At 45.6% G+C, this 71,507-nt stretch overlaps 4 protein-coding genes and 1 long non-coding RNA gene across 9 annotated transcripts in view; 4 read left to right on the plus strand and 1 right to left on the minus strand.

Moving 5' to 3' along the window:
• LOC109748740 (fructan 1-exohydrolase) overlaps window positions 1-4,423 on the plus strand; it is a 4,861-nt gene extending 438 nt beyond the window's left edge. Inside the window, exons 1-6 of one of the 5 annotated variants that reach the window (XM_073500931.1) lie at window positions 1-2,031; window positions 2,116-2,978; window positions 3,090-3,248; window positions 3,470-3,711; window positions 3,804-3,897; window positions 3,985-4,423. The exon at window positions 1-2,031 is cut by the window's left edge and continues 438 nt beyond it. In XM_073500931.1, the coding sequence (XP_073357032.1) occupies window positions 1,941-2,031; window positions 2,116-2,978; window positions 3,090-3,248; window positions 3,470-3,711; window positions 3,804-3,897; window positions 3,985-4,191 (1,656 nt within the window). In that variant the 5' untranslated portion in view covers window positions 1-1,940 and the 3' untranslated portion in view covers window positions 4,192-4,423. The remainder of the gene's footprint in view (window positions 2,032-2,115; window positions 2,979-3,089; window positions 3,249-3,469; window positions 3,712-3,803; window positions 3,898-3,984) is intronic. The other 4 variants (XM_073500932.1, XM_073500935.1, XM_073500933.1 and 1 more) reach the window with 4 other exon arrangements.
• A 6,779-nt stretch (window positions 4,424-11,202) lies between these two features.
• Window positions 11,203-13,721, plus strand: LOC109748739 (uncharacterized). Its single transcript, XR_012187089.1, has 2 exons — window positions 11,203-11,960; window positions 12,042-13,721. It is a non-coding gene; the product is annotated as an uncharacterized lncRNA (long non-coding RNA).
• Window positions 13,722-14,381: 660 nt separating this feature from the next.
• Window positions 14,382-28,528, plus strand: LOC109777725 (fructan 1-exohydrolase-like). The gene is made up of 6 exons (XM_040397970.3): window positions 14,382-14,536; window positions 14,710-15,148; window positions 15,259-15,417; window positions 15,634-15,875; window positions 28,135-28,228; window positions 28,320-28,528. The coding sequence occupies exons 2-6, from the start codon at window positions 14,813-14,815 to the stop codon at window positions 28,512-28,514; spliced, it is 1,026 nt and encodes a 341-aa protein (XP_040253904.1). The 5' UTR covers window positions 14,382-14,536; window positions 14,710-14,812; the 3' UTR covers window positions 28,515-28,528.
• Window positions 28,529-52,396: 23,868 nt separating this feature from the next.
• On the plus strand, window positions 52,397-53,448 carry LOC141025515 (uncharacterized). The gene has a single exon (XM_073500936.1). The coding sequence runs from the start codon at window positions 52,471-52,473 to the stop codon at window positions 53,035-53,037; it is 567 nt and encodes a 188-aa protein (XP_073357037.1). The 5' UTR covers window positions 52,397-52,470; the 3' UTR covers window positions 53,038-53,448.
• Window positions 53,449-60,175: 6,727 nt separating this feature from the next.
• LOC141025768 (uncharacterized) lies at window positions 60,176-63,257 on the minus strand. Its single transcript, XM_073501690.1, has 10 exons — window positions 62,778-63,257; window positions 62,528-62,683; window positions 62,228-62,431; window positions 61,920-62,141; window positions 61,678-61,828; window positions 61,251-61,423; window positions 60,935-61,135; window positions 60,533-60,648; window positions 60,379-60,454; window positions 60,176-60,292 (listed from the first exon to the last, which is right to left on the minus strand). Exons 1-10 carry the CDS (start codon window positions 63,255-63,257, stop codon window positions 60,176-60,178), a joined length of 1,896 nt encoding a protein of 631 aa, XP_073357791.1.
• Window positions 63,258-71,507: the final 8,250 nt, after the last annotated feature.

A 71,507-nucleotide genomic window follows, 5' to 3' on the forward strand; every position in this document is an offset into this window, starting at 1 on the left:
GAAATCGATTTAGTATTTTTTGTTTCTATGTAATTTTACAGGAAGGCAAAACGAATAAGAGAAAAAAGACAATGATATTTTGTTTTTGCACGGTTGTTCCTTTATCAATCGTGTTGTAGGTGTGTGTGCATGTGTTTGTATCTGGTTTTCAACCAGCTATCCCTAATTAACCGGGCAATTCTCTCTTTTTTTAATGAAATTCAGGAACCTCTTGCCCCTCTCGAGCTGTTCTTGAAAAATATTTTTTTTTCAAGTTCAAACCGCGGGATCTACGGGAACTGGTCCTTTAACTCAAACAATTGATAACTTTCCTCGTATTATATCTATTGAAGATGTACGGATTTGCATTTCAAATCATTGCAGGCTTACCTTCTTCTACAATTGAAGATGTATTCATGGGAAGCTCAGATCAATAAATCATTTGATTTGGTACCATCTTTTGTACTATTATTTCTGCTATATATCATTTTTGCTATGTTTTACTTTATGAGTTGACCATCATTGAAAAAATACTGCCATTGAATATTGTGTTTGGGATCTGGTTAGTTATGCAACATAGTTTGACTTTTGTATGCCTTAAAGTTGGGGTTTTAGGTGTTTTTTGACCATTAGTTTCTTCCCTGGGGCGTCAGCCAATCGTGGGTCCGTCACTGGCGCTAAGTCCAGCCGACCAGGCGTTGTATGCCCCCGTGCCGCCCACACACACCACAGCCGCCTCGGTGCTCATTCTCTGCCACGACATTTCCTACATCTCCTCTCTAAACCGGCACTGCCTCTTCCAGCATGGCGATGAATACCTTGAGCCCACGCCGGCGCCGCTGCCCTCCTCCTCCTGCAGCCTCTTCCCCTGCAGCAGCAAAGAGGGAGATTCCTCCTCTGTCCAGACTGTCCACACTCTCCGGAGGCCCCCCAGAAAAATCTATCTGAAAGAGACTCTTGAGTGTCACCTAACCAAACAGCTCCATAAACGACGGCGCCTTCACATGTCACAACACACCCCCATAAATCGTTGATCTCTTCTCCCCACTCCTCACTCTCTCATTCCTTCTGTCGCCATGGCGCTACCTTGGGCCTTCGTCCTTCTCCCTGCTCTCTTCTTCCTCTCCTCCTCTGTAACCAACCTCTTCTTCTCCAACAGCAGCAGCAATGGGAGTGGAGGGAGATGCTCCCTCTGTCCACAGTCTCCAGAGGTCTCCTTCTGTCCACTGTCTCCAGAGGTCTCCCCCTGTTCACAGTCTCCAGAGGTCCCCTATATTGTCAGCACGACGTATAGGACTGCCTACCACTTCCAGCCTCCCAGGAACTGGATCAATGGTATGTTCATCTGATCATGTCTCTGGTTTGGTTTCCTTTCTTTTTATTTCCTTTAGGCTTCATCTCTGCTTTCTGGGTCATCTGTTGGTGTATGCCACTCTGCTTTCATGTGTGTTTTCTTGTTCTTGCCTCTTGGTCCATGAAAAATCATGTGATCTGATTGTTTAGTGGCTTGCCCACGTGGAGAAGCCAAGTTGAACACACTACTCAATCTTAATTTTGTGTGCCAGTATTAAATAATATGCTTGTTAAAATGTACATAATATTTTTGGCAGTACTATCATTACAGAACTGTCTTTTTCGTGTAAAAAAATGAATAGAGACGATGGAAAAAGTTTGGTGGCCAGCTCATTGCTTGTTCAAGTCTCTTGCTGAATGCTGTAGTTAGATTTTGAGTAATACTGCCATAAGATGATGATAGCCATAGATGCTTGCGCAAAATAAAATAGAAGTATTCATTGCAGAAATAGTGCTATGTACCTTCTCGCCAAGATTTATGCCATTTCCATATTGTCCATATTTGCTCCACCGTTAGTGTTACTTTTGGCCAGATCAAATTCAGTTAGGCAAAGTATGGCGCTTTTCCCTTCCATAACTGGCCACATGGATCATTCTACATCTGTTGCATGAAACTGACATGCATTCTCTCACTTTTTTCCAAATATCCGATGGATTGGCGATCCTTGGGAATCTATGACGACACAAAAGATCCATGTGGTATGAATATCTCAGCACAAACACCTCTAAATAAAAAGGAGTTGCAGTATTCTACAACTTATACTTCCTTTATAAATATTTCAGGACTAATGTACTACAAAGGCATCTACCATAATTTCTACCAGTATAACCCCCACTGCGCCCTCTGGTGTTGGGGTGACATAGCTTGGGGCCATTCAGTTTCGACAGACCTCGTCAACTGGATCCAGCTTGAACCCGTGATAGAACCGGATAATCCGAGTGACATAGATGGCTGCTGGACCGGTTCAGCCACAATTCTGTCTGGTGGTCAACCGGTCATCCTATACACCGGTGTCAGCAGAGACAACTGTCAGGTCCAAAACCTTTTGTTTCCCAAGAATCCGTCTGACCCGTACCTGCGAGAATGGACGAAAGCAGGCAATAACCCAGTGATCCAACCGGTAGTACCGGGTTTGAACAGAAGCTGCTTCAGGGATCCGACGACCGGTTGGATCGGACCAGATGGACTATGGAGGATAGCAGTTGGTGCTCAGCTGTACAGCTACAACGCTGCACTTTTGTACAAGAGTGAAGACTTTCTGAGTTGGACAAGAGTTGATCACCCACTGTATTCTCATAATTTGTCCAATATGTGGGAGTGCCCGGATTTCTTTGCGGTATTGCCGGGCAATAACAGTGGACTGGACATGTCCGTATCAATCCCAAGAGGCGCCAAGCATGCCCTCAAAATGAGCGTGGGTTACTTTGACAAGTACTTGATTGGGGTTTATGATCTCAAACGTGATGCCTTTGTGCCAGATACTATCGTAGATGACTGTCGGCTGTGGCTGAGGATCGATTATGGCGATTTCTATGCTTCAAAGTCATTCTTTGACTCGAAAAAGGGCAGGAGGATCATATGGGGTTGGTCTCAGGAGGCAGATTGTCGCTCAGATGATGTTGCAAAAGGTTGGGCAGGAATCCATGTAAGAAAATCCGCCCCTAATTGGCCGTGTTTCATATCATATTGGAATAACGATTTAACTGATTTAGCAAATCAATGTAGCATATTTAAGCTCAATTTTTATTATGTTTAGACAATCCCCAGGACGATTTGGTTAGATAGTGATGGCAAGCAGTTGTTGCAATGGCCAGTTGATGAGATTGAGTCCCTTCGAACAAATGAAATCAACCATCAAGGACTAGAGCTCAACAAGGGAGATATGTTTGAGATCAATGGAGTTGATACTTTTCAGGTAGTTTCCTTTTCACAGTCAGGCTTACTTGGTCTTTGGGAGAATTTATGTTATTTCAAAATGTGTCATGCCAGTAAGAACTGTAGGGCCTTCTGATAATTACTAATTATTCATATAGTGCATTTTTCAGCAAAAGGACAAGTATATATTCTGAAGCTTTGGTGTGTCGTGTATTTTTAAGAGCAACTGTAGCTAATCAGGCACAAGTTTTCTTGAAACAGGCTGATGTGGAGATATATTTTGAGCTGACGTCCATCAATGCCGCCGAACCTTTTGATCCTTCCTGGCTTTTGGACCCTGAGAAGCATTGCTGTGAAGCCGGTGCATCGGTTCATGGTGGTATAGGGCCATTTGGACTTGTTATTCTGGCCTCCAACAACATGGATGAGCACACTGTCGTGCACTTCAGAGTCTACAAGTCACAGCAAAAGTACATGATACTCATGTGCTCTGATCTAAGAAGGTCAGTGCTTATATATTTTTTCCTTAATTTTGCTTAGTCTTCTCCATAAAAGTCCGAAAACTAAATTGATTTTTTTTCTTTTCTTTGCACAGGTCTTCCATCAGACCATCACCGTACACACCAGCCTATGGAGGCTTCTTTGAACTTGATCTTGCAAAGGAGAGGAAGATATCTCTCAGAACTCTAGTAAGCTAAGGAGGCTCTGCTATTTCTCCTTTTATTCACTTCCTATATGTCAGAGTTGAAAATGGATGGATGGATGCTGCCTTGCAGATTGATCGGTCGGCGGTGGAGAGCTTCGGTGGTGGTGGTAGGGTTTGCATCACGTCCAGAGTTTATCCAGCGGTGCTCGCCGATGTTGGCAGGGCCCACATGTATGCCTTCAACAATGGAAGTGCCACGGTGAGGGTGCCACAGCTCAGCGCATGGACCATGAGGAACGCACATGTGAATGTGGAGAATGGTAGGAGTGCTATTTAAACAGAGGAGCAATTTGATTTTCTCGATTCTTTTATCATTCATGAGCACTGCCTGGCAGAAATAAGGACAGTTAACAGGAGATAATAGGGACATGGAGTGTGTGAGCTCGAGCTCACGTGCACCCGTTGCTACAGTAAAATCAAAAAAATATGTAAAAATTTCAAAAAATTCTGTTTTTTTTTCAACAAACATTGATGTGTGTTTCACATGCATGCCAATTTTCGCGATGAAATGAGATTTGTGGAGGTCTTGGGAAAAAAAGCAAAATCCATGTGGGCGATTTGAGGGTAACTAGGGTACCTCCTCCCTTCCCCACTTCTTGCCACCGCCGGAGGCAGACACTGGGATAACCTGCGCGGCCGCTGATGATGGTGACGGTGAGGTCTCGACTGCTCCCTTGCTTGGGTGAAGGGACTGTGGGTACCAAGGCAAGAACCACGAGTGGAGAGGCGGCATTGTCTGAGCGGCAAGGGCGTCTATTGATGCGGTCCGGCGAGGCGACGCCGAGTGCGGTGCGTGGTTCGTGGGCTGCAGGGTCGCCTCTGGCATCCGATTCAAAGGTCAGTGCCACATCTTCCCCTCTACTTCCCGGCGGATCTAGCCGTTGGCACTAATGGTCGTTGGTCACCAGTTGAGTTGTATGACAGGCTAGGTGGTATGAGTATCGAGACCAAGAGAGGTCCCTGTTTGGCCTGGCCGATCACTATGGTGGCAACCCTCGCTGGTGTTGTGCTCCTTGTAGGAGGCATCACCGAGGTTTCCTCTCCCCCCTCGATCCAAGGTGAAAACCTACAATCCCATTCGGGTTCAGCGGTGGCGTTGTGACCTCCCTAGGGGCGTCGTCTAGCATGTGTGTGATTGGTGCCAACTTTGTTTGAGAGGTGGCTTTGGTGTTGAGCCGACGAGTTCTGGTCTACTATACTCTGTTTGGTGCTCGCCTGTGGGTGTCGTCCTATTGTGTGGTAGTTCGTCACCCTCGATTCTCTGTGGGATCCCCTCCCCGACATCAGCGTTGCTGCGATTCGTCAAGTCCCTGAGCCTTCCTAGTGCCTGCAACACTTGGTCTGGATGCTTGTCGTCCCCCCTAGCTTTATGTTCCTTTGGTTTCAATATGTTTCCCATGCAACTTATCCTCTTTTGGCTTGGTCATCAGCGGGCAGCAACATTGTGTTGTCGAGGTCTGCCCGCCGCGGCGAGACGGTCACATGCAATTGTTCTGCCTTGGTAACCTAAGACAACACATTTCCTAGGTCTAGGGTGAACGACTACTTCGCCCAACAGGTGCAGCGTCCTTGAATCCCTGAAAAGGGGGTAGGGTACCTCTTCACTGAGGGAGAAAGAGTGTGTGGGATCTCCGTGGTTCTTAACGCATGTGTCGGTCATAGCGTTATTTAGGCAGTCGGCTGCTCCTTTTGTGGTGTATTCGTCTTCTGCTTCAGTGACCAGGTGTCAAGGGCTACCCCTTCTTCAAGGGACGCTTCATTACTTTCGGTTTGAGTGCTTGTTGAGTGGGTTGTGTTGTAAGATGTTCTATTAACATCCTTGTATCATTCGGTTCATGGCTTTTCCTTTTCCTAGCTCTCCGGTTGTCGTTCTTGTTGGTTGCAATCTTGGTCGGTCGATGGCTTTATTAATTTAAAGCCGGGCTCTTAAGTCTTTGTTCTAAAAAAATTATCATGGTGTTTTTTGCAATATGCCGGGTCAACTAGGAATACCTTAGTGTGGCATTCCGTCGAACATTTTAAGTTTTGTCTCCCCACGCGCAGCCGCCACAGCTCTAGACGCACTTGCCGCCGGGAACGCGATGACAGTCATGCTGCTCTGCATTGGCTCCGTTCCGTCAACGCGGTGCGGCGCCGTGTTCAACCACGGTGACTGCGTTAAGCCCAGCCAACCGGGCGCCGTATGCCCCCTTGTCGCCGATGCGTAACATAGCTGCCTCGGTGCTCATTCTCTGCCATGGCATTTCCTCTATCTCCTCTCTAAAGGCACCACCTCTTCCAACACGAACACCTTGAGCCCATGCCGGCGCCGCTGCCCTCCTCCTTCTCCTCCTCCCCCTCCTCCTCCTCCTCCTCCTGCAACCTCTTCCTCTGCAGCAGTAAAGAGGGAGATTCCTCCTTTTTTCAGACTATCCACACTTTTCGGAGGTCCCCCAGAAAAATCTATCTGAAAGAGACTCTTGAGTGTGAGCTAACTAAACAACTCCTTAATTAAATGACAATGCCTTCACATGTCACAACACACCCCCATAAATATTTGATCTCTTCACCTCACTCCCCACTCTCTCATTCCTTCTGTCGTCATGGCGCTACCATGGGCCTTCGTCCTCCTCCCTTCCCTATTCTTCCTCCCCTCATGTGTATCAAACTTCTCCTCCAGCAGCATCAACAATGGGAGTGGAGGGAGATGCTCCCTCTGTCCACAGTCTCCAGAGGTCTCCTTTTGTCCACTGCCTCCAGAGGTCTCCCGCTGTCCACAGTCTCCAGAGTGTTAGGATGATCTCCACCGTGTGGGCCCAACGGCCCTTAGATCCGCGCCCTGATCGGGGGCGCTCAACCCACTATGGTTGACGGGCCCCTGTCACCTGCACTATATATAAAGAGGTGGGGTCGGCGGCTCGCGATACGAGGTTCGTTGCAACGCCGTACACCCCACCTAATCCCCTACCGATCTAGGGTTAGTGCAGTGCTGATGGGAAGCGCCGCCACCACTTCGCCCACTACTCTTTGCCATCACCGGCCACCGTCACCATGGCCGGCACCGGTGGCTCCTCGAGCCACAAGGAGAAGGTAATGCCTACCACCACTGTTGCCGGAATCCTAGCCTACACGATCTAGAGCATCTATCAATGGTATCAGCCAGAGATTGGTTTAGGATTTTCGGTACAGAAAAGAAAAGGAAATCCCCTCCCGAGAGAAACCCTAACCCCAAAACAAAAAGAAAGAGGGGAGAAGGGCAAAGTGCGCTGCCGGAAGGCCGCGCCGTTCCTCTCGATCCGGACGCGCATCGGCAAGCCAAGGCGTCGGACGAAGAACCTACCCCGAAACGGGGCAAAGAGCACCGGACGGCCACGCGGTCACCGGCAAAGGGCGCCACCACTGAGCCGCTTGACGGCGGTGCGCCCACCTACGGGTGCACGCACTCGCCGGCAAGGGGGACAGGGAGGGCGCCGCCGCATCGCCACAACGCCGTCGGGCGCGAGGGGAAGAGAAGGCCGTCGAGCTTCTCTTTTTCTCTCTGCTAGGTGGCGGTGGAAGGTGAAATAGAAAGGGAAAGGATGCGCGGGGCAGCGCGGTGCCTTTCGGCGTCGTCGCCGGCCGCCGGGGCATTGCCGTAGACGTCTACAGAAAGGGAGAACGGCGCGAGGGATGCAGAGGAGGCGCAGCTGCGTCTCCCTCTCTTTCTGCAACAGATGGGGGAAAGGAAAGAGGAGCCCAGCGCAGCGCGGTGGCGCTCAACGGCGTCGCCGGCGGCCGGCGAGGTCAGGACCCGCGGCTACGAACGGAGACGCGGGGGCGAGGAGGGGAAATGGATGAGGCTTAGGGTTTCAGGCTCAGCGGCGCTGGCATTTTTGTTCTCTCGATAGGCGCGGTCGACCGTCCGATCCCGCTGGACGGCCGCGATAAAACCCTAGCCTGTCGGCGCGGGCTTTTGGGCCGGAAAGGGAGCAGGCTCACTCTGGCCTGAGGCCGGTTGAGCTGCTGGGCCGGCAGAGCCGGCGGCCCAGGCCGGCAGCCGTGCGCGAGCCAACTGGACCCTGAGTGGCTGGGCCGTTTTCGGCCAGGGCAGGCGCACACGGCGCGGGAGCAGGCCGTGGGCCAGGAAACGGAAAGCACAGGCCGTGTTTTATTTTTTTGTCCAATTTTTGGATTAATGCATCCAGTTTTCTGTTTTATTTTCTATTCAAATTTAATCCAAAAAAAATTTTTTGTTTATAAAATAGAAAAGTAAAAGTAATGCCTCTGAAAAGAAAAAATTCATGAATTTTTAATTCATGTTTTTCCGCTACAAATAAATAAAAGTGCTCTTTAAAAAAAAGTGAATAGAATTAAAGTAAAAGATTAAAATGTTGCTTCTCGAATGCATTTTTGAACCAACCGGTTAAAATTGCTTAGAGAGTAAAAGAGTACAGAATTGTTTCTGAATAGAATATTGTAAAGTTTTCGCTGAATGGTAAAAGTTTTATCCTCCAATTAAATTGGAACCAATGGGAAAATTTAATTGGAAGAACTGTTTTTAGCATTGTTTTTCCCTTGTGGGTGAAATAAGATGCAGATAGTTTCCGCTATGACAAAAGAAAGATATTTGTTTTAAAGTTAAAATATGGTATTGTTATTTTCTGACTAACGTTGATGATAACAATACTATAATTCTATGAGTCTTATGTTCAAAGCTTAAACTCTGATAAATTTTGTATCAAAGTGATCAATTTTCAGAGAACAGTTAAAGATGAAGAAATGCTCTTGAACTAGAGAAATGCATATTTCTTGTTTCCGCTGCAATGAAGTTGATGATGATGATTATTTCTTAGCAAAGTTGTTTAATAGAAATACTATCATCACATTGTTTATGAGTTATATGCATTATTTCCATTTCCGCCCAACGGTGATATGGAATTAATGTAGAAGAACGAGTTTTATTCTAATTCTACCACAACGGTGATTTAGAGTATAAAAATAAAGTTTTAAAAAGTTTAATGTGCATATTTTTTAACCAGACCAACGTAGGGTTATTTTTTATGCTCATTATTGTTGATTATTGGCTAAGTTTTCTCAGACTAAAAGTTTTCCATGCTTTCATTCGTGAAAGTGAATGGCTGGGTACTTGTTACCCGAAAGATGACCAAGAAAGGTCATAACGTGAGGGAGTATGTTCTCTCTAAAGAATGGCTTCAAAAGAAAAGAATTCTTGGATATTAATCCAAGAAAAGAAAACAAATAGATCATTGAGAGTCTTGGTTGACGAATGTCTTTATGTATTCTATATGAAGAAGATTTTTCAGTCAACACGATTTGAGATGAAACAAGCAACATGCGTGTTTAATTTGACCAACGTCGGATTAAGCATGTGTGTCAAAGAGCGTTCGGATTTATTTCTGGATTTCATGATTGCATATGCAGTCAAAAGAGCCAATTCTGGCATTTATGTTCCTTACAGGGAATTACCCGCATAGCGGGAAAAGAGGATTATGATAAAACCCGCATGGCAGGGAAAGTCTGGGAAAATACCTGCGTAACTGGGTAAAATTGACATAGTATTATGTCAAAAATCCTATACGTCAGGAGAAATTTTGGCTAAGACTTATCCTGTGTGACAGGAGAAAGATATGATGACTCATGTGCGTTTAAGGTGTCCCACTCTGGGAGAAAAGTATGGAGTAGCTATTATGCTTTCCTAGTATCGACCGTACACCTTATGTGCAACGGTCATTAAGCACTCAATAAATCCAAAGAGAATAAAAGTTACAGACGAACCTAAAGATAAGAATGATATGCAAGTGTGACTTGCAAAAGTACTAATGATAAAGAACTATTTTGAGTTTCCGAAATGGAATGAGGAATAAGGAAAAAGTACTCCCATACCGTTAACAGATAACTTCATTACATATGAAGTAATCAGATACATGAAGTAGATACTCAAAGTTTCCTCACTTCACAAGAGTTGTGAATGGTTTTTCGAAATTGTGGCAGAAAAGTTCTTGCCACATTTCGAGGGGGAGAAAGAAATATGAGATATCCATTAATGAAGAATGTGATCATCTGGGGGAGTACGACGATCATAATAATACCCCTAAAGAAAAGAAATAGATGTATTCCTGGATCTTTTACAGTTCCGAAAGCAGACTAAGGAATACTAAGACGGTGCTTAAAGTGCCATAAAGAAGAAAGTTTTAACAGAATAAACCCAAATAATAAAGTTTAAAGATACGCCATTTTTAGTAAGGATGGAGTAATCTGGGGGAGCATGGTATGAAAATACCTAAGACTCGAATAGATTGTATCTGGGGGAGCATGTTGTATGACTTATACAACACCTGTTGTTAGCTCCATAAAGGAGGAATGAGTAAACATGGATCTTGTGATACAGGTCCTGTAATACCTATTGCTTCTTGGAGATGAAAGACTATAGGATCAATTTGCCTGTTAGTGGCACATCATGATCGACATCATGATCTGAGTTACATCAGATGAAAGTAAAGAACACAAGGGATACTTCTTCAAGAAGTCTTTTGTGGACTAGAGCAAGTCTCTAGACAGTAGCATTTAAAGTTAGAAGAATCGGATGTTTTTTGGGTTAAAGAAAATGGGAAGGCAATTGTATTCATGCAAAGTTATAGAACGGGAAATTTATTTCCTAATCCTGTGCATGTGCATGACGTCCTACTTGCTAATGGTGATGTCAATCTACTACAGCAGGAGAAAAGAAGTTCTTGTTCTCAAAGTTCAAAAGAATGTTCTCAGTAGAGTGACTCTCGTTATAATTATTGAGATTCACCAAGAAAAGAAAAAAAGGGGGTATTAGGAGTGTCGCATGAGCATACTTTGAAAAGTCTCTAAAGTATGCATGTGAGAAAACCTACGCCTGTTCTTATAGTAAAGGGTAATGATTTTGAGAACTTTAGTGTTCCAAGAGTCAATGTGAAATAGACCAAATGAATATGGTACCATATGCTTCAGTTGTTGGAAGCTTTATGAATGCAAAAGTGTAACATTACCGTGACATAGTTCACATATCCGGGTTGTTTTGGCAATGTCCAGTACATATTTAAATTGATGGAATGGAGTCAAAGATATCGGCCTCATGCTGAAAGAAACAAGTGCTCTCAAAAGGTTGTGAGTACAAAGATAAAAACTTGTGAAATGTACAGCGAAATCCACAATTGTCGTTGACCTTCACATTAGGAGTTTTTGTGTGGAAGAACTCTATAGCATGAATCATTTATCATCAATGTGATGCAAATATAAAGTATAGCATGATATGAGGCTGAGGGAGGCAAAATCGTTATGGAAACCTGTACCCGGAGTTGATAATGGTTGACAGCAGCGATAACCATTTAAGTAATTCACTCCTATGACAACGAGTCAAGTGTGGTGCCAAACACATTGACACAAAGTTGTAAGTTGTTAAGGAGAAAAGTCCGGAATTATGTTGAAATGCTTGGAGCATAAAAGCAACAAACAAGTTTTTGCAGATCTGCTTATTAAAGGCTTACCGCCCAGTGTGTTTGGAGAACACACAGTCGACATGGGTTTTATGGTATAGTCTAAAATTTCCGGACGATAAAAGGGCCCAAGGTTAAAGAATTTGTTTCAAAACTGAGAGGTACGTTGTGGCTGTCTGATTCTATCGGCAATTGAGCTGTGACGATGAAACATGTTCTATGCACTGATCTGTTATGAAACGAGTAAAGTAAAAGTATAAGGTCAAAAGTAAAAGTTGAGATCAAGGGGGAGAATGTTAGGATGATCTCCACCGTGTGGGCCCAACGGCCCACCAGGCCCTTAGATCCGCGCCCTGATCGGGGGCGCTCAACCAACTATGGTTGACGGGCCCCTGTCACCTGCACTATATATAAAAAGGTGGGGTCGGCGGCTCGCGATACGAGGTTCGTCGCAACGCCGTACACCCCACCTAATCCCCTACCGATCTAGGGTTAGTGCAGTGCTGATGGGAAGCGCCGCCACCACTTCGCCCACTACTCTTTGCCATCACCGGCCACCGTCACCATGGCCGGCACCGGTGGCTCCTCGAGCCACAAGGAGAAGGTAATGCCTACCACCACTGTTGCCGGAATCCTAGCCTACACGATCTAGAGCATCTATCACAGAGGTCCCCTCCATTTTCAGCACGAGGTACAAGACTGCCTACCACTTCCGGCCTCCCAGGAACTGGATCAATGGTATGTTCATGTGATCTTGTCGATGCTTTGGTTTCATCTCTGCTTATTTCCTTTGGGCTTCATCTCTGCTTTTTGGATCATCCGTTGGTCTATGCCACTCTGCTTTCCTGTGCCTTTTCTTGTTCTTGATCCATGAAAAATCATGCGATCTGATCGTTTAGTGGCTTCCCCACGTGGAGAAGCCGAGCTGAATACACTACTCAATGTAATTTTGTGTGCCAATATTAAAAAATATATGCTTGTTAAAATGTACTACAGTACATAATATTTTTGGCAGTAGTATCATTACAGAACTGCCTTTTGTGTCATAGATAATCATCAAAGAGGGAAAAGTTTAGTGGCCAGCTCATTGCTTGTGCAAGTCTCTTGCTGAATGCCGCAATTAGATTTTGAGTAATACTGCCATAAGATGATGATAGCCACAGATTCTTGGGCAAAATAGAAGTATTCATTACAGAAATAGTGCTATGTACCTTCTCGCCAAGATTTATGCCACTTCCACATTGTCCATATTTGCGTGCATGTTACTTTTGGCCAGATCAAATTCTGTTAGGCAAAGTATGACGCTTTTCCTTCCAGAACTAGAACTGGCCACATGGATCATTCTATATCTGTTGCATGAAACTGACATTCTCTCACTTTTTTTCCAAATATCCGATGGATTGGCGATACTTGGAAATCTACGACGACACGAAAGATCCATGTGGTATGAATATCTCAGGCACAAACACCTGTAAACAAAAAAGGAGTTGCAGTATTCTACAACTTATACTTACTTTATAAATATTTCAGGACTAATGTACTACAAAGGCATCTACCATAATTTCTACCAGTATAACTCCCACTGCGCCCTCTGGTGTTGGGGTGACATAACTTGGGGCCATTCGGTTTCGACAGACCTTGTCAACTGGATCCAGCTTGAACCCGTGATAGAACCGGATAACCCTAGTGACATAGACGGCTGCTGGACCGGTTCAGCCACAATTCTATCTGGTGGTCAACCGGTCATCTTATACACCGGTGGTAGCAGAGACAAGTGTCAGGTCCCAAACCTTGTGCTTCCCAAGAACCCGTCTGACCCGTACCTGAGAGAATGGACCAAAACCGGCAATAACCCAGTGATCCAGCCGGTAGTACCGGGTTTGAACAGAAGCCAATTCAGGGATCCGACGACCGGTTGGATCGGACCAGATGGACTGTGGAGAATAGCAGTAGGTGCCTGTTAGAATTAATGGGCTAGGCCCATAGCAATTTCTGAAATCTCAAAGCCCATGTGTAAAATGGCAAGTGGTGATGCTAAGTTTAGTCCCACCTTGGAAGTTGAAAAAGAGTTGAACCTCTTTATATAGTGGGTTCTCTCCACCACTCTAAGTGGTGTGTGAGAAGAGAAAGGGAAAACCACACGCGCGTGTGGTGGAGAGAACCCACTATATAAAGAGGCGAGCGAGCGCGCGCGTGTGGTTTCCCCCGGTTGGTAGGCTTGTTGAAAACAGGTTTGTTCTTCCCTTTGTTCTTGTTTTGTGGGTACCTCTGCACCATGTTAGCAGTAGGCTGAACCTCACCTCCTTTTTCAGTGGTGTCTTTAGCCCGAGCACATCAAGAGATGCAATCAGATTTTCAACTGATATCTCCTGTCTCTTATGCTTCAGAGTTGTGGCGAAATTCCTCCATGAAGGAGGCAACTTTGCAATCATGCACCCAGCCACGAATTTGTCGGGTAGAACACATTTAAGGAGTTCAAGTTCCTTCACAATGCACTGTATCTCATGAGCTTGTTCAACCACAGAACGGTTATTCACCATCTTGTAGTCATGAAAACTCTCCATGATGTACAGTTCACTGCCTGCATCTGTTGCACCGAATTTTGCATTCAGTGCATCCCACAGAATTTTTCCGTCGTTTATGTGCATGTACACATCACACAGACGGTTAGCAAGAACACTCAGAATGCATCCCACAAACATAGTATTGGCTTTCTGGAATTTTCTCCGATCTTCGTCGGTCATTCCCTCTGGAGCACCAACACTAGCGTGGAAAACTTTCAGAGCAGTAAGCCAGAGCGTGGTCGCGACACAATACCACCTCTGGTCCTAATATATATACAGCTACCGGCTGCGGCCAGAGACACACCAAAAAACACCTAGGGTTTTGCCTCATCTCACAACTTGCGCCGCCATCGTAGTCTACTCCATCCCAAACGCCGGCGTGCATCGGCGCGTGGGAGAGCAGGTCTCCGGAACCGTTCGTCTTTGCGATCCTGCACCGGGAGAGGACGAATTAGGTTTTTGGGAAGCGCTGTGCGCGACTGCTCAAATTCGTCATCACCGGTCGTCTTCTGTCCAAGTCGGGCGGTGCTACTCATCGTCGTATTCATCGCCGTCAGCAGCAGATCGTCGCCAACATCGTCATCAACACTGTTGCACCCATAATAGCTAACGATCAGTACGTCCAACATCCTCTGTTCATGTCTGTTTCTACAACTATTGTTACGTGTTTGCTGCTGTTATGCATGTCATGCTGTTCTTCTAGTTTGCTAGATTATTGCATACTAGTATCTCTTCTAGTCATGAATTATTTACTGGAATTAATCATGAACTTGCCTAATATTCCAACAGTGCCGAGGTAAAAAGCTACACTGCTGCACTTTTGTACAAGAGTGAAGACTTTCTGAGTTGGACAAGCGTTGATCACCCACTGTATTCTCATAATTTGTCCAATATGTGGGAGTGCCTGGATTTCTTTGCGGTATTGCCGGGCAATAACAGTGGACTGGACATGTCCGTAGCGATCCCAAGAGGCGCCAAGCATGCCCTCAAAATGAGCATGGGTTACTTTGACAAGTACTTGATTGGGGTGTATGATCTCAAACGTGATGCCTTTGTGGCAGATACTATCGTAGATGACTGTCGGCTGTGGTTGAAGATTGATTACGGCAATTTCTATGCTTCGAAGTCATTCTTCGACTCGAAAAAGGGCAGGAGGATCATATGGGGTTGGTCTAAGGAAGCAGATTGTCGTTCAGATGATGTTGCAACAGGTTGGGCAGGAATCCATGTAAGCAAATCCGCCCCTAATTGGCTGTGCTTCATATCATCTGAAATAAAAATTTAACTTATTTAGCAAATCAGTGTAACATCTTTAAGTTAAATTTTTATTATGTTTAGACAATCCCGAGGACGATTTGGTTAGACAGTGATGGCAAGCAGTTGCTGCAATGGCCAGTTGATGAGATTGAATCCCTTCGAACAAATGAAATCAACCATCAAGGACTAGAGTTCAACAAGGGAGATCTGTTTGAGATCAATGGAGTTGACAATTTTCAGGTAGTTTCCTTTTCACAGACAGGCTTACTTGGTCTTCGAGAGAATTTATTTTATTTAAAAAAGTGTCATGCCATTAAGAACTGTAGGGCCTTCTGATAATTTCTAATTATATAATAATGCATTTTTGCAGCAAAAGGATAGGTATACATTCTGTAGGTGTGTTGTGTATTTTTCAGAGCAACTGCAACTAATCAGACACACGTTTTCTTGAAATAGGCGGATGTGGAGATAGATTTTGAGCTGACGTCCATCGATGACGCCGATCCTTTTGATCCTTCATGGCTTTTGGACGCCGAGAAGCATTGTTGTGAAGCAGGTGCATCGGTTCATGGTGGTATAGGGCCATTTGGACTTGTTATTCTGGCCTCCAACAACATGGAGGAGCACACTACCGTGCACTTCAGAGTCTACAAGTCACTGCAAAAGTACATGATACTCATTCGCTCTGATCTAAGAAGGCCAGTAGTGCTTATGGTTTTTGTCTTTATTTTGGTTAGTATTCACTAGTAGAAAAGAGGGCTTTGGTTCAGGCCGGGTCAGCCCATTAGTCCCGGTTCAGTCCAGAACCGGGACCCATGGGGCACTGGTCCCGGTTCGTGAGGCCAGGGGCCTGCCGGGACTCGTGGGGGCATTGGTCCCGGTTGGTGGGACGAACCGGGACCAATGGGCCTCGCTCCTGGCCCACCATCATTGGTCCCGGTTGGTGGCTTGAACCGGGACCACAGGCTGCCCTTTAGTCCTGGTTCATGCCACGAACTGGGACCAATGAGGTGCCTATATATACCCCTCGCCCGCGAGCAGAGCACTCCAGTGCTCTGTTTTTCTCTAGCCGGCGAGGGGAGGGCTTTGTGGTGCTCTACCTCACCTCCTATGCACATGAGGTGTTCGATGAAATGCCCGAGCCACACTAGTTAAGCTTTCTCGTCTCGAAGCTCGACCTCAAAGCTCCATTTTCCTCGAGATTTGTCTAGGTTTAGCGGCCCGTCACGTCCCATTCCCGTCTTCACCGCCGTCGATCGCCCGCGCCGATCTCGTCGCCGGCACCACCGTGGTGAGCCTCTTGTTCTTATCTTCTTTCTGAAAGAAAAAAAATTCTTACTTTAGATAGATACTTGTCTAATTTTCTTACTATTTTATTGCTTGTTATTATATAGTGCGATGGTTTTGGTATCCGCCCCCGTCGGCCCTCGTCCTGTCTATGATTCGGATGTGGTATATATTATCTTTATAACTATTGGTTCATTTATTGTTTATGAAAATTATGCCGACCAACGTGACATAGATTTTATTTATCTAGGAGGTATGTGAACCGGAAATTCCAACCGGCCCTATTGTTGAGAGGTTAAATTTAGTTGAAGAAGAAAACAATTTCTTGAAGGAAAAAATAAAAAAAATTGAGGAGGAGAAGATGATATTGGAGTTGCATGTTGCGGATGTCGTCGATGATCACAAGATCAAGATGAATGCAATGCGCCTGAAGATTAGAAAGATTAGAAAATATGCCATTCATACCGAGGCTTGGTATCATTATGCCGTTGGATCAATTGTTACCTTGGTTGCGATTATGATCGCATTTGTTTTCGCATTGAAATGTTTTACATAGTTTCAATGTATGGTTTAATTAATTAGATGCTCTAGAGAGGTATATGTTGTTAGATGATAACTATGTATGTACTTTGGTTTTAATGTGATGATGAAGTTCTATTAATTTGGTCACTTAATTATCTATTCATGATGTTCTGTAATGGTTTTTGACACACTTAATTATATATAATGCACGCAGATGAATCGACAATGGATGTACGGTGACAGACACACCTCCGAGTACATTAAGGGCGTGCATGATTTTCTCGAAGTGGCTGAGGCAAACAAGCAGAATGGTTTTATGTGTTGTCCATGCCCTAAATGTGGGAATACGAAGTCTTACTCTGACCGGAAAATCCTTCACACCCACCTGCTTTACAAGGGTTTCATGCCACACTATAATGTTTGGACGAGGCACAGAGAAATAGGGGTTATGATGGAAGACGGCGAAGAAGAAGAGGACGATGACAACTATGTGCCCCCTGAATACGGTGATGCTGCAACGGGGGAAGCTGCTGAAGATCAAGAGGAACCAGACGATGTGCCCAATGATGCTGCAACGGGGGAAGCTGCTGAAGATCAAGAGGAACCAGTGCCCGATGATGATGATCTCCGCCGGGTCATTGTCGATGCAAGGATGCAATGCGAAAGTCAAAAGGAGAAGCTGAAGTTCGATCGCATGTTAGAGGATCACAAAAAAGGGTTGTACCCCAATTGCGAAGATGGCAACACAAAGCTCGGTACTGTACTGGAATTGCTGCAGTGGAAGGCAGAGAATGATGTGCCTGACAAAGGATTTGAGAAGCTATTGAAAATATTGAAGAAGAAGCTTCCAAAGGATAACGAATTGCCCGACAGTACATACGCAGCAAAGAAGGTCATATGCCCTCTAGGATTGGAGGTGCAGAAGATACATGCATGCCCTAATGACTGCATCCTCTACCGCGGTGTGTACAAGGATCTGAACGCATGCCCGGTATGCGGTGCATTGCGGTATAAGATCAAACGAGATGACCCTGGTGATGTTGACGGCGAGCCCCCCAGGAAGAGGGTTCCTGCGAAGGTGATGTGGTATGCTCCTATAATACCACGGTTGAAACGTCTGTTCAGAAACGAAGAGCATGCAAAGTTGATGCGATGGCACAGTGAGGACTGTAAGAAAGACGGAAAGTTGAGAGCACCCGCTGACGGGTCGCAGTGGAGAAAAATCGAGAGAAAGTACTGGGCTGAGTTTGCAGGTGACCCAAGGAACGTATGGTTTGGTTTAAGAGCGGATGACATTAATCCTTTCGGGCAGCAGAGCAGCAATCACAGCACCTGGCCCGTGACTCTATGTATGTATAACCTTCCTCCTTGGATGTGCATGAAGCGGAAGTTCATTATGATGCCAGTTCTCATCCAAGGCCCTAAGCAACCCGGCAACGACGTTGATGTGTACCTAAGGCCATTAGTTGAAGAACTTTTACAGCTGCGGAATGGAAACGGTGTACGTATGTGGGATGAGCACAAACAGGAGGAATTTAACCTGCACGCGTTGCTGTTTGTAACCATCAACGATTGGCCCACTCTTAGTAACCTTTCAGGACAGACAAACAAGGGATACCACGCATGCACGTACTGTTTAGATGACACTGAAAGTATATACCTGGACAAATGCAGGAAGAATGTGTAGCTGGGCCATCGTCGATTTCTTCCGACCAACCATCAATGTCGAAAGAAAGGCAAGCATTTCAAAGGCGAGGCAGATCACCGGAAGAAGTCCGCCATGCGTACCGGTGATCACGTACTTGCTATGGTCAATGATTTACACGTAATCTTTGGAAAGGGTCCCGACGGACTAGCTGTTCCGAATGACGCTGAGGGACACGCACCCATGTGGAAGAAGAAATCTATATTTTGGGACCTACCCTACTGGAAAGACTTAGAGGTCCGCTCTTCAATCGACGTGATGCACGTGACGAAGAACCTTTGCGTGAACCTGCTAGGCTTCTTGGGCGTGTATGGGAAGACAAAAGATACACCTGAGGCACGGGAGGACTTGCAACATTTGCACGAAAAAGACGGCATGCCTCCGAAGCAATATGAAGGTCCTGCCAGCTACGCTCTTACAAAAGAAGAGAAAAAAATCTTCTTTGAATGCCTGCTCAGTATGAAGGTCCCGACTGGCTTCTCGTCGAATATAAAGGGAATAATAAATATGCCAGAGAAAAAGTTTCAGAACCTAAAATCTCATGACTGCCACGTGATTATGACGCAACTGCTTCCGGTTGCATTGAGGGGGCTTCTACCGGAAAACGTCCGATTAGCCATTGTGAAGCTATGTGCATTCCTCAATGCAATCTCTCAGAAGGTGATCGATCCAGAAATCATACCAAGGCTAAGGAGTGATGTGGCGCAATGTCTTGTCAGTTTCGAGCAGGTGTTCCCACCATCCTTCTTCAATATCATGACGCACGTCCTAGTTCATCTAGTTGACGAGATTGTCATTCTGGGGCCCGTATTTCTAACAATATGTTCCCCTTTGAGAGGTTCATGGGAGTCCTAAAGAAATTGTTCGTAACCGCGCTAGGCCAGAAGGAAGCATCTCCATGGGCCATCAAACAGAGGATGTCATTGGGTTTTGTGTTGACTTCATTCCTGGCCTTAAGAAGATAGGTCTCCCTAAATCGCGGTATGAGGGGAGACTGACTGGAAAAGGCACGCTAGGAGCGGACTCAATAATATGCAGGGACGGGCATTCTTGGTCTCAAGCACACTACACAGTTCTACAGAACTCTACCTTGGTGACCCCGTATGTTGATGAACACAAGAACAGTCTACGCTCTAAATACCCGGAGCAGTGCGACGACTGGATTACATGTGAACACATCAGGACTTTCAGCAGTTGGTTGGAAACACGTCTCAGAGGTGACAACACTGTTTGTGATGAGCTGTACTCGTTGTCCAGGGGACCATCTTTGACTGTATTGACTTACAAAGGATACGAGATAAATGGGAATACATTTTACACGATCGCCCAAGATCAAAAGAGCACCAACCAAAACAGCGGTGTCCGCTTTGATGCAGCAACCGAGAGGGGAAAGGACACATATTATGGTTACATAGTGGACATATGGGAACTTGACTACGGACATGATTTTAAGGTCCCTTTGTTTAAGTGCAAATGGGTCAATCTGTCAGGAGGCGGGGTACAGGTAGACCCACAGTATGGAATGACAACAGTGGATCTGAAAAATCTTGGGTACACTGACGAACCGTTCGTCCTAGCCAATGATGTGGCATAGGTTATCTATCTGAAGGACATGTCTACCAAACCGAGAAAAAGAAAAGATAACGATGCGAATACATCATACGATGAGCCAAAACGCCACATAGTTCTTTCAGAAAAAGGGACATCGTGGGAGTGGAGGGCAAGCCAGACATGTCTGAAGATTATGAAAAGTTTCATGAAATTCCTCCCTTCAAAGTCAAGGCTGACCCAAGCATCCTGATAAACGATGAAGATTATCCATGGTTACGGCGCAATAAGCAAATGACGCAAGCGAAGAAAAAGTGAAGACTTTCTCCCGCAACTATTATGATGATACCATGCCAACTTTATAACAGACGAGTATGATACCATTGTCCGTTTTATACACGAAGTGCATCCAGTTTTTGCCGTAACCCTCTCAACTTTCTTGCACATGCTATGTGGATGAAATGATGATACCATGCCAACTTTCAACCTTTTCATAGTTCATTTGAAATGGTTTTCAATTTCAGGGTCTTATAGCTCAAAATAATAAAAAATGCATGAAAAATAACAAATAAAGTCAGAAAGGGTTGAAAATTGATGATGTGGCTTTGAATGGTGCATTTTGAACACACAAAAAGTCAGGAGTTCAAATAAGTTTTAAAAAATGAAATTCCTTTGTAACAGACGAGTTTTCGTATGAAAACATTATAAGCAACCTCTAGTATTATTGAAACTAAAATTATATAAAATTGTTGCAACTAAAATTATCGAAGTATTTTCTGTTCAAAATCATTGAAAGCAAAAAGAATTTTCATAAAGAACTTTTTTGTTAGAAACTTTAATAGCAAAAAGAATTATCATAAAGTAAAATAAATAAGTAATTAGAAACAAAATAAAATAAAATAAATAAGTTTTTTGTTGTAAGTAGAAACAAAACAAAATAAATAAAGCAAAAAGAAAACAAAAACAGGCAAAAAAAATATGCCACCTACTGGGCCACCACGGCCTGAATACGACTAGAAACCCATCGATGGGCCAGGATTCAGGCCCGCAGAAGACCCAGTAGGCCTATCAGGCATAGCAGTGAAAATTCAGCCCGTAAGCCTGCAATGGAGAGGAGCTTGAGAGGGGAGCGGCAGTGGGGCTTATAAACCACTGCGCGCCCCTCTCAACTAGCGAGGTGGGACTAAACTTTCGACGCGCGCAGCAGCACAAGGCCTTTGGTCCCGGTTGGTGGCACCAACCGATACTAAAGGGGTGCATTGGTACTGGTTCGCACGAACCAGTACCAATGCACCCCTTTAGTATCGGTTGGTGCCACCAACCGGGACCAAAGGCCGCCGCTTCCCGCCCTTTGGGCTGCTGAAAAGAGGCCTTTGGTCCCGGTTGGTGACACCAACCGGGACTAAAGGTGGCATTGGTAACGGTTTGTGCCACCAACCGGTACCAATGGGTTTGCTATATAAGCCAGCACTTGTGAAAATTTCGTCAGTTCTTTGATCCCTCCGACGCCGTCGCCAGGCTGCCCGAGCTCGCCCACGCCCTCGCCCTCGCTGCGCCCTCGCCGTCGCCCGCGCCCTCGCCGTCGCCGCGCCCTCGCCCGACGTCGTCGCCGCGCGCCGTCCCTGCCCCGTCACCGTCGCCCGCGCCCGTCGTCGCCGTCGCCCGCGCCCTCGCCGTCGCCGCGCCCTCGCCCGACGTCGTCGCCGTCGCCCTCGCCGTCGCCGCGCCCTTGCCCGACGTCGTCACCGCGCGCCGCTCCTGCCCCGACGCCGTCTCCGCGCCACTCCCCGCGCCCCTGCTTGCCCCGACACCGCCCGCCGCGCGCTCCTCCCTCTGTGAGCACCGCGCCTCTGCCGGCCCCGCCGCCGTGCTATTTTTTTACATGTTTTTAGATTTTCATATATGTATGTATGTATTTTTTTGATATATGTATTTTTTGATGTATGTTCATATATGTATGTATGTATTTTTTACATGTTTTTTGTATGTATGTATGTATGTATTTTTCAATTGTAATGGTGTTTTAAAAATACATATATGAAAAAGTTAGATTTTTAGAAATTTTTTATCTATATATGTTCTCTGATTTAGTACATTTTAGGTTAGTTTCATTTTTAGAAAAGTTTTATATATTTAGGAAGAAGGAATAGAAGGAAGAAGAAGGAAGAAGAAAAAGTTTTATATATGCAAAAGTTACATTTTTAGAAAAGTTTTATATATCTAGCTAGGAAAGGAAGAAGAAGAAAAAGAATGAGAGGAAAAAGGAAAATAAGAAGAAGAAGAAGAAAGGAGAAGAAGAGGAGAGGAAGAAGATGAGAAATAAATAAGAAGAAGAAAAAAGAAGAGGAGAAGAAGAAAACTATTTTCTCTTCTTCTCCTCTATTCCTTTCTTCTCTTCTTCTCCTCTATTCCTTTCTTCTTCTCCTCTTTTTTTTTCTTCTTTTTTTCTTCAATCTTCTCCACTATTAATATCTTCTTCTCCTATTTTTATTTCTTCTTCGTCTTCTTATTTTTTTATCGGATATGTCGTTGTCGATATACCCCGTGTCCCGATAACTTCAACACGAGGGGGGGGGGGGTTCGACCTACCCCCTCCCCGATAACATTATTTTCCCATGTATGTATGTCGTCGTTGTCGATATAACCCCCTCCCGGATAACTTCGACCGTGATAACTTATACCACGGGAGCACCCCCCTGCCCTCTCGCTCGACCAAAACTCTCGAGGACACCCAAACCCTAGAAAAAAACGATGTCGGTCTCCTACCCCCTCCCGCCGCGCGCCTACCCTTGAAGCGTTGCCGAGGCCACCCCAAACCCGGAATAAGCTAGGTCTACGTTTGCACTAATATATCCACCTGCTGTCATGTTTGTGTAATAATTGCCATGTTGTAATATTTGCAGAAACAATGGAGCACGGACGGGACGAGGAAGCAGAAGAGGTGTTGGGGGACATAATCTTAGTCGGAGGTGATGTCTTGTCGTATCTTAACGACAATGACGATCTGGAAGAACAGGGTGAAGAAGCAGGCTACGGTGATCGAAGAGTGGAGGAGGAAAGACATGATTATGATGGCTCCGGTGACCCAATGCTGGTGCAAGAAGGAGCCCGTGGTGACGGCTCCGGTGACAGAGAGTTCGGCCAGGTAAATATATTAGTTAAGCCTGTGCTGACTAGCTAATTGATGCATTCATTGTTTTGGTATGTACACATATTAATTAACTCTTGTCTTTCTTCTTTTTTCTAGCCCTCCGGATCGAGCACAACTTCGGTAAAGAGACGAGGCACGAAGAGAAAGTTGTGCTCGGATGAAAGGTTTGAGATCACAACAATCGCGCGCGACGGCCAACCAATTGAACCCATCCGGACAAAGGAAGCATTTGCTGCTCAGTGCGGGGTTCTTGTTAGGGACAAGATCCTGATCAGCATCCACCAATGGTATAAGCCTAAGAAGGAAGACCCTGAGGTGTCTTATGTCAATGATATGCAGAAAGATGATCTTTGGACTGAGCTGAAGGCAAATATCACCCTACCGCCAGAGGAGGATCTGGAGAAGCCAGTTAAAGAGCAATTAATCAAGTCTCATGCTCTTAAGAAGATGGCAGACCTATTCAGAGGTGGAAGAATGAGATGAAAACGTTTGTCGACAATGACGAGACACCAGAATTCATCGGCAAATATGAGAAGATCAGAGATCACTGGCCCGCATTTGTGGCCCACAAGACATCGGAAAAGAGTAAGAAGTTGTCAGCGACAAAGAAGAAAAATGCTGCGAAGAAGAAGCTTCACCATCACACGGGGTCAGGTGGCTACCTCAAAGCCCGGCCTAAGTGGGCCAAGGCTGAGAATGATCTGCTTGATAAAGGGATCGAACCAGAGACAATGAACTGGTCAGACCGTTGCCGGACTTGGTTCTTCGGGGCTGGCGGAACCTTGGACCCTGTATCAGGGAAGTGCGTTTGGACGGACGAGCAAATGAGAATACCAGTCAAGAGGCTTCAGCACTATATCGATGCAGTGCACCAAGGGACGTTCGTTCCAGACAGAGAGAACGACGAGCTCACAATGGCCCTCGGGAATCCTGAGCACCCTGGACGGACACGAGGCACGCCAGGCTCCGTTCCGTGGAAGGTTGGTTTTCCGGATGCAGGCGGTTACAAATGCCAGGAGAGGAGGACAAAAGTGGAGCAGACCCAAATTCAGAAGCTGCACGAAAGGGTTCAAGCGCTAGAGGAACGAGACGTAGCTCGCAGCAATCGACCTGCCGAAACTACCCCCGAAGCTACCCCGCCATCTCAGCGGAGAAGCAGCGTGGCTTCCACCGAGTTGCTTCAGCCGGAGCATGTCTTGACGGCCCCTGCTAGCTACTCCGTGATGCTATCACGGAGTCTCAACATTGCCACCTTATGACGCAATGGGAGAACTTCAAAGTCAAGGCGGCTGTCGGCTTTGTTTGACCTCCTGAACCCTGTGTAAATTTTCACTGTCGTCCGATTCCAGAAGGATATGCTAGGGTGACGGTGGACGAAATAACGGAGGGATTTGGGGACCTCCAGCTTGACCACCCTACCGGTGAAGGGGAGACTCGGCTGGGTTCTGCTCTGAAGAATCCATGCCTATGGCGGAAGGAGCTCATCAACCTTCCGAACTGGACGCCTCCGGCGAGTAAGGGCACTCCGCCTCCTCCTCCGCCTCCTCCTCCGGCGAGTGATCAGGGCACTCAGCCTCCTTCTCCGGCGCGTGGCGGCACTCCGCCTCCTCCTCCGGCGAGTGATCAGGGCACTCAGCCTCCTTCTCCGGCGCGTGGCGGCACTCCGCCTCCTTCTCCACCTGCGCCGGCGCGCCCGAGCAGCCAGCCTCCTTCTCCGCCTCGTCAGCAAGGGCGGAAGAGACCCGCCGCCGCTCCGGCTGCTCCGGCGCGTCGTAGTCCTTCTCCTCCGCCTCATAAGCAAGGAAAGAAGACAGCCGCAACCGCTCCGTCTGCTCTGCCGGCGTCTAGCAGTACAACCAGAGGCGGGAGGCAATACAGATTCGGTCCTTCTCTGAAGACTCTAGAGAAGTTACCATACGAGAGGACCGAGGAGGAAACCACGGAGATCGTGCGAGCCGAAGTGACGAACTTCTTTGAAGGGGTGAAAGCAAAGAAACATCCACCTCCGGAGAAGAAGGTAGATCCGGTGAAAGCGAAGCGCGCTCTGGCTGCCCTGACAAAACCACCAAAGTCTCCGCCGAAAGGCAACTATGAGCGCATTATTGCAAAGACATTTGTCGAAGCGGAGCGGTCGGGAAGTACTGTCAGTGATCAAAGGTTAAAAGAATGACGAGCTGGGAAAAAAATTGCCCAGCTCGGCGAACAAGCGAACCAATCGTGCCCCCTCGCTCAAGGTGTCTAGCGACATCGTCGCTAATGATCCGAGGATGGTGCCCGGTTATAGCAATCTTGGAGATTAGCTGCCCGACGATGTACATTATGATTTCTTGGAGGTAGACGAACACAAATACCATTACGGGAAGCCTCTCGTCAAAGATGAAAGATCTCTAACAACGATGATGCGAAGATTACATGATTGGTACATGAAAACCTGAAGAGAGTCTGGGGGGAGGGATACTTTGACGCTGAGAGTTAAAGAGGAGCATGACCTCGTTGGAATTGAACTGTTGAATGTTCCATTTGAGGAGTTCTTCCAGTTTTTCAATCAAAGGGCCCTCGATAAATCAACGGTCACTTGCTACTGTCTGTAAGTAGTACTACTTCTGTCATTAAGTCTCTCTATATAGGTCAGCTCTTTCATTGCATGTATTTATAATTATCCTCACTATATTATGCAGATTGAAGATCGCCGAATTGAAGAAAAGACAAATCGGTGATATTGGATTCATTAACACAAATCTCATAGATGCAACTGAGGTTAAATGTCATGCCGAAAATACCGAGGCCAACTTGCTACGATAGTTGGTAATAAATAAAAACAAAGATATAATACTCTTTCCTTACAACTTCAAGTGAGTGTTACTGTCTTGTGCGTATTCGGTTTCCCTTATTAGTCCAGGTTATAGTAATGTAATTGATGACTTATGCATGTGTGCGCAGCTTCCACTATATTCTCCTAGAGATTAAGCTTGAGCAGGGAGTAGTAACCGTCTTAGACTCGAGACGAAAAGATCCCCAGGACTATGCGGACATGACTCAAATGCTCGAGAAGTAAGTTAAATCGATAATTATCCACCATATCAGCAACTTTGTTCATTTCCTGATATCAAGTAATTGTTTTCTTTGTCTGGCAGGGTTTGGAGAAAATTCACCAAAAAAGCTCCGGGACTGACGAAGAAGCTGCAATTTAGACACCCGAAAGTAAGTACTATAGTAGCATGTTCCGCGCATCTCCTAGTGATTCAAGCGCTAGTTTCATCAATACCATTTAGCATGCTTGCTTATCAGTTTAATTGACCTCTATTTCTTGTAAAGTGGTTGTGGCAGGAACAAGGGAATGATTTCTGTGGATACTACGTTTGCTAGTCCATCCGCCACACGACCTGTGAGCGGGGCTACTCTGACGAACAATATGAAGTGCGTAAGCAATAATATTCACAATTTTATTTTATTACCATCATTTGTGTTGAGTTTCATTTATTCATATATATATATATATATATATATATATTGTTACTATTCATCACCCAGGGTGCAGAATAAGTTATTCTTCACCTGAGCTAATCTTACGACCATTTCATAAATAAATTACATTTGAAATACAAATAGTTACATTCATATTGATTTACTGTATAAAATTTGGCATTAACAAAAAAAATATAGGTCAAAAAATGTATTTTATGTACATTTTACACTATGTTTTTACATTTGTAATTTTACGTAACATAATTTTTTTTTACGACGGTTATAGGTTTTCTTACGTTCTCTTTTTATCTCTAAAATAAGACAAAAATTACGAAACGTAAAATTACGGTGCATAGATGTTAAAATAGAGGTGGGTGAAGAATAACTATTCCTCACCTAGGGTGACGAATAGTCTATCCATATATATATATATATATATATATATATATATATATATATATATATATATATATATATATATATGTATGTATTGACCCCCTTCTTCAAATTAGATCTTTCGGATGCGGGATGAACTCCTAGCACCAGATCGTATGCGAGCAATTCAAGAGGAATTGGCGGCATTCTTCCTTGACCACGTGATCGCTGAAAACGGAGAATACTATGTGGACCCTGTGTTCATATATAATTAGGAGATTATATTGTAAGAGATAATTATTGTATATATTTAGCCGGTAGTGTCGGATAGATATACGAGAACTTGTTGTTCGACCAATCTCTCGAAGAAGGAGAGGTGGTTGATATCACTTCTCTCTGTATGCATATGTTCATGACGATCTTCTGTTTCCTTCATTTGCTTACTAGCTAGCGTGTCTAGTCCTCTCTATACGTATATAGTACGTAGCGTCGACCAAGCACGGAGGTAAGAGAGGACACTTCTCTCTATTAATTAGCTAGCTAACACAATATATGAAACACCTAAATTAACCCCCAAAACCCCCACACCCCCCTTTAAAAAAAACAAAAAACCCTAGCCCCTGAAACGCTGACGCGTGGATGCCTATTGGTCCCGGTTAGTGCCACTAACCGGGACCAAAGGCCCTCCTGCCTGGGCTCGCCGCACCGGCCACGTGGAGGCCCATCTGTCCCGGTTCGTGTAAGAACCGGGACTAAATGGCTAGGGCATTAGTAACGATTTTTTAGTCCCGGTTCAAAAACCGGGACAAAAGGCCCTTACCAACCGGGACAGATGACCCTTTTTCTACTAGTGCTTCTCCATAAACGTCTGGAGCAAATTGAAATATTTTCTTTTCTTGCACAGGTCTTCCATGAGACCAGGACTCTGCACACCAGCCTATGGACGCTTCTTTGAATTTGATCTTGAAAAGGAAAGGAAAATATCTTTGAGAACTCTGGTAAGCTGGGAGGCTATGCCATTTCTCATGTTATTCATTTCATGCACTTGATACCAGAATTGAGAATGGATGGCTGGATGTTGCCGTGCAGATTGATCGATCTGCGGTGGAGAGCTTTGGTGGTGGTGGCAGTGTCTGCATCACGGCTAGAGTTTATCCGGTGTCGCTTGTCGATGACGGCGGGGCCCATATGTATGTCTTCAACAATGGAAGTACCATGGCCAGGGTGCCGCAGCTCAGGGCATGGAGCATGAGGAAAGCACAAGTGAATGTGGAGAAGGGTTGAAGTGATTGTTAGCAAATAAGAGCAATTTCATTTTCTTGAATTTTTTTAACCCTGATTCATGAGCACTCCTGGGTAGAAATAAGGAAATTGAACAGGAAAAGGTTGCTGATCACTTCCTTTTGATCTCTATTATTGATTTATCACAGTACTACTCCTTAGTATTGCCTCCGTTTTATAATGTAGTGCATACATATTATTATTTTCAAAAGTCAACCTTTATAAACTTTGATCAAGTTGAGAGTGAAAATATGTCTCACGATGTATCTAATGATATGTATTCGATATTCTAGATGTGAATATTTTATGTATAACTTGGTCCTAGTTTGCAAAGTTTGACTTTAAAATGAAAATCTATATGCACTGCGTTATGCGATGGGGATAGGAGGGTGTTGTTTTCAAGAAACGAGAAGACGACACACAGATACATGGGTGGACATGGTACCATGCGAGGCTGGTATCACACCCTGCATCGTGATGCATGTCGTATTCATATCATTTGTTGGGTATACGCATTTCTCGAGATGAAGTATTCCTATATAAATGATTTATTTCCAACATCAATTAGTGACCATGGCTCGCCAGTCTGACAAAAATCGCCCATTTATTAGTAGGAGGTGGCTAACGGCGAACTGGCTCCTCTACCGTGCCCAGGCACATGTGTCGTGCATCCTTTCGGAGCTAGCGGACGCACGGATATGGGGCCAAAATTTGCCAAAACCCAATCTAGCTGCCCAGCCCAGCCGTCCAATGCATCACACACCTGTGAAACCTGAATACTCCTAGAAAAACCTGAATAGATTAATAAATTAACTATAATTAAAACTACTATGAAACAAAAATGAAATCATTTTAAAAATGTTTTGCTAAATCTCAGTTTAGTTTTACGTGGAGTGGAATTTAACCTTTTCCTATTATTTATTTATTATTTCAACCAGTTTGATTGGTATTTTCTTTTATTTTTGTGTTTTTTATTTTACCACGCACAACTATAGTTTCATACCAACCAATCGTGCGCAACTGTAGTCGCAAGCCCGTGCACCAGCATGCAACTACAATTACACATGTCATTTAACTCAAGTTAAAGATCGTCGCGCTAAATCCATCCGTCCGCCGTCGGCTTTAGGAACACCGTCCCTAAGCACCGTCTGATGCAAATCACTTGAACACGTATCTCCTTCATCTTCTAACAGCAGCCCTCCAAACCTCTATAGTGAGTATTTAACAAAAGATTACCACATTTCGTGGAAACGTGCCAAAAAACTACCACTTTCTAAATTTGTGTCGAAAATTACCATTTTTTTCCTAAACCGTGACAAAAAAACTACCATGTCAGAGAACCGCCCGCTTCGCCCACTCTAAGCACGAATCAGACCGGTTGGGCCAACAAATCAGGTGCCAGCATGGCCAACCGTTCACGTTAACGGCCGTTAACCGCCCGCTCCTTTTATTACATTTTTTAATACATGATTAACACTTTTCTAATATATGGTTTGATGTCTACTTTCTTTCATACACGTCGCACAATTTTTGTATACATATTAACATTTGTTTATAGTTATCTCACATTGCTAACATATTTTTTCAATACATGTTAAACATTTTTTAAATATATGTTAGAACATTTTTTAAATGATTTTTTTGCTAAACTAAGCAAACTTTTTTACATTGTACAAACATCTGCTTGAAAATGTCCCAAACAAAAAAAAAATTGATACTTGTTAACATTTTTTTAACTTAAGAATCAGTTTTTCTGAATTACACGAACATTTTTTTACACTGTATAAACATTTTATGTACACATGATTAACATTTTCTACTTTTTTATCAACATTGTACATTTTGCTTATACATCAAAAACATTTTTCTATCCATGTTTAACGTTTTTCGAATGTAAGATTTACATTTTTCTAACTTTTATGTATTTTTATAATATATATTTAAAATATTTCGAAATGTAAACAAAGTAAAAAAAATAAAGCTGAAAACGAAAACAAAAATGTGAATAAAAGAGGGAAGGAAAAACATAACAAAATGTAACATGATGTTAGCAAACGGACCGTGGCTACCAGCCAGCCCAATACGTGTTCCACTGCAGGCGGAGGCTATTCCCCCGGCGGCGCCGCCCGCTCAGACACATACCGGAATCCTCCGCTTGATCGGCAATCCTTCGTCTCTCCCGCACCCTGACGCTGCCATCGTCTCTTCTGTTGGAAATATGAGCAATTTACCAAATGATTTTATTATCAGAGATACTAGATAAAGCACGACTAGTATAGCAGTGATAAAACAAGTCATGCGATTTGATAAAGAGAAGGTAAATAACATCTTCATATATGAACTGTAACTAAACACATCTAGAACAAATAGTATAGCAAGTTTCATATATGAAACAGAGTCTAACATATCTAGGACAAACACTAGAACAAGGAACTGTAGCAGGGTCTCTAACAGAAAGAGGAAGAACACGTATGGGACGGCAGCAGCAGAAGCACTGGACTTGGGGTCGACATCCTCTCCAGCCATGTCGTTGATGAGGTTGTCGACGTCGGGGAAGTAGTCTTCGGAGTCCGTGATGGAAAAGTCAGTAGTCGCGCGGAGCGCTCCCCAAAAACCTTATCACCCTTCTCCCGTACAGGACTCTAAGTGGTGCGGTTTCGGAGGCCTACTGTCCCGACTCGCGGTGCACGCCGCAAGCCGGGATGAAGTAGACAGCAGCAGCTCAGAGATTGGAACCGGTGGCGAGAGGAAGAAGAAGTTCTGGTGCACCTCTCTGAGAGGAGCGACCTCCCTTTTATAGGCGCAAGAGAAGGAGGCGAGAGGGCAGCGATGGGAGGCGAAACAAAGAGACGGAGATGAAGCGAACAACCAGCAGCCGAAGGGCTGCACCGTTCGCATTCGAACTCCACTTTCGCAAAAAATCTTTTCGGCTTCCGTGTGACCTTTCGTATACCCGTAGTGCGTGGCAAAAATTTAGACATTGGCTCATTCGCGCAATCGGCGGCGCGTCGTGACGAGGCGTGTCGTGGCGAGGCGGGCGGCGGAGGAGGAGCGCGCGTGGATGTCCCTCTTGTTCTCATGCTCATACAAGTGGGGAAAGAACCTTCCTTATAAAGAGGTTCAACTCCCTCTAAACTAGCAATGTGGGACTAAACTTTAGTTCCACCTCTTGCCTTGCACGAATGGGCTGCGTGGGCCTCTAGGATTTATTAGGAATTTCTAAAACTGCTTATTGGGCTAGGCCCAAAATAGATAAAATTCCAGCAATCCCCCATCAGATCCCAGAGGCACACAAAATTTGCCTTTGGTTCCAAAACACTGTTTTATATACCGGTACTGCAGTGGAGACTGTTAAGTTGAACTTCCACCTAGAACTCTATGCTACACTAGTAAGCAACTTGAACAGTGGACTGTGCCTTGAACTGCAAGTTTTCTGCGAATCTAGCTTCACATAAAGCCTTGACCGATACGTGGCTACCGTGGGTCTTCCCCGCGGGTGGAGTTTATGCGTCATACTCCGAGACCTTTCATGAGTTTATTAGAGAGAACCCTACTCTCATAGATTGCGACGTTTAACAATCAGACTCATATAGGTGCGTTCTTCAAAAGATGTTCTGCAGGACGACATCTCTGCTTCAATGAGCTACTTAGAACACATTAAGATATACATCAATCTACCATGCAAATTAGGAGAGTATTGCATCTTCATGGAGTTGTATTGTTAATAGTAAGGATACTCTCCTCTCAGTTGATAAACAGCTTGTCTTCCACATCTAATTCACGGGATCTCCGATCACAAAGAATAGGTTACCAATGTGAACAACTCATATTGTGGGTCTCATACCCATCTCCCTCGATGCATTATCTATCACATTACGTGATAGACCCTTTGTAAAAGGATCTGCCAGATTTTTAGACGTTTGGATATAATCCAATGCAATAACTCCGGAGTTTCTCATTTTTCTGACAGACTTTAACCTTCTCTGAACGTGTCTTGATGACTTCATGTTATCCTTTGAGCTGCTCACTTTCATGATAACAGTTTGATTGTCTGTGACGCCCCCGATTTGATCGTACACTAATCATACACACAAACGTGTACGATCAAGATCAGGGACTCACGGGAAGATATCAAACACAACTCTAAAAATAAAATAAGTCATACAAGCATCATAATACAACCAGGGGCCTCGAGGGCTCGAATACAAGTGCTCGATCATAGACGAGTCAGGGGAAGCAACAATATCTGAGTACAGACATAAGTTAAACAAGTTTGCCTTAAGAAGGCTAGCATAAACTGGGATACAGATCGAAAGAGGCGCAGGCCTCCTGCCTGGGATCCTCCTAAACTACTCCTAGTCGTCGTCGGTGGCCTGCAAGTAGTAGTAGGCACCCGCGGTGTAGTAGGAGTTGTCGTCGATGGTGGCGTCTGCCTCCTGGGCTCCAGCATCTGGTTGCGACAACCAGGTAGAAGGGAAAGGGGGAAAGAGGAAGAAAAGCAACCGTGAGTACTCATCCAAAGTACTCGCAAGCAAGGAGCTACACTACATATGCATGGGTATATGTGTAAAGGGCCATATCGGTGGACTGAACTGCAGAATGCCAGAATAAGAGGGGGATAGCTAATCCTGTCGAAGACTACGCTTCAGGACACCTCCATCTTGCAGCATGTAGAAGAGAGTAGATGGTAAGTTCACCAAGTAGCATGGCATAGCATAATCCTACCCGGTGATCCCCTCCTCGTCGCCCTGTTAGAGAGCGATCACCGGGTTGTATCTGGCACTTGGAAGGGTGTGTTTTATTAAGTATCCGGTTCTAGTTGTCATAAGGTCAAGGTACAACTCCGGGTCGTCCTTTTACCGAGGGACACGGCTATTCGAATAGATAAACTTCCCTGCAGGGGTGCACCACATAACCCAACATGCTCGATCCCATTTGGCCGGACACACTTTCCTGGGTCATGCCCGGCCTCGGAAGATCAACACGTCGCAGCCCCACCTAGGCACAACAGAGAGGTCAGCACGCCGGTCTAAATCCTATGGTGCAGGGGTCTGGGCCCATCGCCCATTGCACACCTGCACGTTGCGAACGCGGCCGGAAGCAGACCTAGCCTAGCAGGCGTTCCAGTCCAATCCGGCGCGCGCCGCTCAGTCGCTGACATCACGAAGGCTTCGGCTGATACCACGACGTCGAGTGCCCATAACTGTTCCCGCGTAGTTGGTTAGTGCGTACAGACCAAATGGCCAGACTCAGATCAAATACCAAGATCTCGTTAAGCGTGTTATTTTTTAAGTATCCGCGGACGCCGACCAGGGCCAGGCCCACCTCTCTCCTAGGTGGTCTCTGTTGGGAATTGTAGCATAATTTTAAAATTTTCCTACGCTCACCAAGATGCATCTATGGAGTATACTAGCAACGAGGGGAAAGGAGTGCATCTACATACCCTTGTAGATCGCGAGCGGAAGCGTTCCAATGAACGTGGATGACGGAGTCGTACTCGCCGTGATCCAAATCACCGATGACCGAGTGCCGAACGGACGACACCTCCGCCTTCAACACACGTACGGTGCAGCGACGTCTCCTCCTTCTTGATCCAGCAAGGGGGAAGGAGAGGTTGATGGAGATCCAGCAGCACGACGGCGTGGTGGTGGATGTAGCGGGATGCCGGCAGGGCTTCGCCGAACTTCTACGAGAGAGAGGTGTAGTAGGGGAGGAGGGAGGCGCCCAAGGCTGTGTGTTTGCTGCCCTCCCTCCCCCCTTTATATAGGCCCCCTAGGAGGGGGGGGGGGCGCCGGCCAGGGATCCCATCTGGATGGGGGGCGGCGGCCAGGGGGGTGCCTTGCCCCCCAAGGCAAGTGGGGCGCCCCCACCCTAGGGTTTCCAACCCTAGGCGCAAGGGGGAGGCCCATGGGGGGGCGCCCAGCCCACTAGGGGCTGGTTCCCTTCCCACTTCAGCCCACGGGGCCCTCCGGGATAGGTGGCCCCACCCGGTGGACCCCCGGGACCCTTCCGGTGGTCCCGGTACAATACCGGTAACCCCCAAAACTTTCCCGGTGGCCGAAACTTGACTTCCTATATATAATTCTTTACCTCCGGACCATTCCGGAACTCCTCGTGACGTCCGGGATCTCATCCGGGACTCCGAACAACTCTCGGGTTTCCGCATACTCATATCTCTTCAACCCTAGCGTCACCGAACCTTAAGTGTGTAGACCCTACGGGTTCGGGAGACATGCAGACATGACCGAGACGCCTCTCCGGTCAATAACCAACAGCGGGATCTGGATACCCATGTTGGCTCCCACATGTTCCACGATGATCTCATCGGATGAACCACGATGTCGAGGAATCAATCCCGTATACAATTCCCTTTGTTAATCGGTATGTTACTTGCCCGAGATTCGATCGTCGGTATCCCAATACCTTGTTCAATCTCGTTACCGGCAAGTCTCTTTACTCGTACCGCAATGCATGATCCCGTGACTAACGCCTTAGTCACATTGAGCTCATTATGATGATGCATTACCGAGTGGGCCCAGAGATACCTCTCCGTCACACGGAGTGACAAATCCCAGTCTCGATCCGTGCCAACCCAACAGACACTTTCGGAGATGCCCGTAGTGCACCTTTATAGTCACCCAGTTACGTTGTGACGTTTGGCACACCCAAAGTACTCCTACAGTATCCGGGAGTTTGCACGATCTCATGGTCTAAGGAAAAGATACTTGACATTGGAAAAGCTCTAGCAAACGAAACTACACGATCTTTTATGCTATGCTTAGGATTGGGTCTTGTCCATCACATCATTCTCCTAATGATGTGATCCCGTTATCAATGACATACAATGTCCATAGTCAGGAAACCATGACTATCTGTTGATCAACGAGCTATTCAACTAGAGGCTTACTAGGGACACGTTGTGGTCTATGTATTCACACATGTATTACGATTTCCGGACAATACAATTACAGCATGAACAATAGACAATTACCATGAACAAAGAAATATAATAATAACCATTTATTATTGCCTCTAGGGCATATTTCCAACAGTCTCCCACTTGCACTAGAGTCAATAATCTAGTTACATTGTGATGAATCGAACACCCATTGCGTCCTGGTGTTGATCATGTTTTGCTCTAGGGAGAGGTTTAGTCAACGGATCTGCTACATTCAGGTCCGTATGTACTTTACAAATATCTATGTCTCCATTTTGAACCCTTTCACGAATGGAGTTGAAGCGTCGCTTGATATGCCTGGTCTTCCTGTGAAACCTGGGCTCCTTCGCAAGGGCAATAGCTCCAGTGTTGTCACAGAAGAGAGTCATCGGGCCCGACGCATTGGGAATCACCCCTAGGTCGGTAATGAACTCCTTCATCCAGACTGCTTCCTGTGCTGCCTCCGAGGCTGCCATGTACTCCGCTTCACATGTAGATCCCGCCACGACGCTTTGCTTGCAACTGCACCAGCTTACTGCTCCTCCATTCAAAATATATACGTATCCGGTTTGTGACTTCGAGTCATCCAGATCTGTGTCGAAGCTAGCGTCGACGTAACCCTTTACGACGAGCTCTTCGTCACCTCCATAAACGAGAAACATATTCTTAGTCCTCTTCAGGTACTTCAGGATATTCTTGACCGCTGTCCAGTGTTCCATGCCGGGATTACTTTGGTACCTTCCTACCAAACTTACGGCAAGGTTTACATCAGGTCTGGTACACAGCATGGCATACATAATAGACCCTATGGCCGAGGCATAGGGGATGACACTCATCTTTTCTCTATCTTCTGCCGTGGTCGGGCATTGAGCCGTGCTCAATTGCACACCTTGCAATACAGGCAAGAACCCCTTCTTGGACTGATCCATATTGAACTTCTTCAATATCTTGTCAAGGTATGTACTCTGTGAAAGACCAATGAGGCGTCTTGATCTATCTCTATAGATCTTGATGCCTAATATATAAGCAGCTTCTCCAAGGTCCTTCATTGAAAAACACTTATTCAAATAGGCCTTTATACTTTCCAAGAATTCTATATCATTTCCCATCAATAGTATGTCATCCACATATAATATGAGAAATGCTACAGAGCTCCCACTCACTTTCTTGTAAACACAGGCTTCTCCATAAGTCTGTGTAAACCCAAACACTTTGATCATCTCATCAAAGCGAATGTTCCAACTCCGAGATGCTTGCACCAGCCCATAGATTGAGCGCTGGAGCTTGCATACTTTGTTAGCATTCTTAGGATCGACAAAACCTTCCGGCTGCATCATATACAACTCTTCCTTAAGGAAGCCGTTAAGGAATGCCGTTTCGACGTCCATCTGCCATATCTCATAATCATAGTATGCGGCAATTGCTAACATGATTCGGACGGACTTCAGCTTCGCTACGGGTGAGAAAGTCTCATCGTAGTCAACCCCTTGAACTTGTCGATAACCCTTAGCGACAAGTCGAGCTTTGTAGATGGTCACATTACCATCCGCGTCCGTCTTCTTCTTAAAGATCCATTTGTTTTCTATGGCTCGCCGATCATCGGGCAAGTCAGTCAAAGTCCATACTTCGTTTTCATACATGGATCCTATCTCGGATTTCATGGCTTCTAGCCATTTGTCGGAATCCGGGCCCGCCATCGCTTCTTCATAGTTCGAAGGTTCACCGTTGTCTAACAACATGATTTCCAGGACAGGGTTGCCGTACCACTCTGGTGCGGAACGTGTCCTTGTGGACCTACGAAGTTCAGTAGTAACTTGATCCGTAGCTTCATGATCATCATCATTAACTTCCTCCCCAGTCGGTGTAGGCACCACAGGAACATTTTCCCGCGCTGCGCTACTTTCCGGCACGGAAGGGGTGACTATCACCTCATCAAGTTCCACTTTCCTCCCACTTAATTCTTTCGAGAGAAACTCCTTCTCCAGAAAAGACCCGTTCTTGGCAACGAATATCTTGCCTTCGGATCTGAGGTAGAAGGTATACCCAATAGTTTCCTTAGGGTATCCTATGAAGACGCATTTTTCCGACTTGGGTTCGAGCTTTTCAGGTTGAAGTTTCTTGACATAAGCATCGCATCCCCAAACTTTTAGAAACGACAGCTTAGGTTTCTTTCCAAACCATAATTCATACGGTGTCGTCTCAACGGATTTAGACAGAGCCCTATTTAAAGTGAATGCAGCAGTCTCTAAAGCATAGCCCCAAAATGAGAGCGGTAAATCGGTAAGAGACATCATAGATCGCACCATATCCAATAGAGTGCGATTACGATGTTCGGACACACCATTTCTCTGAGGTGTTCCAGGCGGCGTGAGTTGTGAAACTATTCCACATTTCCTTAAGTGTGTACCAAATTCGTGACTTAAATATTCTCCACCACGATCTAATCGTAAGAATTTTATTTTCCTGTCACGTTGATTCTCAACTTCACTCTGAAATTCCTTGAACTTTTCAAAGGTTTCAGACTTGTGTTTCATTAGGTAGACATACCCATATCTACTTAAATCATCAGTGAGAGTGAGAACATAACGATATCCTCCGCGAGCCTCAACACTCATTGGACCGCACACATCGGTATGTATGATTTCCAATAAGTTGGTTGCTCGCTCCATTGTTCCGGAGAACGGAGTCTTGGTCATCTTACCCATGGGGCATGGTTCGCACGTGTCAAATGATTCGTAATCAAGAGACTCCAAAAGTCCATCATGGAGCTTCTTCATGCGCTTGACACCAATGTGACCAAGGCGGCAGTGCCACAGATATGTGGGACTATCGTTATCAACTTTACATCTTTTGGTATTCACACTATGAACATGTGTAACATCACGTTCGAGATTCATCAAGAATAAACCATTGACCAGCGGGGCATGACCATAAAACATATCTCTCAAATAAATAGAACAACCATTATTCTCGAATTTAAATGAGTAGCCATCTCGAATTACACGAGATCCAGATACAATGTTCATGCTCAAAGCTGGCACTAAATAACAATTATTGAGGTTTAAAACTAATCCCGTGGGTAGATGCAGAGGTAGCGTGCCGACGGCGATCACATCGACCTTGGAACCATTCCCGACGCGCATCGTCACCTCGTCCTTCGCCAGTCTCCATTTAATCCGTAGTTCCTATTTTGAGTTACAAATATGAGCAACCGCACCGGTATCAAATACCCAGGAGCTACTACGAGTACTGGTAAGGTACACATCAATTACATGTATATCACATATACCTTTGGTGTTGCCGGCCTTCTTTTCCGCTAAGTATTTGGGGCAGTTCCGCTTCCAGTGACCACTTCCCTTGCAATAAAAGCACTCAGTTTCAGACTTGGGTCCATTCTTTGACTTCTTCCCAGTAACTGGTTTACCGGGCGCGGCAACTCCCTTGCTGTCCTTCTTGAAGTTCTTCTTACCCTTGCCCTTCTTGAACTTAGTGGTTTTATTCACCATCAACACTTGATGTTCTTTTCTGATCTCCACCTCCATTGATTTCAGCATTGAATATATCTCAGGAATGGTCTTTTCCATCCCCTGCATATTGAAGTTCATCACAAAGCTCTTGTAGCTTGGTGGAAGTGACTGAAGGATTCTGTCAATGACCGCGTCATCCGGGAGATTAACTCCCAGCTGAGTCAAGCGGTTGTGCAACCCAGACATTCTGAGTATGTGCTCACTTACAGAACTATTTTCCTCCATTTTACAGCTGAAGAACTTGTCGGAGACTTCATATCTCTCGAACCGGGCATGAGCTTGGAAAACCAATTTCAGCTCCTCGAACATCTCATATGCTCCATGTTTCTCAAAACGCTTTTGGAGACCCGGTTCTAAGCTGTAAAGCATGCCGCACTGAACGAGGGAGTAATCATCAGCACGCTGCTGCCAAGCGTTCATAACGTCTTGGTTTTCTGGGATTGGTGCTTCACCTAGCGGTGCTTCTAGGACATAATCTTTCTTGGCTACTATGAGGATGATCCTCAGGTTCCGGACCCAGTCCGTATAGTTGCTGCCATCATCTTTCAGCTTGGTTTTCTCTAGGAACGTGTTGAAATTGAGGACAACGTTGGCCATTTGATCTACAAGACATAGTGTAAAGATTTTGGACTAAGTTCATGATAATTAAGTTCATCTAATCAAATTATTTAATGAACTCCCACTCAGATAGACATCCCTCTAGTCATCTAAGTGAAACATGATCCGAGTTAACTAGGCCGTGTCCGATCATCACGTGAGACAGACTAGTCAAGATCGGTGAACATCTCCATGTTGATCGTATCTTCTATACGACTCATGCTCGACCTTTCGGCCCTCCGTGTTCCGAGGCCATGTCTGTACATGCTAGGCTCGTCAAGTCAACCTAAGTGTATTGCGTGTGTTCCGAGGCCATGTCTGTACATGCTAGGCTCGTCAACACCCATTGTATTCGAACGTTAGAATCTATCACACCCGATCATCACGTGGTGCTTCGAAACAACGAACCTTCGCAACGGTGCACAGTTAGGGGAACACTATTCTTGAAATTATCATAAGGGATCATCTTACTTACTACCGTCGTTCTAAGCAAATAAGATGCAAAAACATGATAAACATCACATGCAATCAAATAGTGACATGATATGGCCAATATCATTATGCTCCTTTGATCTCCATCTTCGGGGCACCATGATCATCTTCGTCACCGGCATGACACCATGATCTCCATCATCATGATCTCCATCATTGTGTCTTCATGAAGTCGTCACGCCAACGATTACTTCTACTTCTATGGCTAACGCGTTTAGCAACAAAGTAAAGTAATTTACATGGCGTTATTCAATGACACGCAGGTCATACAAAATAATAAAGACAACTCCTATGGCTCCTGCCGGTTGTCATACTCATCGACATGCAAGTCGTGATTCCTATTACAAGAATATGATCAATCTCATACATCACATATATCATTCATCACATCTTCTGGCCATATCACATCACATAGCAAATGCTGCAAAAGCAAGTTAGACGTCCTCTAATTGTTGTTGCAAGTTTTACGTGGTTTGTAGGTTTCTAGCAAGAAAGTTTCTTACCTACGTATGACCACAACGTGATTTGCCAATTTCTATTTACCCTTCATAAGGACCCTTTTCATCGAATCCGTTCCGACTAAAGTAGGAGAGACAGACACCCGCTAGCCACCTTATGCAACTAGTGCATGTCAGTCGGTGGAACCTGTCTCACGTAAGCGTACGTGTAAGGTCGGTCCGGGCCGCTTCATCCTACAATACCGCCGAAACAAGATACGACTAGTAGTGGCAAGAAGAATTGGCAACATCAACGCCCACAACTGCTTTGTGTTCTACTCGTGCATAGTAACTACGCATAGGCCTGGCTCATGATGCCACTATTGGGAATCGTAGCATAATTTTAAAATTTTCCTACACTCACCAAGATGCATCTATGGAGTATACTAGCAACGAGGGGAAAGGAGTGCATCTACATACCCTTGTAGATCGCGAGCGGAAGCGTTCCAATGAACGTGGATGACGGAGTCGTACTCGCCGTGATCCAAATCACCGATGACCGAGTGCCGAACGGACGGCACCTCCGTGTTCAACACACGTACGGTGCAGCGACGTCTCCTCCTTCTTGATCCAGCAAGGGGGAAGGAGAGGTTGATGGAGATCCAGCAGCACGACGGCGTGGTGGTGGATGTAGCGGGATGCCGGCAGGGCTTCGCCGAACTTCTACGAGAGAGAGGTGTAGCAGGGGAGGAGGGAGGCGCCCAAGGCTATGTGTTTGCTGCCCTCCCTCCCCCCTTTATATAGGCCCCCTGGGAGGGGGGGCGCCGGCCAGGGATCCCATCTGGATGGGGGGCGGCGGCCAGGGGGGTGCCTTGCCCCCCAAGGCAAGTGGGGCGCCCCCCATCCTAGGGTTTCCAACCCTAGGCGCAAGGGGGAGGCCCATGGGGGGGCGCCCAGCCCACTAGGGGCTGGTTCCCTTCCCACTTCAGCCCACGGTGCCCTCCGGGATAGGTGGCCCCACCCGGTGGACCCCCGGGACCCTTCCGGTGGTCCCGGTACAATACCGGTAACCCCCGAAACTTTCCCAATGGCCGAAACTTGACTTCCTATATATAATTCTTTACCTCCGGACCATTCTGGAACTCCTCGTGACGTCCGGGATCTCATCCGGGACTCCGAACAACTTTCGGGTTTCCGCATACTCATATCTCTTCAACCCTAGCGTCACCGAACCTTAAGTGTGTAGACCCTACGGGTTCGGGAGACATGCAGACATGACCGAGATGCCTCTCCGGTCAATAACCAACAGCGGGATCTGGATACCCATGTTGGCTCCCACATGTTCCACGATGATCTCATCGGATGAACCACGATGTCGAGGAATCAATCCCGTATACAATTCCCTTTGTTAATCGGTATGTTACTTGCCCGAGATTTGATCGTCGGTATCCCAATACCTTGTTCAATATCGTTACCGGCAAGTCTCTTTACTCGTACCGCAATGCATGATCCCGTGACTAACGCCTTAGTCACATTGAGCTCATTATGATGATGCATTACTGAGTGGGCCCAGAGATACCTCTCCGTCACACGGAGTGACAAATCCCAGTCTCGATCCGTGCCAACCCAACAGACACTTTCGGAGATGCCCGTAGTGCACCTTTATAGTCACCCAGTTACGTTGTGACGTTTGGCACACCCAAAGCACTCCTACGGTATCCGGGAGTTGCACGATCTCATGGTCTAAGGAAAAGATACTTGACATTGGAAAAGCTCTAGCAAACGAAACTACACGATCTTTTATGCCATGCTTAGGATTGGGTCCTGTCCATCACATCATTCTCCTAATGATGTGATCCCGTTATCAATGACATCCAATGTCCATAGTTAGGAAACCATGACTATCTGTTGATCAACGAGCTAGTCAACTAGAGGCTTACTAGGGACACGTTGTGGTCGATGTATTCACACATGTATTACGATTTCCGGACAATACAATTACAGCATGAACAATAGACAATTACCATGAACAAAGAAATATAATAATAACCATTTATTATTGCCTCTAGGGCATATTTCCAACAGTCTCAACCTGCCCTGTCGCTCCGCCACAAAGTATTAGTCGGGGGCCGTCAGGAACCCAGGCCCACCTCTACCGGGATGGAGCCACCTGTCCTTTTAGCCCCCTCATCAGAATCACTTGCGGGTACTCAACGAGCTGACCCGACTTTAGTCACCACATGTGTCATGTATATAAAGTATATAGTATATACCCGTGATCACCTCCCGAAGTGATCACGGCCCAGTAGTATAGCATGGCAGACGGACAAGAGTGTAGGGCCACTGATGGAACACTAGCATCCTATACTAAGCAGTAGGATAGCAGGTAAGGGTAACAACTGTAGCAACAATGACAGGCTATGCAGCAGAATAGGATTAACCGAAAGTAGTAACATGCTACACTACTCTAATGCAAGCAGTATAAAGAAGAATAGGCGATATCTGGTGATCAAGGGGAGGGGGGCTTGCCTGGAACCTCAGCCGAGAAGGAGGGGTCGTCAACACCGTAGTCGTACTGGGTAGCAGTGGCGTCGGTCTCGGGGTCTACCGGAGAAGAAGAGGGGGAAGAAACAGTAAATACGGAGCAAACAAAGCATCACACAAAATATAACAAGGCAATATGCGGTGCCAGGGGTAATCTAACGCGGGGATAGGTGATACCAGCAAAGGGGGAAAACATTCGGGAAAGTATCCCCGGTGTTTCGCGTTTTCGGACAGATGAACCAGAGGGGGAAAGTTGTGTGTTCGCTATGCTAGGGATGTGTGGTGGACGAACGGGCTGCGTATCCGGATTCGCCTCGTCGTTCTGAGCAACTTTCATGTACAAAGTATTTTCGTCCGAGCTACGGATTATTTTATAATAATTTTCAAAGATTTAATCAATTTCTGGAATTTATTAAATTCATTTAATTAAAAGAATAGTTTATTGCATCAGCGTGATGTCAGCATGACGTCAGCGGTCAACTCTGACCGTTGACCGGTCAACTAACGGTGGGGCCCGATTGTCATTGACTCAGTTTACCTAATCAGAACTAGTTATTCTAATTAAGTGATTAGGTTGATTAAATAGTGTTAATTAAGTTAATTAATTAATTAAGTAAATTTATTTATTTAATTCCTTTTCTTTTAAACGTTTCACAGGGGCGGGCCCCACTTGTCATACACCCCAGGGGCCTAGCGGGCACACGGGCACAAGCGAGCGGGCGCGGCTGCGGGCGAAGCCGCAGCCCGCCCCGAAGCGCGGCGTAGCTGGAGCGAGGCCGAGCGGTGCGGCCGGTGCAGCCGCGGTAGGCGAAGCAGGGGCAGTGGGAGGCGGCAGGGTGGAGCGGGCGGCGACATGCGAGGCCAAGCAGCAGGGCGCCGCCGGATGGCGCGGGCCATGCGCGCGGGGACGCACGGGAGCGCATGGGCAAAAGGGGTAAACGGGGCGCGGGCGTGGTGGCTGCGCGAGGCTGCAGCGGGAGCGCACGGGGGCATGGCCAGGGCGCGGCCCGGCCATGGTGAGTGCGGGACCGGAGCGCGAGAGGCGGGACAGTCAGATGCAGCGACGGAAGCAGAGGGGGAGAGGAGACGGGTGAGGCTCACGGGCGGTGCAGGGGAATGGCAGCGTGCTCGAGGAGGAGGACGAGGAGGAGACGACGACGGTGGGCGGCTTCGACGAAGCAGTAGCGGGACGAGGCGGCGACGGTGTGCGGCGGCGGCGTGCGTGGACGGCGTCCGGCGAAGAGGGGGGCGAGGACGAGCGACGGAGACGGGGAGGCGGCACCGACAACGGCAGGTGGCGGGGCGGCTACGACGAGGGTTCTGGGTGGCGGCGGCGAACGCCCCTGATCCGATCTGGAACGGGGAGGGGCAGAGGGGGAGTGGAACGAGTCGGGGGGGGGGGGGAGTGGAGCAACTGGGGGAGGGGGTTAGGGTTTCGGGGTGAGGAGCCATATAGGCCAAGGCTGGGCCGGCCTGCCCAGGGTGGCTGTGGCCAGCAGGCTGAGCCGAGGCCCAGTTGACCACCGGGGGGGGGGGGTTCTTTTTTATTTTTTTGTTGGTCTTGTTTTTTTCCTTTTTCTTTTATTTATTTTTCCTACTCTGTTTTAATTCAACTTAAACTATTTATGCATTTGTAAAAGTGTGGTACCTTCACCTTAAATACCTAGGCATTATTTGGCACACTCCGAACATTTTTGTTTTAATGTTTGAAAACTTTTATTGTTTGACTTTATTTCAAATTTGAATTTGAACGGGTTTTGAATCAACGCGAGGTTATCAACAGTAACTGAGGTGATGTCGCATCATTAGCAGGGAATTACTGTAGCTTAATTATCCGGGCGTCACATTGTCGCAGTTCATAAGGATACCCGGTACAGGTTTCTCAACAACCGGCAAGTCATTCAAGAGTCGGCGAAGCCAATCTGCTTCGACCGTAGCTGTATCTAGTGCTGTGAGTTCTGCTTCCATTGTTGACCTCGTTAAGATGGTCTGCTTGCAAGACTTCCAAGAAACAGCGCCACCTCCATGAGTTACATAACCGCTCGTGGCCTTTATCTCATCAGCATCTGAGATCCAGTTTGAGTCACTATACCCTTCAAGCACCTTTGGGTGCCCGGTGTAGTGAATTCCATAATTCGCAGTGCCTTTCAAATAACGCAAAACTCTCTCTAGAGCTTTCCAATGCACATCTCCTGGTTTTGAGACAAACCGACTCAGTTTGCTAACAGCAAAAGAGATGTCAGGTCTTGTAGCACTGGCTAAGTACATAAGCGAGCCAATAATCTAAGAATACTTCAATTGGTCTCTAGCAATTCTTTGATTCTTTCGAAGCAACACACTAGCATCATATGGTGTTGGAGAGGGCTTGCAGTCACTGTAGCCGAAGCGACTCAAGATCTTTTCCACATTGTGAGATTGAAGCAATGTGATCCCACCATCAGCGTCTCTCAACAACTTGATGTTCAGAATGACATCAGCCACTCCTAAATCTTTCATCTCAAAACAGCGAGATAGAAAATCCTTGACCTCCTTAATAACATTCAGATTTGTTCCGAAAATCAGTATGTCGTCAACATACAAGCAAAGGATAACTCCCTCGCCCCCACCATGGCGATAGTACACACATTTGTCAGCTTCGTTTATAACAAAGCCTGCAGCTGTTAAAGTTCTTTCAAACTTCTCATGCCACTGTTTGGGTGCTTGCTTGAGTCCATACAAAGACTTCAGTAACTTGCACACTTTTCTTTCCTGACCATCTAGTACAAAACCATCTGGTTGTTCCATATAAATTTCCTCGTCCAACTCTCCATTTAGGAAAGCAGTCTTAACATTCATTTGATGAACGAGAAGACCATGTGAGGTAGCTAGTGAAAGTAGAACTCGAATAGTGGTCAGTCGAGCCACAGGTGAGTAAGTATCAAAGAAGTCTTCACCTTCCTTTTGGGTATAACCCTTAGCCACGAGCCGAGCCTTGTACTTTTCAATAGTACCATCAGGCCTAAGCTTCTTCTTGAATACCCATTTGCATCCTATAGGTTTGCACCCATAAGGACGATCAGTTATCTCCCAAGTTTCATTCGTCAAGATGGAATCCATCTCGCTACGAACCGCTTCCTTTCAGTAGTCAGCATCTTCAGATGCATAGGCCTCCGAAATAGAATTGGGAGTGTCATCTATGAGATACACAAGAAAATCATCACCAAAGGACTTTGCAGTCCTCTGTCTCTTGCTCCTAATAGGAACTTCATTGTTCTCCTCCACAGGACTTTCAAAGTGTTCCATCGAAATGGTAGGTTCGGTAATTGTAACTGGTTCCTGATTCGATGAACTAGGCATCTCCTGATTAGATGAGGTATCCATATCCTTCATGGGAAAGATATCTTCAAAGAAAGTCGCATCATTCGACTCCATGATCGTACCGACATGCATGTCAGGTACCTCAGATTTTAAAACCAAGAATCTAAAGCCAATGCTATGAAGAGCATATCCCAGGAAAACACAATCCACAGTCTTTGGTCCAAGCTTCCGCTTCTTTGGAATTGGAACATTGACTTTCGCCAAACAACCCCATGTTCGTAGATAAGAGAGTTTTAACCTTTTCTTCTCCCATTCCTCGAATGGAGTTATCTCTTTGTTCTTTGTGGGAACTCGGTTTAGGACATGACATGCCGTCAATATCGCCTCCCCCTACCATGCCTTGGAGAGACCCGATGTGTCTAACATGGCGTTAACCAAATCAGTTAGAGTACGGTTCTTTCTTTCGGCCACCCCATTTGACTGAGGTGAATAGGGAGGCGTCCTCTCATGGATTATACCATGTTCCGCACAAAAAGCATCAAATTCATTGGAAAAATACTCTCCACCACGGTCGGACCTAAGCCTCTTGATTTTTCGATCAAGTTGGTTTTCCACTTCAGCTTTATAGATCTTGAAAAAGGTCAAAGCCTCATCCTTAGATTTCAGAAGATACACACGACAGTATCTAGTGGAGTCATCAATTAACGTCATGAAATATTTCTTTCCACCTTTTGTCAAAACACCATTCATTTCACATAGATCTGAATGTATGAGCTCTAGTGGTGCAAGATTTCTCGTTTCCGCTGTCGTGTGAGACTTACGAGGTTGCTTAGCTTGCACACACACACACTTGACACTTAGATCCCTTGACAGTGGTGAAACTAGGGATTAAGTTCAACTTCGCTAGTCGCGGCATGCAACCAAAGTTAACATGAGAAAGACGTGAATGCCACACATTTGATTCACTATTATTGCAAATATGATCAACAACTTTATTGCAAACGTCTGATAAGGATAAACGAAACAGGCCTCCTGACTCATAACCTTTACCAACAAAGGTTCCATACTTGGATATTACAAATTTATTCGACTCAAAGACAAGCTTGTAGCCATCTCTACACAGAAGAGATCCGCTAACAAGATTTTTATTGACGGAGGGGACATAATGCACATTCTTCAGCCACACGATCTTCACCGAAGTAAACTTCAGATCGACCGTGCCAACACCACGAATAGAAGCAGTTGAACCGTTGCCCATCAGCACGGTTGAAGTCCCTGCGGTCTGATAAGACGAAAACATGGAAATATCACCGCATACATGCACATTAGCACCCGTGTCAATCAACCAATCAGGAGAATGACATAATGAAAGAATAGTGGGAAATATACCATACCCAACATCCTTCATGTCAGTGTCTCCAATGACAACATTAGCGGTCTTGCCGCCTTTCCCAGGATGACGCTTGTCATAGCGATTAGGGAAACTAGGAGCCCAATGATCAGGATCCCCACACACATGACAAGCACCTTTCTTCTTGTCATTCTTCTTCTTGAAGTTCGTGTGTTGCACAGCCTTGTTCTTCCCATCAAACTTTCCTTTACCATCGCCCTTGTTCTTGAACTTGTGGGGCTGGAAGTTCTTTTTCTGTACCAGATTGGCACTAGATCCTCCCTCAATACCTCGAGCACATGTGTCCTTTGCTCTCGCATTTTCTTCCACATCAAGAGTACCAATGAGATCCGGGACGGAAAACTCCTGTCTCTTATGCTTCAGTAAGGTAGCAAAGTTCCTCCATGAAGGAGGAAGCTTAGTGATAATACCTCCGGCAACAAACTTGTCCGGTAGCATACAATTAAAGTGCTCAAGTTCTCTAGCAAATGACTGTATCTCATGAGCTTGCTGAACCATGGAGCGCTCTTCAGTCATCCTGTAATCATAGAATTGCTCCATGATGTACAGTTCAGTGCCAGCATCCGAGACCCCAAACTTGGCCTCGAGTGCGTCCCACATATCTTTTCCATTATCAATTGACGCATAAGCATCAACTATGTTCTCACCAAGAACACTCAAGAGAGCAGCCTTAAACAGAGTATCCATTTTCTGAAAAGCTTGTGCCTGTTGAGCATCAAGCTCTCCTTCAGGTTTGCCAAGAGTGGCGTCATAGCAACTCATGGTTTGAAACCATAAGACTGCTCTCACGCGCCACCTCTTATAGTGGATACCCTCAAACATAGAAGGTTTCATGGAAGCAGCAAAACCACTCGGGATAAATTGCCTATAATAAGGTTTTTGGATTGTTGGAAATATGAGCAATTTACCAAATGATTTTATTATCAGAGATACGCACGACTAGTATAGCAGTGATAAAACAAGTCATGCGATTTGATAAAGAGAAGATAAACAACATCTTCATATATGAACTGTAACTAAACACATCTAGAGCAGATAGTATAGCAAGTTTCATATATGAAACAGAGTCTAACATATCTAGGGCAAACACTAGAACAAGGAACTGTAGCAGGGTCTCTAACAGAAAGAGGAAGAACACGTACGGGACAGCAGCAACAGAAGCACTGGACTTGGGGTCGACATCCTCTCCAGCCATGTCGTTGATGAGGTTGTCGACGTCGGGGAAGAAGTCGTTGTCGGGAAAGTAGTCGTCGGAGTCCGTGATGGAAAAGTCAGTAGTCGCGCGGAGCGCTCCCCAAAAACCTTATCACCCTTCTCCCGGACTCTAAGTGGTGCGGTTTCGGAGGCCTACTGTCCCGACTCGCAAAAAATCTTTTCGGTTTCCGTGTGACCTAGACATCAGCTCATTCCCGCGGCGGGCGGCGGAGGAGGAGCGCGCGTGGATGTCCCTCTTGTTCTCATGCTCATACAAGTGGGAAAGAACCTCCCTTATAAAGAGGTCCAACTCCCTCTAAACTAACAATGTGGGACTACACTTTAGTTCCACCTCTTGCCATTGCACGAATGGGCTGCGTGGGCTTCTAGGATTTATTAGGAATTTCTAAAACTGCTTATTGAGCTAGGCCCAAAATAGATAAAATTCCAGCATCTTCAACCCTAATGAACCGCCTCTGCTGGCGCTCGCGGCCACTCCTACCCTCCACGGCCTCTTCTCCGCCTCGCCGGTGGCCGCTAGTGCTCGTGCGACGGGTTTTCCCACCGACGGAGCCTCCGAGTCCACCCGCCCGTCGTGCTCACGGGTGTGTTTTCTTGCTCTGTTGAGTGTTGATGCTAAAGCTTGCGCCTCTAGTTGTTCTGTATGGTTTTGGATCTGTGATCTGGCGAAAATTGGGTTTTTAATCACCCTTATTGTGTTGATTTCTCAAGTCCCAAACATGGCCGAAAGAAAATAGATATTGATTTGATGCTGACATAATATCACATTGCGGTTTCAATCCGGACTGGTCGATGGTCCCATTTTACTTGTGTCGGTTACTGAGCTGGTTGCTTATGCTCTTTGGTGATAGGTTTTCTCAGGTGTCTCGGAACATGGCCAGCAGCAGTGGAGCAAAAACCAATGAAGCCTGCATGGATGTTGCACATGGCGATGAAGGTGCTTCTAGGGAAGCCATGAAAGTTACAGATGTTATAGGTGGCAAACGTGGTACACAGGGGAGAACTGTGTACGACATCTCTGGTAGTGAGGAGGGAAATGTGGTCAATACCGACGAGGAAGAATATCTTCGCTGGCTGATGGCTCGTGACGATGGTGTTCCGAGATATCCCCCTGAATATAATGCCGAAAACGGGCCACCGTGATGGTTCCATATACAAGTTCAACACCACACATCAGTGGAAGAAACAATACCGCATCACGGACCGTGATGAGAGTAAGTGATTGGTATCTATTCTCCAATTTTTTGTCTGTTACTACTCCAGTTTCCAAGTGCTTGACGTGCGTTTTGGACAAGGTTGTCGTCAAACTTTTACTACTTTGACCATTAGTAATTTCAGAAAGCATTTTCTTAGGATAAGAAAACATTCTGATTTGATGTAGTATGAATGTCAATGGATTTGTCTCAAGAAGTACTTGCATGATGTACAATGTTATTAGGATCTGAAATTATATTCTCATAGAAACTCGTAGTTAAATTTAATACCTGAGACGAGTGTCACAATATCCAAACCTTCAAGTACTGTGTAACTTAAGCATATTGGAGCTCACACCATTAGTCATCTGTCTTAATCATTGTTGTGATTCACTGAATAATGTATCTCCACCAAACTCTACCTATACTATTTTCGGTCCACTTTCCATCATCTTGCCCTTTTCCCTCCTCTCAAGTCCTGAGAAGAGTGCCCTTTTCCCTCCTCAAGTCCTGTATGGGTAGCATAGGGTTCAGAATGATCTGCACGCATGTGCGTATTCGAGAAAAAACAAAAATGGGTTCAGTTCACTCCATACTGATATTTATCTTTTCTGCTCCTCATATGGTTTACACCGTTTATGACTGCTTAAGCACCATTCCCTATGCTACCCAATATGTTCATAACTATCTAGGTGCTCCCATCCTCTGCAAATAGTCATGTAAACATTATGAAAATATTTTATAACACATCGTATGATGTATCTACCATTGGAAAAAAAATCAACTTAAAAGGGGTGAGATGACCTGTTTTAGTAGTTCTTGGGGGTAAAGTGAACAGAAAATACAGGGAAATATGAAATATTTTTGGGATAGTAAAAGGGAATTTTACCTGCTCAGTTGATATATTACTTTCTTTTTCGTTGTGTTCTCCTTAGAGAAATTTTCCAGGAAGCAAACTTTCTAGTGAAAAGAACATAAGAGTGCTTCCACTAATATGAAAAATAAAATTTGCATAAGGCCCTGGAATCCTCAAGTGCATGTTTACTTTTTGTATGGCAAGTATTTTTTGACTGTAGAAATTCATATAATTTGTATTTTATGAAGCTTGTTTGGAGGCAATGATGTTAACAGAACCCACGGGTTGCTTCTTCCTCAATGGATATTGCTTGTCGCATGTACCTACTTGCATGTTCCAAATTTTCTCATTGAAATTGGCTGAAATTTCTGTTGATGATGGGCTAGTACAGTTGTATGGATACATAGCAGTGCGGGACGATCTGGATCCATTGCTTAATTATATTGCCAGTTTTACCAGGGATGATCCTATCATCGTGAAACAGGTACACACACGTACTTATCTGCAATTATTTCAAGGCATGAGTGTATCTAACTCCACCAAGTATTGATGTTCGTCTACTTAACTCCCTCAAGTATAAAACCAGATATTCGGCCCGTTAATGTATTAAATATTGTCTTAAACTCTTGTGCCGGCTTACGATGTGGTGTTTGCCAACATGGAAGTGCCGTTACGTGGATGCTGCCACATGGACAAAGTCACCTCCTAAACCGCCCCTAGAAAATGGTATAGACTCTACAAAATATGGTATATTTTGAGGCTCAAATACCCAATGCTATACCCGGGGGGGGGGGGGGGGGGGGGGGGTAAAGCAGAGGAATCTCGATACTTGAGGGTTTTTTCGTACATTATAATTGAGCGAGTTAACTACACTTATTTGTTTTTAAGATTATTATTTTTTGTTTCACAATCTTACATGCATAGAACTGATGAGATAGGCCATACGTACTCTCAGTAGCCGACTACAACCACTTAATCTCTTTTACATCATTAAAGATGCTTTCATGTGATTAATCTGTCCAAGAGCAGCTGAATAATACTTTGGATTTTATAAACGACAACTATAACAATCTTATATTGTGAAAGATGATGTATTATGAAAGTTGTTCTAAATTATAAATATGTGGGTATCACTTGTTCTGAACAAAATCAAATAGAATAGATTTTGGACACTTTATGCTACTTTGTAGACAACAAATTTATGCAACTAAATATTTGGGATTTAATACAGAATCGGATAAATCTAGGGGGTGGGGGCAATTTATTTTCTCTACCACCATCATGAATTTTGTAATCATTTAGTTTGATGAGCGAAAAATATCTTGCTCCATCAGTTGCAAGACATTGTTACAAGTTAAATATGATGATGGAAATATTTAGCTTTAGATGTTATTACTTTATATGAAAAAACTACTAAATAATAATAACAATCTTCTAGGGTTCGCTCATCACCATGACTGGCCCTAAGCGAGGGATAGATTTTTGTGACAATATTGCAATTGAATATGACATGAGGATCAAGACAAGTGAACAAGAAAATCATGATCTACAACTGATTGATGGTGCATCTGCAATAGGCATCCCGGACTTAAGGAACTATCATGCACTCACAAAACGCATCCATGGTGATTGTGGCGCGATTGACATAACAATATCACGTGTTGAGCATGCCATTGAGGCGACTGTGGAAGTTGTCATATCGGAAGTGCAAAGGAGTTTCCAATTTTGTGTTGGTTGTTTTACTAGTGGGTTGGATGAAGAAATCCGACTCTTCGATGGTATCATTGGTGGGTCACGATGCTTAAAGAGGTCTGTAGTTGCTGTAGTGGTACGTTCTTGGATGGAGTTGAAGTTCAAGGTAAGCCCGGACTCATCAAATTCGGCTGAACATTGTTGTTCCTTCCGCGCGGACAGCCATGGGCTTACTACTCAAAAGATAAAGACTAATCATGCGTTAATCTTGGTAAAGGTGACTTGGTCGCCTTTGCCTCTAGCTTTCTCTGGTCCATATAAACTCTAATCAAATTAATTATTTCCTAGTCGTTGCTCCTGACGGCTGTGCATATATACTCAGCATAGGGATTCAAATTGTAACACCGTGAGAAAAGGGAAAAATAAATAAGGAAAAGAAAAGGCACAACACATGACATTGGCCAAAGTTTTTAGTTCGTGCATGCGTTTGTTGTCCTCTTTATGTAATCGATAATGTTGACGAATCCCAACAAGAGGCTTGCTCCGGTGCACCCCCTAACTCAATTTCCTAGGGGTATTCTTGACCCCCGCCATCTATTTTTTCTCCGGCCCGCCGCTGCCCATATCCAAGCCCCGTAGCCCATATCCAAGCCCCGTATAACCCGTATGACCCATACGTATGTATACGGTGACATCCCGAAAAAAAAGGATGACACGACCCCACGACGGCCGATCCATCAATCACGCAGCTCCTCCATCATTCTGGTGAGTTTCTGTAGGAATATCGGCGGCAGCGATCTTATCGCCGGCGATCTCGTCCGAGAGCGCGCGCGGCACCGTCGTCAACCTCCAGCGCTCGCAGGTACCGCATCCCGTTTCCCCACGTTTGTCTCGCTCGCGGCAGCATCAAACGAACTGCCGCTGTTTTCGTCGTAGTGGTTAACCTAGCGGGGCGGGCAACCTAGCTTTCTGGCGGTCCAGGCCATCGCAGATCTTGTTCTGGTAGTGCTGCTCGTCGTGATATACACAGTGATCACGCGGGCTAAAGTGGGTTTCTTCTTTCTAGGGTTAACCTAGCGTCGGTTGCCGTCGGTTGTGTGCACGACGGCTCCGTTATTTGATGCGGCGGCTTACCTAGGTATCCGGCGATCCAAAATAATCACGACTGGTGCCGTGGGCTAGGAATCCGGCGGTGCATGTTATCACGGGTAGCGCTGCTTCTCGTGATCCAAAGTGATCACGTACTGGATTCGTGGGACGTACCTTAACGCCGCTTGGTGTGGAGAGGGGGGAGGATCCATGGCCGATCAGAGGTCGTTGGCGTCGGTTGTGTGCACGATCTGAACGCCCTCGGTTGGGGCGCTCTCCGGTTGGTGTAGTTTATTTACATCCGTGATCGTGCGCTAGGTGTTGTATATGTCAGCATTGATAATGTTTGCACATGTGATGATACATATTAATTGTTGTAGGAAATGGCGGACGATGAGTTAACTGATATGATGTATGACATGGAGTTTGGAGAACTGATGAAAGACTGGATAGAAGATTGGTCAGATGATGAAAATTCAGATCGTGGAGATAGGTCAGAGAATGGGGACGTATTGGAAGATCTTAATGTGAGTGGCATTATCATGTTGTAATTTTTTGGTGGCATCCGACAATATTATATTTTGAAAATTTATAGATGGATGAACATGATGATGGTCAGGAAAACAATGAGCATGATGATGGTGAGGAAAACAACTCGGAGATCTCGAATGAAGATTACATTAGTCAGGTATGGAAGTGGAATTTTTTGTTGGCATGCATGCAAATTGAATTAATCCTGGAATATTATATGATAAGTACTTATGTATTTGTGTTATATTTTTCAGCTCATTTCCGAATGTCATAATGCGTACGACTATTACGGTGAATCCGACGCGGAGACATGCCTTGATGTCGAATCATTAGCTGCATCTGATTCTGGGGAGTCGCAATCGTCGGTCATCATGAGTGAGGTATGTATGTAATCAATGTTGTATGGAAGTAATGTTATACCATAGAAAACTGTTTTCATGGCTATGTTATGATTGTGTAGGTGACAGAAGTTGAGGGGAAAAAGAATGTCCAAGATACTGCTAGTGCAGATGATAAGAGGGTTATGTTCATGCAGATAATACAAATGACTTTTACGTCTCACGAGGCTGCGTATGATTTCTACAACAGCTATGCTAGAGATAATGGTTTCAGCATTAGAAAGAATAGGGTCAGGTATAGCAAAACCGAGTCACGTCATATGCATTATAGGCGGTTTGTTTGTTCCAGACAAGGAAAACCTGACAGCAGGTTGCTAACCGAGGAAGGACACAGCCGTAGGCTCAGACCCGAGACACGCTGCCACTGCGAAGCGCACCTGACCGTGAAGCTTGACCAAAAGCGTGGGGTTTGGTATGTTGATAGTTTTGAGGACAAGCATAGCCATATCTTGGCAGGACCGGACGAGGTACCTTTTCTTTGGTCCCACAGAAAAAATCAAAGAGTACCAGAGAGCTGAGATACTGTCCATGGGAGCTGCAGGGATTAGAATTCACGACATGATGGATACCTTCATCAGCAAACATGTATGGTATGGCGGTGTTGGTTTTACCAGGCATGAAATATACAACCTTTGCGCCAGGGAGAAGAGGAAGCTGCTTTCAAAAGGTGATGCTGCCACAGTCATAGGCATCATGGTCAGTAGGAAACAGAGGGATCCTAGCTTCTTTTTTGAGTACAAGCTAGACAAGGAAGGACATATGAATAGGATGTTCTGGTGTGACTCCCAGTCTCGTCATGACTATGAGGACTTCGGCGACGTGCTTGTATTTGACAACACGTACAAGATGAACCGGTATGGTATGCCATCAATACCCTTTGTTGGTCTTAACAATCACCGGAAGACCACTGTTTTTGCTTGTGCCATAGTTTTGGACGAGACCGAAGAGACATATGTGTGGCTGCTGGAGACTTTTTTGAGGTCCATGTGTCAAAAGATGCCTATGAGTGTTATCACGGATGCCGACGCTGCGATGATCAAGGCAATTCGCCAAGTCTTGCCAGACGTGTGGCACCGTATATGTACGTGGCATATAGAAAAAATATGAAGATTCACCTCAGTCACAAGTCCTTGAAGGAGTTCCGAACTCTTCTGTACTACAGCACGTCCACGGCCACGTTTGAGGAGAGATGGCACGCGTTTTCCAAAAGATGGCAGTCGGAAAAAACAGTAACATGGTTGAGACGGATGTATAAGAAGAGGAGACTGTGGGCCGCGGCTTATCTGACAGAGGGTTTTTGGCTTGGCATGAAAAACAACCAGAGGAGTGAAAGTCTAAAATCATGCCTTCACCTCCACCTAGACGGTGAAATGACCCTGGTGGATATGATTTTGCACTATGAGAACGCCGTTGTACGTATCCGTGAGAATGAGGCACGAGATGATTGCACGGCCTCACAGAGTTTACCGGTGCCAGTTACTAGCTCGAGGGAACTTGAGATAGCTGCTTCTCACGTCTTCACTCCAGCAAACTTCTATATGTTGCAAGCTGATCTTAGGAAAATTGGTGGCATGGAGATTGTAGAAATAAAGCTCGGAGACGGATCATAGAAGTACATCGTGGCCTGGAAGAATAACCGGAAGAGCCGTTTTTGGGTGGAGTACACTCCAGTAAATTCCGCAGAAACTATAAGGTGCAGCTGCAGAAGAATGATTCGAAAGGGTCTACCTTGCAAGCACATATTCCATGTACTGAAGTACTTGAATATATCTGAAATACCAAAGTGTTTAGTTCTTGTGCGGTTCACGAAAGACGCAAGGTTGGGACTGCCCGCCAGGCGCACAAGCGATCTGTTGGGATTTGGATGGACTGGAGCAGCTGAAAGAATGAAATATAGCCAGGTCAGTGTGTTGGCTTCAGAAGCTATGCATGCAGCATGCAAACACCCAACTTTGTGGGATTAGTTACAGGAGAGTTTGAAGGCCGTGATAGCTAAGAGCCATGAGTATGATCAGCTAAAGGAAAATTTGAGTAAGAAAACGGCTGATCTTAGTACTTGTGCAATTGAATATGTAGATGATGGTGAAGGCAACATAGTTGAAGTTCATGATCCTATTAAAGTATCAACGAAAGGTGCAACTAAGGTAGATGAGAACCGCCCTATTTCGAAAAATGGTAGGCCACTTTCGTACGACGAGATCAGAATCACGTGCAGCGCATGCAAATTGCTAGGGCACACTAAACGCAGCAAGAAATGCAAACTAAATAAGAAGTAAGTTTTTGTATGCATTGTAGGTTATAATTGTTTTTAACTTGTCATTCATTAAGTTTTCCTGTTATCGTGTGCAGAAGCGTGGTGGGCGAAGAAGAGTAGAACAGTTGCTAAAGTTATGTTAGGATGAATCCAGTGATCTAATAGTGAGGTGTTTACAATGTGTTACTGCATACATGATACATGATATATACTATTGCAAGAGGCCAGTACCTTGAGATAGTGCTTGTAGCATATATGGACTAAATAGGAGGCGGTCACTAGGGACTTTAATCATGGAAAATGGATAGCATTTTAGCCATTGTAATGATGGCATCTTTTGTGTTGTCCACTGTAGTTATATTATATTAGAAAACTAGACGATACCTGGCATGTTGTTGCGGGAATGTTTTGCAATATATTCATAGAGAAATGGTTACGTGTAACATGTATATGTTGTTGCGGGAATATTTTGTTTGCATGTTGTGGTGGACCTTTCTCCATACATGTTGAATGACGAGGTGGCAAACTTGCATGTTAAGAGAAATAGGTTAGTGGTGGCTAGTTGTTTAGATATAGAAGATGTAATTATGTGTGGTAATAATTAATTTTTTTTCACTCCTTTGGTTCACCACCATTTAGATATAGAAGATACCAGCTCACTTTGGTCTATAGTATAGACTTCGTACCAAAAACCCACCATTTTCCCCTTATAAAGAAAAGAAAAACCCACCATTTTATGGCTTGTAGTGTAACTCGGGCCGCTTGTCGCGATGACGTGGAGGGGGGGTGACGGATGCCGTAAGACGGCGCGACACACGGCCGCTCCCATTGCCGAGCCCATTTAACAATTTTTATTTTGATTACAGCCCGTTCAAATGGGCCGCGCTGGCCACCTGGTCGGGGCGGTTCTTCCCTCGCGATCTCCACGCGCGTTCTATCTATCCACTGCAACCGCCGCCGCCGCTGCCGCCACCGATCCACGTCTTGCCGCCGGTCACGTTACGCCATGGTTTCGTGGAGCGACGAGTCGAGCTCTTCTTCGGATGGCGAATCCGTGACTAGCCTGCAGGTACGCTCCTACTATATAATCTCCAAATAGTGCTAGGCTTAGGGTTAGAGTTCTTCATTTCCGGTATTTAACGCAGGGCGTTGATTTGTGCATTATCTCTGTTGTTTCGTTTAGCTTCCTACGACTATCCCTTGCTATGAATGGAGTGGCATTGCTCACGATCTGTCTTCTCGTTGTCTGCATCGAGAACCTTGCGTCAGGCTAGTTGCTTTTGATTCCTTGGACACTGGCAGACGTTTTCTTGCCTGTGGTCAGAAGGTATGTTGTTCCGTACTGTAAATGTATGTTTAAGTTACCTCGTGCTCGATTTACTTCGCGGTAATCCATTGTTCTGCCCAAAATTGCATACATTTCAATTAATTTGTGCATTTACAAAGTCCGTATTTATGTTTTTTTACGGTCTAATATTTGTTTTAGCACATAATAGCATATACTTGTAGTTAATTGATCCATATATATATATATATGTATATCATTGCATGCTACATTTTGTGTTTATATGATTGAGACCATATTTTTAGTGCATTGCATGTAATTGTATTGTATTTGTGCATATATGATTGAGACCATATTTTTTCATACTGTAGGAAGAAGTGAAATGTAACTATGTGGAATGGGTAGACCCGGAGTGGTCAGTGGCTACGAAGTTCTGCCTGAGAGAACTGTGGAGCATGTATGACGAGAAGCTAAGACCGAATATTAAGAATGCTGAAGAAAAATGCATGTTAATTGGAGAAAAGAGGAGGACGGAGGAAGAGCTGAGATTTTTCAAAATGGACTTTGCTAAACTGGTGGCTGATAAGGAGGATGCTCTCACGCAGTTGGGCAATGCAAGATTCTCACTTAGCGATCTCAAAGAGGAGCTGGAGAAGAATAAGATGGCAGATCATAGTTGTGCCAATCTACATCAGGTCCTGAGGGTAAAGGCTGAGAAAGACCGGGACCGGGTGGTGCTAGAGAGAGACCAAGTGATGAGAGAGAGGGACCAGCTGAAGCAAGAGAAGAAAAAACTTGAGTATATTATTGCAGATTTTCTCAAACAGAAACATGGGTACGTTGATAAGATCAAGAAGCTGAAGGAGATTTGTGATGAATTTTAAGTATGTTTTGTGGTTTATTGTTGAACAGAATGATCAAGTCCTATCTGCATTGTGGCCAGTTCATTTGTGTAAGGTCTAAGTATATTATATTAACCAATAAATTATATCACTTTCGAAATAGTTTGCCCTTGTTTGACCTGCATCCTAATGTGGGTTCTTGGCTAAGCACTGAAATTATTTTGCTTCCACCGGAGCTCTAAATCGTACTGATCAAGGGGGCGAAATAGTAGTTGATCATGTGATTGATGGTGCTACTGATCCTGATCTTCATGATGCAGAAAAGGAAAAGGCTAACAAAAATGCAGCAAAAAAACTGTGCAACGAGATTTGAAGCAACACATAACGCCAAGGGAGTCTGGCGCAAGACACGAGGAAGATCCACCTGTGGACGCCGATCCCGAGAGATCCAGCGGCAATCATGCGCACGGGATCCCAGGCGGATCTGCCTACTCCACCAACCGCAGGATCCACGGGTGGCCCGTCTGCGTCCGACACGCGGGCTGTCTCCACCGAGCGGTCGGGCGGGACCGGACCTGGCGCGTCCCCCCGCGCCAACTGGCGCTCGTCGACTGGGTCGCCCGCGCTGGGACCGGATATGTCATTGTCTCGGGCGCGGGATCCCACACCGGATGGCACGACAGCCGAGGTTGATTCTCAGGCAAACAAAAAGGAATTTATCAATTTTTTTTTCTTATTGTTGAATAATGCCAAATCAAATCAAAAAAAATATGCAAAAGTAAAAAGGAAATGAATTACTCTTCCATGGAAGAAAAGAATGAACACAGCAGCAGAAAACATTAAGGTAGAACAAATGAAGGGAAGCGAAAATTTATTGGTACGAAACGTATAGTCTGACTGCATTACACATACACAAGTATGTGTGAGCGACCAAAAATCCACACAAAATCCATGGTATCGTGCTTATTACATGAATGATAGAAAATCAAAGTTGTCCATGCCGGAAACGTGCTTCCAGACTTAAAACAAACGACTGAAACTAGAATCTTGAATCATGTATGATGTCTTCACGCCTTGCTTTTCTTTGCGATGTCGCGGATTTTGTTCTTCACACATTCGAGCGTGTTGGTAGGTGAGAGAACCAACTCGGCGATGAGACGCCTTCTCCTTGCATTAACCGTGCCCTGCAATTTTTAGAACAAGGTTTAATGAATAGAAGTTGGTATTATACGACAATTGTACAAGTGTACGAGCAGAGAGGACAAATTACCTGGGTAAAATCGGCGGTCCATCGATCCCCGTCCCAATGCTCCATAACTTCAATCACAAAAAGGCCACAAGAGTTCCTAATATATATGCAAACATTAGTCACCGTGCACACGAACATGTCTTTCGTAAGTAGAAAATGATGGACCATAACTCACCCGCCCTCTTGTAGTGGCATGTCGATCTGAGGTATGATAGGCCACTTAGTGACGTCTGGATATTTGCCAGGTGTAATACGGTTTGCCTCTTCCATATCAATTGCTATTGCTAGTCGCTATTTGAAAGAAAGTAGTAGTGAGAAACCATATGACATTTCATATGAAGAATGCTCAATGTCGGGGAGAGTACCAGTGCTTTCACAGTGTCGAGAGAGAACTCGAGAGGATAGAGCGAATCAAAAACTCAGAATTCTTTCTTGCGGTTGTGCATCACCACGGTGATCCAGTGTGTATTGCCGACGTTCAACGGGATAAACGACTGAAATGTGGAACAGATTTGTAATCAGATGCAATTATGCTTGTTGAAATGAGTGTTAATGAACTAGTAAGAACATATCGTACCTTATCACGGACGGTATACTCGTCCAGAACCCTACGTACTGCTCCAGCTCTGCTCAGCGCACTATCCATGTTGTATTTCGACGGTTTAGGGTTGTCTCGTGCCTTAGCACGATCAACAAGGTATTTGGACCTCCAGGCTGGACAGAGGTGCCGATCATGACCAACGCACAGAGCCAAATGTGTCTGATAAGCATCGATAATCTGCGTAAAATAATAGAACATTTTATTTTCATAGGTGACACCTAGATTATGCACTTAAATAGCAGGACATGGTAATAGATCTTACGTCATCCGCCAGCCATGTATGCTCAAGTACCGGTCGTATACTCTCCACAGTCACACAGGTGCCACGTTCATTGTAGTAAACTCTTTTTGTCATATTCTTCTCAGACCGAGCAGCTGCCTCCACAAACGCAACAGCAGCATCAATGAGTTCCGGTGTCAAATCGTCCTTAATAGAGCCTTCCATGTCATTGTCACTAAACAGAGCTGCATGATAAATTACGAATGTCACCAACGGTGAGTAGATAAAATGGTAGTAAATTAAGCACTAAGATAGCTACTAACGGTACCTCTAGTTGCGGTAGTGTTGCCGGATGGCTTAGTACCGCGAGCGCTTCGCTTGCCGGGCTTGTCAAGTTTAAAGGGGGATTCAAATTTCTTGGGAACAGTCCGTCAGCGCTTCCCGGATATAACATCGTCTTCTTTTGCGGTTGCTGCAGACTTTTTCCCCTTGCTCTTACCCACCATCCTGTCGATAGAACTTGCAGAAATGTCAATGTCGGACGATTCTGCTCGAGGAGAATTACCTACAATCCAAGGGTTCTCCGGTGTTGCGCCACACTCATCAGTAGGCTTCGTTGTCTTGTCAACATTTAACTTGGCAGGTGTTTTCTAGTTAACAAAAAAATAATGTGATAGGTTCAGTTAACGAAAATGAAGATGCATAATTGAGATAAATGAAGACAAATAAATGAAAACATACTTCCTCATCATCGTTGTTCTGGTTTACAACAGGCTCGTCAGGTTGTGTCAAATCATTCACCGGCTCTAGACCGTCAGAGTCATCCTTGTACACGAATTCTTTTTTTCCTGGCGGACCATTCTCAAAGGAATCCACTTCTAGGTCGGCATCGTTGTTGCCGGAAGCCGCAGCAGCCGCTGGCTCGTACATCACACCATTTTGGTTCAACTTCTCTAACAATCTCTGCATTACATAAAAAATATTAATTAATGTCGGCACGGTTTTGCAACTTCAAAAATGTTGTAAACATAGAAGTAAGGGTGTGTCACCTCGGCTACTTGTTCTGGTATTTCCTTCATTTGGCTGCGTATGTAATCCATACGCCGCTTCATGATGAGGTTCATCATCTCGTCCGCGTTTGAGGCTAACTTGGACTTCTTTGCCGCACCAACGGCGGGCTTCATTTTTGGCTTTTCTGGTTCGGGTACTTTGCGCTCCTGCGCCCTATACTCCTTGGTTATGTTGTCTTCAATCTGCATGTGAAATACAAGTATATGTGATCAATAAAAATATTAATACAACTAATTATGTTATATAAAAGTTAAGAAGTACCCAACGTAATGAATTACCTTGATGTTACCACGGCCACGACCTTGGTCATAATCAAACTTGTCTCTCCTTGAGGCTGCAGCTTCAGTCCAATTCCTCATTAGAGGTTCCATGGACAAGCTAGGATTGAATGCGCATTCACCTTCCAGAGGCTGAACCTTCTCCCAGTACAGGTACTGCATGAATATGAAAAATTACAATTAGTACTATACAGCAGGTAAATTAGCAACCATATTTTTTTTTGCAATGGTACAAGTCTGAAAGGTGTACCGGCAGGAGAGCTAAGTTCCCTCTCGGCCATTGGCGGAGGTGTTTGCCTATCCTCACGTTGCGAAGGCAGTCCAGCAGAACCCGGAGGGTGAATGCATTCCAATTAATCTTGGATATACGCTTCACATCGTCCACCAATGCGTAATATTGCTTTGGTACAGTCTTGCTCGACATGGGAGCAAGAACTGTTCCAAGCAACACGAGGACAACTCTCCGAAGGAAATCGTCATCGGCAGATTTATTTTTTGTGATGTCCACAATCAGATCATCGATGATTATGTTACCTGTGGTCTTGCTCAGGAATTGAGGCGGCACTCGATCTTTAACATCCTCACCTTCCTCACCGAGAATACCTTCTGCCGACAGTCCGTGGTTCTCCAAGGCCAAGATGCACTCAACATCCACGGCACCGAGAGACACTTCGTCAACCAAGTCTTGTACAATGAATCTGCCCTTGCTAGGATCAAATATCTCAACCATGTACCGGATCAACAGTGTACGCATCTTCAGCGAAGGTATCTGAAGCATGCTACGGAGTGGTGTTTCGGCCAGTGCGGCCTGTTGACCGGAAGATAGACCAGCAATAAGTTTGCACCATTTTGTTGGAAATATGCCCTAGAGGCAATAATAAATGTTTATTATTATATTTCTTTGTTCATGGTAATTGTCTATTGTTCATGCTATAATTGTATTGTTCGGAAATTGTAATACATGTGTGAATACATAGACCACAACGTGTCCCTAGTAAGCCTCTAGTTGACTAGCTCGTTGATCAACAGATAGTCATGGTTTCCTGACTATGGACATTGGATGTCATTGATAACGAGATCACATCATTAGGAGAATGATGTGATGGACAAGACCCAATCCTAAGCATAGCATAAAAGATCGTGTAGTTTCGTTTGCTAGAGCTTTTCCAATGTCAAGTATCTTTTCCTTAGACCATGAGATCGTGCAACTCCCGGATACCGTAGGAGTGCTTTGGGTGTGCCAAACGTCACAACGTAACTGGGTGACTATAAAGGTGCACTACGGGTATCTCCGAAAGTGTCTGTTGGGTTGGCACGGATCAAGACTGGGATTTGTCACTCCGTGTGACGGAGAGGTATCTCTGGGCCCACTCGGTAATGCATCATCATAATGAGCTCTATGTGACTAAGGCGTTAGTCACGGGATCATGCATTGCGGTACGAGTAAAGAGACTTGCCGGTAACGAGATTGAACAAGGTATTGGGATACCGACGATCGAATCTCGGGCAAGTAACATACCGATTGACAAAGGGAATTGCATACGGGATTGATTGAATCCTCGACACCGTGGTTCATCCGATGAGATCATCGTGGAACATGTGGGAGCCAACATGGGTATCCAGATCCCGGTGTTGGTTATTGACCGGAGAGGCGTCTCGGTCATGTCTGCATGTCTCCCGAACCCGTAGGGTCTACACACTTAAGGTTCGGTGACGCTAGGGTTGTAGAGATATGTGTATGCGGAAACCCAAAAGTTGTTCGGAGTCCCGGATGAGATCCCGGACGTCACGAGAGGTTCCGGAATGGTCCGGAGGTGAAGAATTATATATAGGAAGTCAAGTTTCGGCCACCGGGAAAGTTTCGGGGGTTACCGGTATTGTACCGGGACCACCGGAAGGGTCCCGGGGGTCCACCGGGTGGGGCCACCTATCCCGGAGGGCCCCGTGGGCTGAAAGTGGAAGGGAACCAGCCCTTAGTGGGCTGGGGCGCCCCCTTGGGCCTCCCCCCATGCGCCTAGGGTTGGGAACCCTAGGGTGGGGGGGGGGGGTTCCCCCTTGCCTTGGGGGGCAAGGCAACCCCTTCCCCCCTTTTGGCCGCCGCCCCCCATGAGATCCCATCTCTAGGGCCGGTGCCCCCCCAGGGGGCCTATATAAAGGGGGGAGGGAGGGCAGCAACCTACAGCCTTGGGCGCCTCCCTCCTCCCCTGCTACACCTCTCCGTCTCGCAGAAGCTCGGCGAAGCCTTCCGAGATCCGCTACATCCACCACCACGCCGTCGTGCTTTTGGATCTCCATCAACCTCTCCTCCCCCCTTGCTGGATCAAGAAGGAGGAGACATCGCTGCACCGTACGTGTGTTGAACGCGGAGGTGCCGTCCGGTCGGCACTCGGTCATCGGTGATTTGGATCACGGCGAGTACGACTCCGTCATCCACGTTCATTGGAACGCTTCCGCTCGCGATCTACAAGGGTATGTAGATGCACTCCTTCCCCTCGTTGCTAGTATACACCATAGATGCATCTTGGTGAGCGTAGGAATTTTTTTAAAATTATGCTACGATTCCCAACTGTGGTATCAGAGCCAGGCCTATGTGTAGTTACTATGCACGAGTAGAACACAAAGCAGTTGTGGGCGTTGAGTTTGCCAATTCTTCTTGCCGCTACTAGTCGTTTCTTGTTTCGGCGCCATTGTAGGATGAAGCGGCCCGGACCGACCTTACACGTACGCTTACGTGAGACAGGTTCCACCGATTGACATGCACTAGTTGCATAAGGTGGCTAGCGGGTGTCTGTCTCTCCTACTTTAGTCGGAACGGATTTGATGAAAAGGGTCCTTATGAAGGGTAAATAGAAATTGGCAAATCACGTTGTGGTCATACGTAGGTAAGAAACGTTCTTGCTAGAAACCTATAAACCACGTAAAAACTTGCAATAACAATTAGAGGACGTCTAACTTGCTTTTGCAGCAAGTGCTATGTGATGTGATATGGCCAGAAGATGTGATGAATGATATATGTGATGTATGAGATTGATCATATTCTTGTAATAGGAATCACGACTTGCATGTCGATGAGTATGACAACCGGCAGGAGCCATAGGAGTTGTCTTTACTATTTTGCATGACCTGCGTGTCATTGAATAACGCCATGTAATTTACTTTACTTTGTTGCTAAACGCGTTAGCCATAGAAGTAGAAGTAATCGTTGGCGTGACGACTTCATGAAGACACAATGATGGAGATCATGATGATGGAGATCATGGTGTCATGCCGGTGACGAAGATGATCATGGTGCCCCGAAGATGGAGATCAAAGGAGCATAATGATATTGGCCATATCATGTCACTATTTGATTGCATGTGATGTTTATCATGTTTTTGCATCTTATTTGCTTAGAACGACGGTAGTAAGTAAGATGATCCCTTATGATAATTTCAAGAAAAGTGTTCACCCTAACTGTGCACCATTGCGAAGGTTCGTTGTTTCGAAGCACCACGTGATGATCGGGTGTGATAGATTCTAACGTTCGAATACAACGGGTGTTGACGAGCCTAGCATGTACAGACATGGCCTCGGAACACACGCAATACACTTAGGTTGACTTGACGAGCCTAGCATGTACAGACATGGCCTCGGAACACGGAGGACCGAAAGGTCGAGCATGAGTCGTATAGAAGATACGATCAACATGGAGATGTTCAACGATCTTGACTAGTCCGTCTCACGTGATGATCGGACACGGCCTAGTTAAACTCGGATCATGTTTCACTTAGATGACGAGAGGGATGTCTATCTGAGAGGGAGTTCATTAAATAATTTGATTATATGAACTTAATTATCATGAACTTAGTCTAAAATCTTTACACTATGTCTTGAAGATCTAATGGCCAACGTTGTCCTCAATTTCAACGCGTTCCTAGAGAAAACCAAGCTGAAAGATGATGGCAGCAACTCTATGGACTGGGTCCGGAACCTGAGGATCATCCTCATAGTAGCCAAGAAAGATTATGTCTTAGAAGCACCGCTAGGTGATGCACCAATCCCTGAGAACCAAGACGTTATGAACGCTTGGCAGCAGCGTGCTGATGATTACTCCCTCGTTCAGTGCGGCATGCTTTACAGCTTAGAACCGGGTCTCCAAAAGCGTTTTGAGAAACATGGAGCATATGAGATGTTCGAGGAGCTGAAATTGGTTTTCCAAGCTCATGCCCGGGTCGAGAGATATTATGTCTCCGACAAGTTCTTCAGCTGTAAAATGGAGGAGAATAGTTCTGTTAGTGAGCACATACTCAGAATGTCTGGGTTGCACAACCGCTTGTCTCAGCTGGGAGTTAATCTCCCGGATGACGCGGTCATTGACAGAATCCTCCAGTCGCTTCCACCAAGCTACAAGAGCTTTGTGGTGAACTACAATATGCTGGGGATGGAAAAGACCATTCCTGAGGTATATTCAATGCTGAAATCAGCGGAAGGGGAGATCAGAAAAGAACATCAAGTGTTGATGGTGAATAAAACCACTAAGTTCAAGAAGGGCAAGGGTAAGAAGAACTTCAAGAAGGACGGCAAGGGAGTTGCCGCGCCCGGTAAACCAGTTACTGGGAAGAAGTCAAAGAATGGACCCAAGCCCGAGACTGAGTGCTTTTATTGCAAGGGAAGTGGTCACTGGAAGCGGAACTGCCCCAAATACTTAGCGGACAAGAAGAAGGCCGGCAACACCAAAGGTATATGTGATATACATGTAATTGATGTGTACCTTACCAGTACTCGTAGTAGCTCCTGGGTATTTTATACCGGTGCGGTTGCGCATATTTGTAACTCAAAACAGGAACTACGGGATAAACGGAGACTGGCGAAGGACGAGGTGACGATGCGCGTCGGGAATGGTTCCAAGGTCGATGTGATCGCCGTCGGCACGCTACCTCTGCATCTACCCACGGGATTAGTTTTAAACCTCAATAATTATTATTTAGTGCCAGCTTTGAGCATGAACATTGTATCTGGATCTCGTTTAATTCGAGATGGCTACTCATTTAAATCCGAGAATAATGGTTGTTCTATTTATTTGAGAGATATGTTTTATGGTCATGCCCCGCTGGTCAATGGTTTATTTTTGATGAATCTCGAACGTGATGTTACACATGTTCATAGTGTGAATACCAAAAGATGTAAAGTTGATAACGATAGTCCCACATACTTGTGGCACTGCCGCCTTAGTCACATTGGTGTCAAGCGCATGAAGAAGCTCCATGCAGATGGACTTTTGGAGTCTCTTGATTACGAATCATTTGACACGTGCGAACCATGCCTCATGGGTAAGATGACCAAGACTCCATTCTCCGGAACAATGGAGCGAGCAACCAACTTACTGGAAATCATACATACCGATGTGTGTGGTCCAATGAGTGTTGAGGCTCGCGGAGGATATCGTTATGTTCTCACTCTCACTGATGATTTAAGTAGATATGGGTATGTCTACCTAATGAAACACAAGTCTGAAACCTTTGAAAAGTTCAAGGAATTTCAGAGTGAAGTTGAGAATCAACGTGACAGGAAAATAAAATTCTTACGATCAGATCGTGGTGGAGAATATTTAAGTCACGAATTTGGTACACACTTAAGAAAACGTGGAATAGTTTCACAACTCACGCCGCCTGGAACACCTCAGAGAAATGGTGTGTCTGAACGTCATAATCGCACTCTATTGGATATGGTGCGATCTATGATGTCTCTTACCGATTTACCGCTCTCATTTTGGGGTTATGCTTTAGAGACTGCCGCATTCACTTTAAATAGGGCTCCGTCTAAATCCGTTGAGACGACACCGTATGAATTATGGTTTGGGAAGAAACCTAAGCTGTCGTTTCTAAAAGTTTGGGGATGCGATGCTTATGTCAAGAAACTTCAACCTGAAAAGCTCGAACCCAAGTCGGAAAAATGCGTCTTCATAGGATACCCCAAGGAAACTATTGGGTATACCTTCTACCTCAGATCCGAAGGCAAGATCTTCGTTGTCAAGAACGGGTCCTTTCTGGAGAAGGAGTTTCTCTCGAAAGAATTGAGTGGGAGGAAAGTGGAACTTGATGAGGTGATGGGCACCCCTTCCGAACCGGAAAGTAGCGCAGTGCGGGAAAATGTTCCTGTGGTGCCTACACCGACTGGGGAGGAAGTTAATGATGATGATCATGAAGCTTCGGATCAAGTTACTGAACTTCGTAGGTCCACAAGGACACGTTCCACACCAGAGTGGTACGGCAACCCTGTCCTGGAAATCATGTTGTTAGACAACGGTGAACCTTCGAACTATGAAGAAGCGATGGCGGGCCCGGATTCCGACAAATGGCTAGAAGCCATGAAATCCGAGATAGGATCCATGTATGAAAACGAAGTATGGACTTTGACTGACTTGCCCGATGATCGGCAAGCCATAGAAAATAAATGGATCTTTAAGAAGAAGACGGACGCAGATGGTAATGTGACCATCTACAAAGCTCGATTTGTCGCTAAGGGTTATCGACAAGTTCAAGGGGTTGACTACGATGAGACTTTCTCACCCGTAGCGAAGCTGAAATCCGTCCGAATCATGTTAGCAATTGCCGCATACTATGATTATGAGATATGGCAGATGGACGTCAAAACGACATTCCTTAACGGCTTCCTTAAGGAAGAGTTGTATATGATGCAGCCGGAAGGTTTTGTCGATCCTAAGAATGCTAACAAAGTATGCAAGCTCCAGCGCTCAATCTATGGGCTGGTGCAAGCATCTCGGAGTTGGAACATTCGCTTTGATGAGATGATCAAAGCCTTTGGGTTTACACAGACTTATGGAGAAGCCTGTGTTTACAAGAAAGTGAGTGGGAGCTCTGTAGCATTTCTCTTATTATATGTGGATGACATATTATTGATGGGAAATGATATAGAATTCTTGGAAAGTATAAAGGCCTATTTGAATAAGTGTTTTTCAATGAAGGACCTTGGAGAAGCTGCTTATATATTAGGCATCAAGATCTATAGAGATAGATCAAGATGCCTCATTGGTCTTTCACAGAGTACATACCTTGACAAGATATTGAAGAAGTTCAGTATGGATAAGTCCAAGAAGGGGTTCTTGCCTGTATTGCAAGGTGTGCAATTGAGCAAGGCTCAATGCCCGACCACGGCAGAAGATATAGAAAAGATGAGTGTCATCCCCTATGCCTCGGCCATAGGGTCTATTATGTATGCCATGCTGTGTACCAGACCTGATGTAAACCTTGCCGTAAGTTTGGTAGGAAGGTACCAAAGTAATCCCGGCATGGAACACTGGACAGCGGTCAAGAATATCCTGAAGTACCTGAAAAGGACTAAGGATATGTTTCTCGTTTATGGAGGTGACGAAGAGCTCGTCGTAAAGGGTTACGTCGACGCTAGCTTCGACACAGATCTGGATGACTCGAAGTCACAAACCGGATACGTGTATATTTTGAATGGAGGAGCAGTAAGCTGGTGCAGTTGCAAGCAAAGCGTCGTGGCGGGATCTACATGTGAAGCGGAGTACATGGAAGCCTCGGAGGCAGCACAGGAAGCAGTCTGGATGAAGGAGTTCATTACCAACCTAGGGGTGATTCTCAATGCGTCGGTCCCGATGACTCTCTTCTGTGACAACACTGGAGCCATTGCCCTTGCGAAGGAGCCCAGGTTTCACAAGAAGACCAGGCATATCAAGCGTCGCTTCAACTCCATTCGTGAAAGTGTTCAAAATGGAGACATAGATATTTGTAAAGTACATACGGACCCGAACGTAGCAGATCCGTTGACTAAACCTCTCCCTAGAGCAAAACATTATCAACACCAGGACGCAATGGGTGTTCGATTCATCACAATGTAACTAGATTATTGACTCTAGTGCAAGTGGGAGACTGTTGGAAATATGCCCTAGAGGGAATAATAAATGGTTATTATTATATTTCTTTGTTCATGGTAATTGTCTATTGTTCATGCTATAATTGTATTGTTCGGAAATCGTAATACATCGGAAAAGAGTAAGAAGTTGTCAGCGACAAAGAAGAAAAATGCTGCGAAGAAGAAGCTTCACCATCACACGGGGTCAGGTGGCTACCTCAAAGCCCGGCCTAAGTGGGCCAAGGCTGAGAATGATCTGCTTGATAAAGGGATCGAACCAGAGACAATGAACTGGTCAGACCGTTGCCGGACTTGGTTCTTCGGGGCTGGCGGAACCTTGGACCCTGTATCAGGGAAGTGCGTTTGGACGGACGAGAAAATGAGAATACCAGTCAAGAGGCTTCAGCACTATATCGATGCAGTGCACCAAGGGACGTTCGTTCCAGACAGAGAGAACGACGAGCTCACAATGGCCCTCGGGAATCCTGAGCACCCTGGACGGACACGAGGCACGCCAGGCTCCGTTCCGTGGAAGGTTGGTTTTCCGGATGCAGGCGGTTACAAATGCCAGGAGAGGAGGACAAAAGTGGAGCAGACCCAAATTCAGAAGCTGCACGAAAGGGTTCAAGCGCTAGAGGAACGAGACGTAGCTCGCAGCAATCGACCTGCCGAAACTACCCCCGAAGCTACCCCGCCATCTCAGCGGAGAAGCAGCGTGGCTTCCACCGAGTTGCTTCAGCCGGAGCATGTCTTGACGGCCCCTGCTAGCTACTCCGTGATGCTATCACGGAGTCTCAACATTGCCACCTTATGACGCAATGGGAGAACTTCAAAGTCAAGGCGGCTGTCGGCTTTGTTCGACCTCCTGAACCCTGTGTAAATTTTCACTGTCGTCCGATTCCAGAAGGATATGCTAGGGTGACGGTGGACGAAATAACGGAGGGATTTGGGGACCTCCAGCTTGACCACCCTACCGGTGAAGGGGAGACTCGGCTGGGTTCTGCTCTGAAGAATCCATGCCTATGGCGGAAGGAGCTCATCAACCTTCCGAACTGGACGCCTCCGGCGAGTAAGGGCACTCTGCCTCCTCCTCCGCCTCCTCCTC

This window comes from Aegilops tauschii, chromosome 6 (genome assembly GCF_002575655.3).
Source record: "Aegilops tauschii subsp. strangulata cultivar AL8/78 chromosome 6, Aet v6.0, whole genome shotgun sequence".
NCBI lineage: Eukaryota > Viridiplantae > Streptophyta > Magnoliopsida > Poales > Poaceae > Aegilops > Aegilops tauschii.

Coding starts and splice junctions, on each gene's coding strand:
- LOC109777725 (XM_040397970.3), top strand. CDS start 14,813: ATGTGGGAGTGCCTGGATTTCTTTGCGGTATTGCCGGGCAATAACAGT. Junction 15,149..15,258: donor CAGGTTGGGCAGGAATCCAT/GTAAGCAAATCC, acceptor TATTATGTTTAG/ACAATCCCGAGGACGATTTG. Junction 15,876..28,134: donor ATTCGCTCTGATCTAAGAAG/GCCAGTAGTGCT, acceptor TTTCTTGCACAG/GTCTTCCATGAGACCAGGAC.
- LOC141025515 (XM_073500936.1), top strand. CDS start 52,471: ATGACTGGCCCTAAGCGAGGGATAGATTTTTGTGACAATATTGCAATT.
- LOC141025768 (XM_073501690.1), bottom strand. CDS start 63,257: ATGGTTGAGATATTTGATCCTAGCAAGGGCAGATTCATTGTACAAGAC. Junction 62,684..62,777: donor GGAACTTAGCTCTCCTGCCG/GTACACCTTTCA, acceptor ATATTCATGCAG/TACCTGTACTGGGAGAAGGT. Junction 61,829..61,919: donor AGAACAACGATGATGAGGAA/GTATGTTTTCAT, acceptor TTTGTTAACTAG/AAAACACCTGCCAAGTTAAA.